The following is a 72,089-nucleotide window of genomic DNA, read 5'->3' on the forward strand; positions in this document are numbered from 1 at the left end:
CATGAATCAAAAGAAAAGCCAAGAACTTATGATGGACACAAAAAGTTCAAACAAGACTAGTTCTATTCAGCTAATCAGCCATCCGTGTCACACTCCCAATTTCACACTTACATTTTTGGTTCGTATTTCAACTTTTCCGAACATTAAAACAAAAAAACATGTTTGCTTATGCTCACAACTGGTCCATATCCATCAATTGGGAAGGTTATGCATAATTATTGAACATAAATTAGAAGGAAAGATGTTCCTTTGGATCTTAAAAAAAAAAGCAAGCTTTCACTATTTTCAATAATAATCATCTTGATTTGGAAATTAGCCATCAGCTACTAAATCAAACTCATACATCAAACAGTAGCAGAACCACCCAATTCATGATCCAAGAAGCAATCTTCCCATTTTGAAACGAATAATCAAATGCAAAATGCACACCCGGCAATAGTTAGAAAACAAATACTACTAAAACTCATAGAAAATGAAAACTTACATTCAATTGAAGCTCCCAAAGAAAAAGTAAAAAAAAAAAAGCACTAACATTTTCATGATCCATGTGACGCAAAAGCTTGATTTCTCGAAGTGTCCTCTTCGCATCGATTCTATTATCAAAAGCATTAGCTATCTTCTTAATAGCCACGTGCTCACTCGTCTCCGAATTCACAGCCGAGCTAACAAAAAAAAAAAAAAAGAAAAATCATAAAAATCAATCTCAGCTACGACGTAAACACAAAAGAAAGATAGGATTTTTTTGGTTACCAAACGATGCCGTATGCGCCCTTTCCTATGGGCATGATTGGGGGTTTGTATCTGGAGGTGACCTCGAATACGTTGCCGAAGATGTTGTACTGGATGAAGCGACCGCCGTGGCTGAGAGCCGCAGGTATTTGATCTGCCGGCTGCTGCCGCGGCTCCGCCTCCAACATCTCGTCGTCGGCCGGCCGATCCCCGCCCACCATTGTCTGTTATAGAAACAAAAAGATGGTATACTCGAAAATGGGAAACAACAAAATGTATGTATATTTATTTATTATTAATTTTGTTTAATTAAAGTGAACAAATTATTAGGGGTTTCTATTCGTATTTAAGATAAATAAAAGTTATGTTTAGGGTTGTACTTAAAGGAAGTCTATGATTGATTCATGAAGTGCTATAATAATCCAGTGTTTATTGATTTATGTTGTACTCGTATTAGAGCATCCACGATAAGAATAGGCCAGCCACTCTCTCTCCCTACCACGTCATCAACACTAAAAATCCACCAGCCACATCAGCATTTTACTCAAATAGGCCAGCCATAGGCCGACCGTAATAAAAATAATTCAAAAAGACAACTACATTTATGGAATAAAATTTATGATTAAATTGCGGAATTAAATTTACGACACATATACGGGAAAAATTCTTTAATTTTATTTAAATAAAAAAAGTACATTAACTAAAAATCAAAAAAATTACATAATAAAAAAAAAAATCGGGCTTCCACTCACGAGCCACCGCCCCACTCTACTCCTCATTAATTTATTAAAAAAATACATTAAAAAATGTTAGTATACGTTGAATCCGTTATAGTTTGCCACCGCCTCCGGCCCGACGCTATGACATGTTTCTGTTTTAGGTCTTAATTTTGTATTAGGCATAACCCATCGTCTGTGTGCCTATTTAAAAAAAATATAACCGGATAAAATGAAACTAAAATCGCGTTTATATAGTTTTTCAAAAAATAAAATAAAAATTAAAAAATAGCGCTGGCCGATCGGCACGATGGCGGCCAGCGCCCTCAAATCGGCTAGCCCAAGCCGATTTCTTCGCCGATTTTGCGCTGGCCGATTCCAATAGTTCGGCTAGCAGACCGGCTAGCGACAAGAATCGGCTAGCCGGTGGGCTAGCCGCTATTGTGGATGCTCTTATTAAAGGAGATTCAATACCTAACACTTTATTATTAAACTACTACTCCCTCCGTCCCACTTAAGATGACACGTTTTCCTTTTTAGTTTGTCCCAACTAAGATGACACATTTCCTTTTTTGGTAACTTTCTCTCTCCAATTAATACACTCAACCACTTTTTCTCACTCTTATTAAAATATCCATCTTTCTTTATCTCTCTACTTTATTACTTACACTCATTTTCTCTCTCTCCAATTAAACACTTTAACCAATAACTCCTAAAATCTCGTGCCGGCTAAGCAATGTGTCATCTTAGCCGGGACGGAGGGAGTAATTAATTGTTGTTTCGAACCGGCTAATAAACTAAACTCCAATTAAAGTTTGTTTTAATTAATACTCATGTGAAAGCTCAACCACGAACTTTGTGAATGAATAGGCTCAGTTATCTTTTAGGGACAGTTTGGTAATTGATGAGCCGATGTTCCCACCCCAATGGTATTCGACTCACTGATCGATTGCTCCGTTAGTTGAACATGGCGGCCAATGCTTTTGCAGGTCTCAACAAAAAATCTTCAGTATTAATTATTCTCACTATTTATGAAACTTGACATGAATTTTAAGAAATGTGAATAAAAATGAGTTGAAAAAGTTAATAAAATAAGAGTCTCACATTTATATATTAGTTTTATAAAGGAATGTAAGTGTAGAGACCAAAATGACAAAACTGGTAATATTTCATGGACAGAGAGAGTATTTGGCTAGCTAAGCTTTGGGAAAGTGTTGCAATATAATATTGCCAATATTAGACTCTCTTATTTGAAGAGTTAACCCTGATAATAGTGCGATTTCCTCCGGCTATGAAGATGGGATATGGCCTTATTCTTGTTTTGATTTCTTGATTATTTGATTTTTATTTTTTGCTTCATTGGTTTAATTTTGGTGTAAGAATATTTATATTCTTTTGTGATTTATGTGTCCATAATGTAGAATTCACGTGTGAACTACTCACTCTTACCTCACTTTTTGGTTTATGTAAGGTCACACATGCATAAGACAAATACTAGCATCCTAGTGCATAAGAGCATCTCTAATGTCAATAGGCTAGTAATAGCCTAACTAAAAACTCCTCCTGTCACGTCATCCAGGACTAGAAACTCATTTTGCCACATCATCAGGATAGGATAGGAATTAATTAAAATACAAAAAAAATTACATAATTAATTAAAATATCTAAAAAATATATAAAAAAACCGCTAGCCGGTCGCTAGCGATTTTGGAGGCTGCAATGGAGGCTAGCCGATCGCGTGAATCGGCGTGAGCTAGCCGATGGGCTAGCCGAAATCGCGCTGGCCGGTCGCAATGGAGGCTAGCGGATAGGCTAGCCGATCGCTAGCCTCCATTGGAGATGCTCTAACAAAGATGATCCCTAGCCATCAGATTTGGGATTGAATGGTCCAGATTTGGCTATGTTCAGGGCATCCAACCCCGACCTGAATTCAGGTTCCAAGTCCCCTCCACGTCATCATTTCCCTAAATTTCAATCTCAGGCCAAAACTCCTCTAACCCTGCAGGCCTCATCCAAGCAACAACTATTAAATTGCACTATCCACAACTACAACATATTTTACTCGTAAAATAGAATACGTTGAACAATTAAAACACGAAAAATTCATTGTTCAGTTGAAAAAAAAAATTACAAATCCTAGAAAATGAAAATTACAAGTCCTAGAAAAAAAAAATACAAGTCTAAGAAATTAAAAAAAAATGAAAAAAACTATACTTATTCTTCATTTGTACGCGAATGTAGGCGATCATCTCATGGTGCAACTCGAGCTCGAACTCCGACATTGTCGAGGTATCCCTCGATGTCAATTCCGTCAGATGGCCCATCCGCAAGGTAATACTCATATCCGACATAGAGTCGGATATCTTATCCAGAGAAGGATTGGGTGGCAGTGGCGGCATAGTGGGGTAACTCGTAGTTGTCTTCCCCTTCGCTTTCCTCTTTGCCGATTTAGTTCCCATCGGTCGGCTTTGAGTACTAGGGGATAAAATGAAGACGTCGTCGTCTGTCACGTTGAGGTTGATTGCCGGACCTCCTTCGCACGAAGAGTAGTTTCCGGAGGCGGAAACTTTGGTTCTCTTCGACGCCCCACTTCACACCGGTTCTGCCCCACCGGCGTACTTCGGGCTTTTCTCAACAATCTTCCAATTGTTGTAGTACTTGAAGTGCTTCTTCCCGTCAGAGTAAAACTCCTCCCAGGCTTTCGCCACGAGGTCCATCTCGCTATGCCCGCTCGGCCACATCCGGACTATGTTATAGTCCACTTGCCATTCCACTTCGTCATCTCCTTCTGGACCCGACCCCAATGCTTGCGTAGCTTCACGTAGCTACGCTCGAACGTCCCTCTTGGTCGACCAGCATTATATTTCTGAGCAATCCGCTCCTAGAACATTGCAGCTCTGCTGGTTTCCGATGATAGGATCCTCGGAGACGTCGACGAAGTTCTTGGCCAGCCACAAGTCTCCTACGTGCAATACTTCTTCGGCCCCTCATCATCCGCAGCCGCAACCTTGCCCTTCCCTTGAGCTGACTCCATATCACTAATGTCGTACTCATCAGTGCTAACTGGCGATGGCAAGTCCATGTTGGACGCCACCCCCGGACTAGGCGTTGAATTTGGGTTGGGCGATGTCGGTAGGTACCAATTGTTGGTGTTGACGAACTCGTTCATCCGTCGAACGTCGTTGTTAAACCACTCCATCGCAGCCACAAACATTGAAAGTATTCAAAGGATAGAAATGAAGAAATTGATGGAAGAATGTTGAAGAGATGGGATATAAATAGACAAAAAAATTCGTAAAAAAAAGGTTGGGGCTTGCGGTCCGGCCCGAAGGCCATTCAACGCCGGGTCGAGACTCGTTGGGGCATGGCCCATGCTCCTCCAACGCTACGCCAGGCTGAACCTGGGCGCGGCCCAGGCCGCGATTTTGCTCCCTCCAACACGACGGGCTGCGGGCCGGGACCCAGGTGCGGTCCCGCAACGTTAGGCATGCTCTCATAACCTATGAATATCAGTTCAATTATCAACAAGTATCAACAAAAGATTATGTAAAAAACAACATTAACGGTTTATGTACTCCATATATGTGATAGTTTTCAGTTTTGTTTTGGGATTTGTTTCCACTACACGCGATTCTAATAAAATTCACGCTCACTCTCTTTTGTTCGTCTCTTTTTTCTCCTCTCTCTCTCTCTTGTCCATCTCTCTCACATAATTCTGAAATGAAAAACCTTAGTTCTTCAACAATATGTGCAAACCTAGGTCGATATGTGGATTTTGCACGAGAATTTCTCCATCTGTCGGCTTAAAAATGTCGCCTAAAAAGAAGAGGAAACAATTTATTTTGGGTGAATATCTGAAAGATGAGCCAATTTTAGATTTTATTGTTAATAACAACGGAAAAATAGTTTGGGTGAAATTTTGTGTCATAATTATTTTCAGTTTATATCATATGTTTGATAATAAATCTTTTCATATTCTAATTCCATCGGTAATTACCAAGAGTTGCCTACCACTGGTAATTGAAATTTTTTTTGTAGTATAATGATCCAACTTGAGCCTCCTGGACTTAAATATTAATACTTTATCACTAGCACAACACATGCCCATATAATTTCGAGTAGGAAAATAATTTTTTTACACGATAAATCCACTTTATATCCATAATTATAATTTATGTTTTGACTAAAAAATCGTAATACTATTATTTTGAATAGATATAAAAGCGTTTCTCCCTTTCTATCTTTCTTTTCTCTAAAAAACTTTTAACATTAGTATTTTTTATGTTCCCATCGTTGCATTCTCATATTGCAACTTACAAAATTTGCCCTTTTATTTATCTACTCAATCTTGTCCTACTTTAAATCCTCCCTCCCAACGACGGACCCAGGTGGGGTCAGGCGGGGTCCGCCGATCCCACCGTCGGTCCGTGAATGCTTCTGTGAAGCTCCGTACGTATTCATCTGCCTGACCCACGGTCGCCTCCCGACCCCATGTATAACAACATCGCTTCTATGAAAAATTAGAGAATAATTGAGAGGAGAAGAGAGATATAGAAAAAAAAAACATGGTTGTTAATTAAAAAATTTAAGTATGTTGAACATTTGAAGTTGAGGAGGAGAGCTCTAATGTAGAAGATGAGAGCTCTGAATTGGGGAAAAGAAGAAAAGAAGAGAGGAGCCGATTTAGTAAACCAAGGAATATTTTTCTTATTGATGATACATGGTACTCCATTTTATTATATTTTATTTTTAGTTTTTATGCTGTAACTAGATTACTACTCTAATTAATAACACTATTATATTTAATATGTTAATTAATTTCATTTAGTTTGTTTTCGACTATAGTTTAAAATTAATAAAAGCATAACTAGAAAAATTATATTTTTAAATATGATTATTTTAATAATATACTCCCTCCATCCCATTAAATATGCAACATTTGCTTTTTGGAATAAGATTTTATATAGTGTTGTTTTGTGAGTTAATGAATAGAGAGTAAAGTAAGAGAGAAGAAAAAGTAGAGAGAGTATTATTTTCATTTTTAGAAACGTTTCATTTTAAATGGGACAGAGCAAAAAGGAAAACGTTTCATTTCTAATGGGACAGAGGGAGTATTATAAATTAAATAATTAATATACATAAATTTTACTATTAAATTTTTTTCGACCCAACGAATTTTATTTTCTGGGTCCGTCATTGCTCCCTCCATCCTATTTTGTGTGTGCATGAGTTTTAAGAAATATAAAGAATAGTGGATTGGAAAAGTTGATGGAATATGAGATCCACTTTTTTATATTGGTTTTATAATAGAATGTGAATGAAGTGAGTTAGTGTAATGTGAGACATATCTACCATTTATGGTAAAAATGAAATGTGACTCTTATTGTGGGATGGACTAAAATGACAAAATGTGACTCTTATCAGAATCATCTGTCATTTTCATTTTTGAATGAAATTCCACAGTATATCACCATTCTTTAGAAAAAGAAAATTTTTGTGTGGTTTATATATATACTTTGTAAATAGAATGACGAATCGTGATCTCTGAATTATTTTCGGCTTTAGCTTGGTAAAAGAATGGAGAGATTTTTGATGGGATGAGGGAGATGAATGAGAGATGGAAGTGAGGAGGGAGAGAAAAAAAAAATAGATTACAAATGAAATACTACTATCTAAACATAAAATACTACTACTATAGTACAATTTTTAAGTAATTAAAGTAAAAAATGAATTACATATTAATTCTTATTATGACAAACACATACTGTCTCCAAATCACATATATACTCTTGATGAAGAAAGGACATATTGAGTAAGTTCAGTTAAACAATTAAAGAAATTTAACATGAACACCACTTTGAGAATTGGAATTTGGACATATTCCTAAACTAACATATATATAGGCGATATTATAGCATCTGAAGTAACTGTATCTTGTGAGTGATAAAAAACAGAAAAGAAAATGAATAATGTGGATTGATGTAGAGAAAATATGGTGGAAAAGAGAAAGGGAGTGATGATCAGTGTTTACGTGGAATCAAAAACTCTCCGATCTCATCACAAAATCCATCGGAACAACAGATTCCGAGGTGATCGTCGTGCCCAACTCCTCTCATATACTCACAGTGCCCATGCAAAACCCTTTCACAATCTCACCCCTAAATCAAAGGTATTCATAATATTTATAATTCTTTTCAAAATGGAATTATTCCTAACATCTTCACTATCTCTTTTAGTTAAATTAAGTTTGCAATTCTATTTATTGCACAGAAGCGGAGATTCGGAGACAGGATAAGAAGATTGTTTTGTGGATTCTCTAGGGTGAAGAAGAGGCTATGGAAGTATGAATCAATTGAGGGTGAAGCCAAATGGAGCTATGGAAGAATAGATAAATTTCATCTTTGTGTAAGTAATTTTTTAATCATTGTTTACAAAAGAAACCTAAATTTCATCTTGACTGATCTAGTTTTGCGCAGAAGAAATTGAAGTGCTTGTTAAAGAAAATATGTGGCGCTTGGAAATGCAACAATGGGACGAGTGATTGTATTTAAATTGAAGGATTTTTGAACAATGAGTGTATCTGATTATGTGAACATGTTCATTTCATTTTATCAGCGGCAAATAGTAGCTAATATCATGAACTTATAGTATGTTATCAAGCTACTTCTGGCCATCGTCGGGGCCGGTTCGCGTGGCTTTGCTTGCCTATGCCTCCCGGAGGCCGGAGGTGGCAAGGTGAGCTTTGCTTCTTCCAACTGATTGATCTCGTTGATGGCCTTTACATTTTCTTAAATTTAACTTATGATGATTTGGTGTATTATTATGATTAATACATTTAATTATATTCAAATACATAAATGTTAATTATGTCACAATAATATCCAGTTAGACACACTAAGTTCACATAAGATTAAAATATACTCCTTATATCATCTGATTATGTGAACACGACCTTACCTTATTATGAGTTCACATAGTATAGTAATAGTAGTACATGTCAATATATCACCTTATATCATGTAAAATCAAGCCGCATTCATCGAGTCCTCAATCCGTACATCAAGAGACTACGATTTTGATGAACACGACCTTACCTTATTATGAGTTTTCTTTCGATCCATAATAGATGGACAAATATATCTGTTAAGTTAATCAATAGATGGTCTGTTAAAGTTGTCCTGTCATTTCATGGCTAAAACAGAGTAATGGTGTACCAAAATTGTAAAAGAGCTATGTTTAGAATAAAAATAGATTTTAATTTTAATCTTAACGATTCTTGAGCTAATTTAAAAATATAAAACTAACAAAATTTGTACTCAACACAGCCTCAAAATGTGTGAGTTTGACGTTACCTTAGTGTTGAAGACAGTTTGAGTATGGGTTGCTCGTAGCACACATGTAGGGACGGCAAACGAGGAACAAAGCAGGAGGACCGCATTGTGAGGAGACTCTAAGCAGATGGAGCATACAGCATTGTCCCGTTCTTTCTTTCCTGCAAGCCTTCTTACACCGAGATGATAATAACTTAGCCAACTTCTGTTTGCCACCCTTGCCTGACCACCAAGAAATATATTTTTTGTTTAAGAAAAAGAAAACGCTTTTATGAGCTGCACTTCCATCAGCGTCACCCTAATTTTTGTATACAAATAAAACTACACCTGTTGAGCCATGATTTTCCTTAAAAAGTTGTTTTGTTTTTACCTAATTGCATTGTAACTATTGATGAGTGAGTTGTATTACGTAACTCGCAATAGTTGAAGTATTCATAAATTTGAAGGAGGGAAAAAATCCATAAAATAAAACAAGCCGCTTCAGTTGTAGTATGAGTAGAACAAATAATCTATGCGATAAACGAAATACGAAATTGCAAAGTAAGGTTTACCTAAATCTTGTCGGGATGGAGGCGTTACCGTGTAGCACCTTTTAAATAGTGAGGGGGATAGAGTTTCTTCCATCAAACCAGATTTAATGGCTCTCTCTGTTTCAGATATGGCATTCATTGTGACCACAGTTTGCTGTCATAGTGTCACCCAATTTACAGAGCATTCGGACCCCTTGATCACCACATTAACATTTATTAATCAGACCCTTCCTTCTGCAGTGATTCTCCTATTAATTAAATCTAATTTTTTTTATTTTCAATTACTAAAATATCAAAATATTATATTAAATAAAAAGTTTCAACAAACACCTACATTACTTAATTATAAAAAAATATACATTATTTAATTTTTAAAAATAAGTTACAAATTTTATATTTTATTTTATTTTTTTGTTTTCAAATAATAAATAGAAAAATATAATATATTACTCCCTCCGTCCCATAAGAATATGCATTCTTTCATTTTTACTCTCTAAATGTCTCTTACTTTACTAATTTTATATTAAAACTCGTGCCGAATTCAAAGTGTATAATCTTTGAGGATGGATGGAGTATAAAACACAACAAATTTAAATAAAATACTTACATTACTTAAATTAAATTTATATTACCATAAAAATATAAACATGCTTATAAGAAAAAGTATAAAAAAAAATCGAATAAAATGAAAAAAATATAATTAAAGTCAAAATTAACTCACAACCTCTATAATTTTTCAAAACACATTTACCACTAGGCTAAACATAAATTTTGTATTGAAATCAAACAAAGTTTTATATAAAGCAACAAAAACTCTTTTAAGTGTAAAACTAATGCCCCACATCAAAACCATAAAGAAACTTGGAGTTGAAAACCTATCTAGAAAACTACCAATTATCCGGCATCGAAGTCACAATGAAAGTTTGACTTGAAAACTTATCTATAAAAGGTTTACTCAAGCAATGTAAAACTTGCTCATCTAGTGTGAATGATTATATTCTATACAAAATATTATAATCTTTCACTAATACACGGATCCGTCTTTCAGTATGGGTGTCATGGGTCATTTGTGAAATTATAGTTTTTATTATTTTAATTTAAAAAAGGATTTTTTAATTTAAAATCAAAATTTTATATTAAAAATTACTTTTCTTATAATTATAGACGATGGTCGTGCTGAGGTTTTGGTGCCCCTTGCACAGCGGAAGACTTGTACAAAACAAATAAATCAGATACAGATCTATTTGACCGATTATGCGATTAATCAATTCACATGTTAAACAGTTAATTACATGCTAGAACACAAATAATTCATGCTTAGAAAATATAAATCCTAAACATGATTTCTACGGTTTAGGGTTACCGATTTTGATTCTCCAAAGAATCGTCGATTGCTCGCGCCTTCTCCACGTGATGATCTTCAATACTAGACCACGGATCTTCTCTCTGGTTCCCGAACTGTATCTCGATATCAGGGTGGGCTGATCTTATCAAAATATTAGGACTCGAATAAAGAAGACAGAAAATTCCTCACGGAGGAGGAGCTAAAATTTTTACGGAGGAGAAAATTAAAGAAAAATTCGTCCCACTCAAAAAGGGAGTTGGCGTAATTTTCAATAATGAACTAATGAATAATTCTGTCTCCTTTATTCTCTTATTTATATTAAGTTCCTTTTGGGCCCAGACATGGATCTATGGAAGGTTTTGGATATGGGCTCCCCCAATTAGCTTTTTACTAATTAAATTGAACTCACAATTTAATACAAGCTTATATTGGAATATTACGAGCAGCCACTACATAAATAATATTGAACTCTCCCCATCCAAATCCGAAATTACAAGTAATCCGGATTTCCACTTTGTTTATTATTTATTTTCCGCGCTTAAGATATAAATATCCATTAATTAATTAATATATGCTATGGACTTAATTAATTAACATCTTATTAATTCCAAGAGTGGACTTAGCAAGAAACACTTAATTATTATTCATAGAGCGATAAAACTCCAACTGGCCAGTTTTCTCGAATAATAAAACCTTGTTCGAGCTCCTTTTGAGGACATTATCAAACGAGACTCACCTTGCGCACGTTTCAACATAATAGCAATCCTAGCACCACTAGATATTAATCACCACTACCCAATATATTAGGATTATTGGGTTGCGAAAAACCCGCACCATTTGATAAGTCAAAGTAGTGCATAATCAATACCGTATGCTCAATACTAATATATGTAGATTAAGAAATAGTATTTTATCAAGACCTAGTCTTTCAAGATAGCATAAAGACACGTCTTGCTGTTAGATTCGTTCAGTGCTATACCACACCAATGTCATCTTATTTCAGTAAGGCTTAGAAATAACTGACATTGCAACCTTTCACGATAGGTAGTCTAAGCCTATCTGGGTTGTGAAATTCTTCTTTTTCTTTTGCAAAGCATTGCATAGATCTGACCGTGTTACCTTCAAGTCGACGTCGCCCACAACCAGTCTACTAATCAAAAGACTTAGACTCTGTTTACTTCTTATGCATTTAAATGTTTGTAAAACATCTTATAAATGCACAAGCAAACACAATGTAATAATAATAGTGATTCTATTCGTGCGAGACTGCTCGAATAATACTGAATCGGGTTAAAAGTGGATTTTTTGTAGAGTTTTATGTATACAAGCAAGATTCTATTCGCGCGAAACTTGCTCGAAACATGCTTTTCATAATACCAACCCTAACAGGTCGGGCAAGCCTTCACTCGCGACTGAACTTTCGGGCGTGCCGCTCGTCCGCCGACCTGCAATAGCCGGACGACCGTGGATAAGGGATAGCCCCGACGAAAAATGCACCACTGTGGATGCTCATTGGGGGTGTTTCAAATTGTATACGAGGGCATGTAGATTTTTTCCATAAGGGCACGTTTGAGGGCCTGGAAAAATAGAATAAGCCCATTTATTGGCTAGAAAAAGAGTGGCCATTTTTGTTTTTGATCGAACGTATTTAAATAAATCTGGAATTATATAATGTTAAGATCTAGGATCAAAACTTTATCATAGTCACAAAATCTTATGATGTCAGTTCTTGCATGATTCCGTGATTAGAAGTAAAAATAAGCCTAGGCGTTGCGGATAGTGCTAATGAGGATCATGTTTTGTGTACTCGAATGTTCTTCGCTACTTACTTTGTTCCTCTATTGACTAGGAGTAGATGGTAGTGACAATTCCTGAAAATGTTAGTTTTTCATTAGTTGATAAGATATCTTTGAATTAGAAAAAATAAAGAGATAATGTTCTTTGCAACCAAACAAGTTACTTTTCCAACATGGATACAAAAGACATTGGATAAATAAATATTCCATATGTCAATGTCTGTAACAATTAGAAAAGCAGTTTGCATTTGGTAATTAAATATTTGTTGTTCCATACTCACTGCTAAATTAGATCTTACAATAAAAATATACTACTAGTCCACTACAAAATGCAATCAATCCAACTTATTAATTTTTTGATCAAATCATCCATCCAAATATTTCTAAGGCCGAAGACATTATTACAAAAAGTCAAATGACCCCCTTAATTATGATTTGACTCTCAAACGTTTAGTTCAAATGTCAATACCTTACCACCAAATATGTTCAAATAGATGATTAGTTTTTTGGTACGAAAATTCACATCAAGAGTGCATATATATTATGTACTCCACTGCTAATATTTATATAAACATTACCCATTACTCATATAGAAAAAGTATTAAAAGATGTTCGGATTCTCGATTGCAACAGACGCTTGATATCCGCTTTGGGTCAAGTCCGTACAGATTTATTTTTGAGTCACTCCCTAAAAGGCCTCAAATTGATTAGGAGTTGGACAGGATTATATACACCTTCTAACTTCCCTCAGACTCCCGGTGTGGGATGAGTTTGTACTCAACAAACCTCCCCTCAATCCAGATCACATCGGGAACACAGACACAGTCGACCTGGCTCTATTACCACTTGTTCGGATTGTCGACTGCAACAGACGTTTGATATTGTCCGTTTTGGGTCAAGTCCGCACGGATTTTTTTTTCGTCACCCTCCCAAAAGGCCTCAAACTAATTGGGTTTGGACAAAATTATATACACCTTCCAACTTCCCTCAGACTCCCGATGTGGAATGAGTTTGTACTCAACAAACCTCCCCCTCAAACCAGATCATATCGGGAACAGACAGACGTAGTCGACCTGGCTCTGATACCACTTGTTCGGATTGACGACTGCAACAGACGTTTGATATTGTCCGCTTTGGGTCAAGCCCGCACGGATTTATTTTTGAGTCACACCCAAGAGTCTGTTGCAGTCGACAATCCGAACAAGTGGTATCAGAGCGAGGTCGAGTGGGCTCAGGATGACTCAAGTTCGAGTCGGGCCCGTAAACTCTCGATATGTCGACTGCATCTGTCCGAACAAGTGGTATCAGAGGATTCTGGTAGTGTTGATAAACAGGTGGAGCTACAAGTCACTCACCATGAGGGTGAATCACAACTCCAAGAAGGGAGTATTTGTTGGTTATGGAGAAGGAGTTAAGGGGAATTGAATCTGGTCACCTTCGGAGAATAAAGTTATTCACAGTCGGAATGTGGTGTTTGATTAGAATTCTATGCTAAACTCAGTTGTGAAGTCTGTCGGTGTAGAGGATTCTGGTAGAGTTGATAAACAGGTGGAGCTACAAGTCACTCACCATGAGGGTGAATCACAACTCCAAGAAGGGAGTATTTGTTGGTTATGGAGAAGGAGTTAAGGGGAATTGAGTCTGGTCACCTTCGGAGAATAAAGTTATTCATAGTCGGAATGTGGTGTTTGATGAGAATTCTATGCTAAACTCAGTTGTGAAGTCTGTCGGTGTAGAGGATTCTTGTAGTGTTGATAAACAGGTGGAGCTACAAGTCACTCACCATGAGGGTGAATCACAACTCCAAGAAGGGAGTATTTGTTGGTTATGGAGAAGGAGTTAAGGGGTATTTTATCTAGTCACCTTCGGAGAATAAAGTTATTCACGGTCGGAATGTGGTGTTTGATGAGAATTCTATACTTAACTCAGTTGTGAAGTCTGTCGGTGTAGAGGATTTTGGTAGTGTTGATAAATAGGTGGAGGTACAAGTCACTCACCATGAGGGTGAATCACAACTCCAAGGTGGAGAAGATCAACACACCACTGTTGAACCTACTAGTTCTGATATTCATCCAGATACTCGTCAAAGAAGCATTGCTATTGATAGAACTAGGAGGACAAGTGTGAAGCCTCCGCCGAAGTATGGTTTTGAGGACATGATGACATATACATTACAGGTTTCCAGTGAGGTGGAGGATGAACCATCCACCTACAAGGAAGCTGTTTCGGGTAGTGAGCGTGCTAGATGGCTCGCTGCAATGGGAGAGGAGATGGAATCATTGTGGAAGAATCTGACTAGGGAACTGGTCAAACGGCCTAAGGGGTGGAAGATTGTTACATGCAAATGGATATACAAGAAGAAGGAAGGTACCACAACAAATGAGGGTGTTAGATACAAAGCTCGGTTAGTTGCAAGAGGGTTCACGCAGAAGGAGGGGGTTGACTATAATGAGATATTCTCACCAGTGGTCAGACACACTTCCATCACAGTGTTACTTGCGGTAGTTGCATATTATGATCAGGAGCTTGAGAAACTAGATGTGAAGATGGTTTTCCTACACGGACTGCTCTAGAAAGATATCTACATGACTCAGTCCGAGGGATTTGCAGTTCCGGGTAAGGAGGATTACATTTGCAAGCTAAAGAAGTCCTTATATGAACTAAAGAAATCTCTGAGGCAATGATATAAGAGATTTGACAGCTACATGATCTAGTTGGGATGCACCAGGAGTTCGTATGATTGTTATGTATATCACAACAAAGCTGATGATGGTTCCATGATCTATTTTGTTCTGTATGTGGATGATATGCTTATAGCTGCAGAGAGGAAGTTTGAAAATTCAGAAGTTGAAAGCTCACCTCAGTGCTGAGTTTGATATGCAGGATTTGGGTGCTGCAATGAAAATTTTGGGTATGGAGATATCTAGGGAAAGAACAAAGAATAAGCTTTTCCTGTCAGAGAAGAGCTACATTGAGAAGATTTTGTAAAGATTTGCCATATCTACATCAAAGCCTATTGATACTCCAAGTGCCATAAACATTTATATGTCATCTGATCATGCACCGAAATATGAAGCTAAGGAGGAGTACATGTCTCGAGTTTCGTACTCGAATGCTGCACTAAACCAAACATAGCACATGTTGTTAGTGTTGTCAACAGGCTCATGGGGCAGTCTGGAAATGAGCACTGGCAGGCTATAAAGAGGATCTTTCGTTACTTGAGAGGTACGTCTGATGTTGGTCTCGTTTATGGAGGTGATACTCACTGTTCTGTGATTGGTTATTCTGATTCTGATTATGCTGAAGATGTTGACGGTAGAAGATCTATGACTGGCTATGTTTTCACTCTTGGTGGTTCTGTTGTTAGTTGGAAGGCAACTTTACAGGCTGCAGTTACTTTCTATACGACTGAAGCAGAGTATATGGCATTGACAAAAGCCGCTAAAGAGGGAATATGGATGAAAGGGATAGTTGGTGATCTTGGTTTACATCAAGAGCAAGCTGTTGTGTTCTGTAATAGTCAGAGCGCTATCTGTTTAGCCAAGGATCAGGTCCATCTGAGAGGACCAAACATATTGATGCGAGGTATCATTTTCTGAAGAATGAGAAGAGAATTGAGGTGAAGAAAGTTGGTACTACTGATAATCCTGCTGATATGTTCACCAAGCCGGTCCCGCATAACAAGTTTTAACATTGTTTGGACTTGCTTAACGTCATGAGCTGTTAATTGTCCGAGGAGGGAAAATCTGAGGCAAGCTATTCGCCTGGCATTGTAATGATGCATCTGTCAGGAGAATTCAAGTCAAGGTGGAGATTTGTTAGTATGCCTTGAATCAGTATAGTTTGCCGCTAGCCGAACCGGGGTCTCGCTGGGGTGGGGGGCGACGCCCTATTGAATCAGTATAGTTTTTTCGGTCTGTGAGTCACCCTTGCCTGGGGGTCCGGGGGGGCGTAGTGTATCACACCTCAACCCTTCTAACATATACTATTATAGTAAAATAAATCTAAAAATTTAATACTATTAACGCACATGTCAAATAAAACACTCATATCAGATGCATTATAAAAATCAATATATATATATATATATAGGGATATCAATTATATATATATATATATATATATATATATAATTGATATCTTGCTCCTTAAAAAAACTAGTGGTTTATATAAGTCACAACTCATTGTATATAAATTTCGTCTTTAATTTCACATTACAATTATAAAAAAATATTCTCTTACCAACACATATAACCATAAGCATTAAATATCATTAATAATTTCTCATCCATATGCATATGTCTCTCTGTCCAGTTTATTATTCTGTGACAAATCAACCCTGGTCTCTGCCCGGGATTTCCAATATATCAATATGATTTGACCTGAATGTCTCACTGTGATTTGACCTATAGGTCCAAATACGTTGTGACTCAAAGGTCCTACTGTGATTTGACCCGTAGGTCCCAATATGATTTGACCCGAAGGTCCCACTGTGATTTGACTCATAGGTCCCAATATGATTTGACTCGAAGTTCCCACTGTGATTTGACCCAAAGGTCCCAATATGTCTATTGTGATTTCAGATCCAGGCAAGATCGTCACAAATCCTCTTTTGTCATATGATTCATATGAGTCTAATACCATATAATAAAACATATCTACTGAATATCCATATCATATTCCATCAATATCACATCACACATAAAATTAAAAGTGTTATTTATACACACCTGATTATGATAAGTAGTTTGATCAAACCCCTGATTCCACTTGCTTTCTTCCGCTCAATTCCTCTACTATAATATCTCCCTATATTTTTCTTCTGACTTTCTCTTCTTTTCTTTTTATTTTTTTCTTTCCCTAATTATCATTCCCATGTGTGTATCGAACGTCTGCTTAGCCCATTAGTCATCCCTTTTTAGAGTAATCCACCTAAGCACAAAGATCATGCAATCATTTTTCCTACTTACACGTGTAGTATCCAAATTGCCACGTGTGTATCGAACGTCTGCTTAGCCCATAAGTCATCCCTTTTTAGGGTAATGCACCTAAGCACAAAGATCATGCAATCATTTTTCCTACTTATACGTGTAGTATCCAATTTGTCATGTACAAAAGATTTAAATATTATTTTAAGCATAATCAAAATACTCCTAAAAGGATAAAGTTTAATCACTTTTAAAAGCCAAATAAAAATTACGTCTCATATGTGCATATTGCTACACTTTACTCTATACACATGTACACTTACATATGTACACTACTATATTACTTTCACATAATTTATTTTCGCATCATTTTGATACTTATTTATTATTTTTATACTATAAATAATAATACTTCATTAATAAATACCAATAATATATGCTATTATGTAAAATAATATGTGATGTGGGTCAGGGATGTTACAATCTTCCCCCTTTAAGAATTTTGTCCGCAAAATTTAGTATTCAACAAAGTTATCGTGTTTAAACACAAACAAATAAGTTTTCTCATATTAGTGTAATATCTCAAACTCTAATATCTATGTGGTAATACAAACTTTGTCAATTCTCATTTCATCTCATTCTCTTTGCAGTAATAATGTATTACTAATATCTTCCTTAGTACCGTTGAAACATTTCACATTTCTCTAAATGTGAGTTCTTCTTATCATTAGGGTTTATGATATATTTTCAAACTATTCTAACTATTTAAAGGTTTATACTGATATCTTTTGCTTAAATGATGGTACATCTTTTTATTTCAAGATCTTATAAAATCGATAAACTACTATTATTCAATTACTTTATCTTCTAGAGATCATAAGCTCTTCTAAAAACTATAAAAACTGATGTTAAAATCTTAATTGGTAATTATAGACTAGTCTTTTGCAAATGCTTTTGAAAAATAAATAAAAAAAATTCATAAACTGATATTAAAATCTTAATTGGTAATCGTAGACTAGACTTTTGCAAATACTTTTGAAAAAAAAAAAAAATAAAAATCCATACATCATTATTTATGATCTATAAAAGATTGAAAACACTTTCCACCACTATATTTATGCGAAATTCTCTATAAGTGTCTCCCTCTTAAATGAACAAAGTTTCAAGATAAATTGAGTTTCAAGATAAATTGAGCTTTAATTCATAACATCAACAATATTATGTTTAGACACTTTTAAAAAATTCTTATTCAGAGTTACACAAAAACTTTGCTTACCGATATTCACAAGACATCATAAACTTTAATCTCAACGTACATCTTTTTATCAATTGTACACTATTATTGGTGCATATACTCCTATTACCAAGCAAGATGAATTTCCATGTGATACCACATATGTATAAAATACTCATATAATTAAATAATGATGCAAGATGGCTGACTCTTCTTTTCTCAGTGGCACATTCTTAAGATTTTCCATATTCTTGACATGTTAAATACAAATTCTAACTTATGACCAACATATTTCATATGACACATACAATTGTATACTATCCCAGCGAGATCATATTCCTGCCCTGATACCACTTAAACTATCACACCTCAACCCCTCAAACTATCACACCTCAACCCCTCTAACATATACTATTATAGTAAAATAAATCTAAAAATTTAAAACTATTAACGCACATGTCAAATAAAACGCTCATATCAGATACATTAAAAAAAACCCAACATTTATCTATATATATTGTCAAATAAAACACTCATGTCAGATACATTAATCTCAGAATTTGACTCAGCAGTGGTGCATCATGTGCATCGTGAGGGGAACTTTGCGGCGGACTTCTTATCGCACCATGCCTATAGCTTTGCTCGTGGGGTGCATGTTTTGGATCAAACACCATCAGGTCTTAATATTTGGCTCCTTCATGATAGGTTAGACATTTCTTATTGTCGTTAGTTTACTTTCTTCTCAGTCTTAGCCTGCTTTCTTTACCAAAACAAACAAACAAACAAACAACATTTATCTATATATTGATATCTTGCTCCTTAAAAATACTAGTGGTTTATATGAGTCACAACTCATTGTATATAAATTTTGTCTTTAATTTCACATTACAATTATCAAAAATATTATTTAACCAACACATATTATAAGCATTAAATATCATAAATAATTTCACATACATATGCATATGCCTCTCTGTCCAGTTTATTATTCTATGACAAATCAACCCTGGTATCTGCTCGGAATTTCTAATATGCCAATATGCTTTGACCCGAAGGTCCAAACATGCTTTGACCCGTAGGTCCCAATATTATTTGACCCGAAGGTCCCACTGTGATTTGACCCATAGGTCCCAATATGATTTGACCCGAAGGTCCCACTGTGATTTGACCCGTAGGTCCCAATATGATTTGACCTGAAGGTCCCACTGTGATTTGACCCGTAGGTCCCAATATAATTTGACCTGAAGGTCCCATTGTGATTGACCCGAAGGTCCCAATACGTCCATTGTGATTTCAGATCCAGACAAGACCGTCACAAATCCTCTTTAGCTATATGATTCATATGAGTCTAATGCCATATAATAAAACATATCTACTGAATATCCATATCATATTCCATCAATACCACATCACACATAAAATTAAAAGTGTTATTTATACACACCAGATTATGATAAGTAGTTTGATCAAACCCCTGATTCCACTTGTTTTCTTCCGCTCAATTCCTCTACTATAATATCTCCCTATATTTTTCTTCTGACTTTCTCTTCTTTTCTTTTTTTTCTTTTCCCAATTATAATTCCTCATGTGTGTATTGAACGCCTGCTTAGCTCATTAGTCTTCACTTTTTAGAGTAATCCTCCTAAGCACAAAGATCATGCAATCCTTCTTCCCACTTACACGTGTAGTATCCAATTTGCCATGCACAAAAGATTTAAATATTATTTAAAGCATAATTAAAGGATAAAGTTTAATCACTTTTAAAAGCCAAATAAAAATGGCGTCCCATATGTGCATTGATAAGTCGTATTCTAAACCTTGGTTACTGGTCAGTATGTCGTGAAATGCATGTATTATCTGCAAAACAGTTGCTTAAGTGTGCAGGATTAAGGGATCCAAGTCAGTAGGAGACGATTCGGACGACGCAGGTGGAAAGAGCGCTAGAAGGGTGCAATACTGACCAGGATGCATGCCAAAGAAAAGGATCGAGATGGAGAAAAAGGATAGTTGGGATGATCATAAACAAGGCCAGAAAAGTCAAATCGTGAAGGAAGTCTACCCTAAAAGCAAGGGCAAGCCTCCCTATAAAAGAAGCCACTTGGAGAGAGAGAGAAGGAATTCCCGTTTTTTGGAGTTCGAAAGAAAGTCCAACCACTACACTTAGTAGAATTCTCTCTAGAAGATCAGTCTTTCAGCATTATTCAGTCTCTTGTTCCTCGCCACAGCTATGGTCACTTGACGTCCAAAAGTCTGCCGGAGAAGTTATCATTCCATTGTTCCAATCAGTTCGTCGTAGTAGTCTAGCAGTTTCACCGCCCGGAGTGGCAAAACAATCGTTATTTGCTTTCTAGTTTAATTTTTACCTGCTTTCTTCGTTGGATTTGTTGCAAACATTCATATTTGTTGCCTTTTAAAGTACTTGGTGAAGATCCAAATGTTTAAGTTATGAAGTTTCTATTTCGTATGTCTCTTTGGTTTGAGTTTGCTTCATTCTGCCTAGGAGAGTTAGATTTAGTTATCGCTTTTAATTTCTAAGTGTGTGTATGTGTTTTCCTTCGAGTAGGCTAGATCTGAAGTTGTTGATCGAAATTTGTAGTTATGTTTCAGTTTAAGTTTTCGTGCATGAGTTTCTTGTTCTGCGCTATTATTACCACCTTGCATGTTAGTCCGTAGAAGTAATCTGCAGTTTCAGCTGTTCATCTTAAGTTGAGCATTTTAATTAATGGATCTTGAGTTTGAATTTATGAATCTGAGTTTAGTCATGGAGTTTGTGTTCATATGATTTCTATTAATACTTGGTGAAGAAGAAAACGTCAAAATCAACTTTTGCCTTGGACCACTTTTGCTTTTTAGTTACTTTTGCTTTTGTCTCTTACTTTTCAGTTGTACCTTCCAGACCTGTCAGAAAGCCACTCAGCCACCAGATATACCATGTTGTCTAAGTATCCTCATTTAGTAACTGTTTACTTTTCACATGTCTCTGAGTTACCTTATCCCCTATTTTCACGAACACAACCACATGTCTGTCATTTTCACGCCTACTAGTCAATAGAGTACCATATTTATTTATCGCCTAGGTAGAATCCCAACCCCAAAAGCGTGGTAGCTAACCAAAAACACCAAGGAATATCACCACAGTTATCCGAATGTGTCCATCCTTGTGGGATTCGACCCTTACCTCCACTATACTAACCAGTAGAAGTGGGTTGAGGAAATTTATTTGATACCAGGTTCCGGTTGTCGTGTCAACGACTCAGCTAGGTTGGGAATCTTATCCTGATCAGTTGGATATACTCTTGCATTTACACACCCGACCGAAACCCAAGTCCATCATGCATACTGCTACACTTGACTCTATACACATGTACACTACTATATTACTTTCACATAATTTACCAGCATATCATTTTGATACTTATTTATTATTTTTATAATGTAAATTATAATACTGCAGAATAATAAATACCAATAATATATGCTATTATGTAAGATAATATGTGGTGTGGGTTAGGGATGTCACATAGTGCCACTGGTCCAACGCTATGATATGTTTCTGTGTTAGATCCGAATTAATATATTGGGCCTAGCCTATCGTCCGTGTTCCTATTTATATAGAAATATGGTACATAACTTTGTAATCTGAAAACAATCGGAATATGATCTGTTCTTCGTTTCTGCCCATGGACGTAGTCAACTTCAAATATCTTTAACTATATTTTTAATACTACCTTAGAGTTATGTCAACCAAATGTCATGTCTTTGGGATAATCTTCGATAATTAGGATTTTCCATAAAAAACAAAAAAAGTAACCAGCTTGCTAAAGGCAAAGTAATTATGTTAACTACAATATTACGGCTATAAAAAATAATGCTGGGTTAATGGGCTTCACTCCTTCTGGAAAATATTAATAATTTCATGCATTCAAATTTCTTATGCCTAAAAATGTCATTTACATGAGGAAAAACCAAGAAAATCTATAAAATAAATGATGCATCATTGATAGTTGTGATATCACTGCAACAACAACTTTGCCTTTGGAAATTTTAATCAGTAAATCTTATTTTTTTTCTTGGTAAGTAGTTTTACCGATGGAAAATGTTCATCAATCACTTTTTTGAGCAATGAAGTACAATAATTTCGTCGATAACACTGTTTACCGTCGGTAATTATTAAGGGATTTTGTAACATCGGTGATTCATCGGTAAAGTGTCCTTTTTCAGTGTATATAGTTGATTACAAGCTCACATAGCAATCAACAAAAAGAGAGAGAATGAGAACCAATCAGTAGAATTTTCTGTGAGTTGATATAAATGTCATATTAGATAAAGATGGAGAAAATATTATGCTGTAAAACTGACAACTTTCGACATGATACAAAAAGCCTGATGCGAACAAGCACAAAATTAATGGTCAAGCCTTATTGAGTTTATGTCCTTATTGTATGGCCCATTAGGAACTTGATAATTTTAGGTTGAGTTTGGATTGAGTGAGCTATTAAAAATTATATTTTATATTCTTTTGATAAATATAGTGGAGTAGTATGTTTTAATTTCATTCTCTAGGTCGGTGTAAATCAAGTTTAAATTATGTAAATCGGGTTTAAAAATCAAGTTTAATGGTATAATATCACGTTTTAATCGTGTAAATAAAAATTTGAGTGTAAATTAATATGTTTTGTCAAATTAGTTTAACTTATTGATATTGATGTCAAAGAAAATTAATATACTTCATTTTGTATTGTAAATTGATATGCTTTAATATGTTGGATAATGTTGATTTCATTTTTCGGGTGTAAAAAGACAATAATAATTTGACAATAATACTCTTTTTGTACAAGATTAAAGGAAAATAAAAAAATGTTCCAGTAACATAAAATATAATCTAGATACCTTAGGATATTGATATCCAAACAATAAAATTGGTTTTTAGTTATTATTTTAAATTCAATTCTCATCTGTTCACAATTCATACCTTTTAATCTCATCTTTTTCTGGATATTTGTTACTTATAATCGAAATTTCGATTTTAATCATATTATGCATTCCGAACTGATAGGAATAGGATAAGAATTAAGATGAAATCAAATAATTAGATTCAATAAATTAAAATATTTGACAAATCTTGCCACTACACAACCACATGGAAACTTTCCACCCAATTAATTTCGGCCAAACCTCCGATGTTTCATTCACCAAGTCCAAAGTCTAAACCGGCGTCAAAATTTCTTCATTTATTAAAATCAACAATTCAAATATATTTATTGCACATTACTATTGTCTTGTGATATTATTCCCGAATTTCCATCAACATTCTTCTCCATTTTCTCCCACCTCCATCGGCGCACGTCTCTCCGACAATCTCTCAGTTTATCTATCTCAGAATTCAGTTCCAATCCTGTGTTTTGTCTCTTCTCCTTATTCTTCGTGATGAAGAGTAAAACTGCCAAGGTTTCACTGAAATGGATTCCTATTTTCTCCATTTCTTTCTTCTTCATTGGCATGCTTTTCACCAACAAGTACGTCTTTGCTAATTTTCCTTTCCAAGGTTTTTTGCGATTTAGCTCTAACGGATTCTGTGTGTGCAGATTTTGGGGTTCTTTGGAATCGAATAATCAGCTCATAACTCAGCAAAGAAGGGATCAAGAGCTGCAGATCGTCTCAGAGGATTGTAATACTAAGAAAAAGGTTGAATTTTTATATTGATTTTTTGATATTTTTGGTGTGGAGATTCATTTTTTTGTATTAGATCAGCTGAAGTTATACTATCTTACTTTTCTCAATCTGATTGGTAAAGCTCCTTTTGATTCAAATCTCCCCTTCTCTAGTTTTTTGTGAAATTATGTAGTATTCAATTAATTGTATGAATTTATGTGCATCTGTAGAAGGAAGAAGATAAGGACAATGATGTAATGAAGGAGGTTTATAAAACACATGAAGCAATCCAGTGAGCCCCCTTCCCTAATATTACAAGTAATAGACTTAATGTGTGGTCAAATCTCAATGTGAGGTCGTTTCAGGGGATTAGACAAGTCGATTTCAATGCTCCAGATGGAGCTATCTGCATCTAGAAGTGCGAGCAGAGGTGATGGCCCGATCCCAACTGCAAATCAACTGCCTGTCAGGAAGAAGGCCTTCATGGTCATTGGTATAAACACAGCTTTCAGTAGTCGAAAAAGGCGTGATTCTGTCCGTGAGACTTGGATGCCTCGAGGTAATAACTATATTCTTTTATTCTTTGAGAAAACTGGTCTGAGATTACTTGTGTTTTCAGGTGATAAACTTCGCAGATTGGAAGAAGAGAAGGGGATTGTTGTGAGGTTTATGATTGGGCATAGGTATGCTGCTGCGATTTGTAAACTTGGGAAACTTTTCCATTGGATTTTCTTTCTGTATATGCTTCCTTAAAATCATTGCAATATTTATAGAATTACCTATTGATTTCATTGGCTCAAGCTATTTCCTCTTCATTTAATTCTAACCTTAACGTGTCGATGTGAAGTGAGGTTAAGAAATGAAGTCCATTGATTACTATTCTTACCTAGGTTGTAATCCTAGATCACGAGTATCAAACAACTTAGTTATCTTTAAAGTTTTACTATGTTCGTGTGAATTGGTGACTTCACAAAAAAATACACACAGATTAGTCATTGTGAAGAGAGGGTATTGTTTCTAGTTGCTGAAGGAGATGAATGAAGTGCAATATTTAATTTTCGATCGTCTTTGTTTTTTTTCAACTGTGGGAAATTATAAAAGTTGAAATGAACTTACGGGGAATCTCTGTGTTTTTGATTGATCCAGTGCAACTTCTAACAGTATATTAGATAGAGCTCTCGACTCTGAAGAAGCTCAACATAAGGACTTCCTGAGGCTGGTAAAAACATTTTTTCCACACACCGTCTTATTTTCTCTTCTTGCTCCGTGGAAACCTTCTTCACATCATAAAATATTGCAGGAGCATGTTGAAGGATATCATGAGTTGTCAGCAAAAACGAAAATTTTCTTTGCCACTGCGGTTGCAAAGTGGGATGCTGATTTTTATGTCAAGGTGGACGATGATGTTCATCTTAATTTGGGTAATTGCTACCTGCCGTTCCTCATTTCAGATAGTTCCTTCAAAATCCTTATCTCGCATTTGTGTGCTCATTAAGCTTTTGATCCCACAGGTACATTTGCTGCAACTCTTGCTCGTCATCGATCAAAACCCAGAGTCTACATCGGTTGCATGAAATCCGGACCTGTTCTAGCTCAGAAGTAATCTTCAAGACTCAATGAATTACTATTACCCTTTTTGTCTCTTAATTTTGGACGCTGAATAACTGGATATGTTCATTATTCAGGTCGGTTAAGTACCACGAGCCTGAGTACTGGAAATTTGGAGAAGAGGGAAATAAATACTTCCGGCATGCAACAGGACAGATTTATGCCATTTCAAAGGATTTGGCAACTTACATCTCGATTAACCAGTAAGAGCCTCCTGCTACTGGTTTAACCTACTCACCTCTATTTCGTTTCACTTTAGTTAGCAACGAGTGTATGTTACAAAGTTGGGGTAACAAAACCTGCATATTTTGACACGAAACTGTTCGTGTATACTCTTGATGAAGTTAAAAGGCCTAAAGTATTTTGCTGTCTTCTGAAGTTGGAAGTTTTCATTTTTTCCTATATTTAGTTTATAGATGCCGTGGTAAGCATATGAAGATGTGTGGTTGTAGTCGAACTTTAATTTTGCTTTTGAACTCTACAATATAACACACACTGAAAAAAATTGCAATTTGTAGGCACATACTGCACAAGTATGCCAATGAAGATGTGTCGCTTGGTTCTTGGTTTATCGGCCTTGATGTCGAGCACATTGATGAGCGTAATATGTGCTGTGGTACTCCGCCAGGTATTATTTTGTTTAACCTCTCCTTTACATCCGGTATGTGAGAGCTTAATTTAGTTCGGATCTTCAAAAATACCCCATATTTTGTGATTTTAACTGCATATAGTCAACCCTCATAATTGATAAGTTAACAAAACTATAGGAAATTGGAATTGAAGAAAATAAAATAAAAATGTAAGAAACTAATAGTGGGATGCAAAAAAATGTGATAGAGAATTCTGTGTAATTTCAGACGAAAAAAAGCTTCTCGACTAATAATGCCTCAAGACTTTTATTGTACAAGTTCGAACATCAGTCTTATTCTTTCGCATTGACAATGTGCAGATTGTGAATGGAAAGCACAAGCAGGAAATGTGTGCATTGCCTCGTTTGACTGGAGCTGCAGTGGAATCTGCAAATCTGTAGAAAAGATCAAATTTGTCCACGAACGATGTGGTGAAGGAGAAGAGGCCCTTTGGCATGCTTTACTGTAGGATCTCTCAAAAGGAAAAAAGAGAGAAGGAAATACACGTAGACTGTACAAGGCCCGTAGCAATGCTGACTTGCTGAGGCAGACAAAGAAATATCAATACCATCACCGCACAGGCAAAATCGTGTAACAGGTTCAATTTCTCACTGAAGATAGTTCTTTGAATATGTATAGACGAGGAGCAAATTTGAGTAAACGACGTTTCTCGTAGCCGGATTCTTTTTTCTTTTCTTTTTTTTCTGAAATGGGAGGTGAAATACATGTATACATTGTTTAGAGACTCGAGACTCGAGAGACACACGGTCTTGTTGTTGATTATTAATTTAGTAGGGTTGCCGCCGGTTGTTTTCGCCATTTCAGTTGGTTAAGTGGTGGTGGTGTTTTTACTCTATTTGTGGAAGCACCTGGTTGGGAATTTTCTTGCTTGTATGGCTATAGTTTTGTTTAATGTAATTGTGAGTTTCCTATTCATCTAGGTCTCTTTCACTACTTTTTCCCTGTCCCTTTCCCAGTAATGGGGCCATGGATGAGCTTTGGATCCACGGTCCTATCTCTGGACGAGTAAAAAATTGCCTTGAGCTATTAGACTGTTTCTGCCTCTAGATTCGAATATTGACTCGATCTGCACATTCGAACAATTGTCTTGACCTGTTAGGCTGCGTCACGGTGGATTCGAACCCGAAACTTTTGGCATAAGACATTATCACTCTACCACTAGGTCAATTCACACACACACACACGTGTAATCAACAATTTTGATTATCCAAAAGGAGGTTTAGAATACATAGTGAGTGTCAAAGTAATTCCTAAAGTTGCCATAAGATATCATAGCCATGATAAATTTATTCATAGTTTGTTGAAATCAATATCCTAGCCCTAGGAGATCTCTTTTGCCTGATTTAATTTCAACTCTTGTCTACTTTAGTTTAACTTAATTGTTATTTCAGTTTCTTAGTTTAGTAAACTCAGCTTAAACCCCTTTTCCATATAGTATTTCGTGTCTACTTTGAATTAATAATTCGACACTCATTCTTACTTTTAGCTATACTAAATTAACATGTCTACTTAAATTTATTTTAGTGCTAATAAACAATCCATCAGGAAGATAGTCCCTTTTTATGTTTCATGTTAACTTATTTTGCTTTCTAAAAGGACATCTCAAACAATATTTCCAAACACTTGATTTTTGTGATACATGTCTTATTTGGCCATGAGCTGGTACCAAACATGCTTATGAGTGTGGATATTTGGTCTCTATGTTCTTGCACAAACTTGGTGATTTTCATTTGAGATTATTGATATTGCTTGGTTCATATGCTCCTATGGTTCAGGTATTCTATAACCTACTCATGTGAACATGCTTGATTCTTTCTTTCTTTATGTGTTGCAAGAGAGAGATTGTGGGAAGGATAAGATACACTACTTAATTACTTTATCACTCTTTTATGGATAACATATAAATTCATCCATGGGTTAAGAACATATAAGCATATAAATGCTGAAATGAAGCAATATCACATTACTAATAAGTAATAACAAAGGCAACATAGCACATGTGTAAGTAGTGATAAAGTCAAAAATTGCAACTGTGATCATGTTAATTCATCCATCATATATGTGGGAAGCGAATAAATTTGAGTTGGAATTCCATCATGATGTCCAAGTGATAAGGGAAAAAGTGCTTACCCACTACTTATGCAACTCAGTGCCCAAAAATTTTTCTCCTTTCGAAATCTACTAATTATATTACTACCATAAACTTAATGAGTATAATTAATTCATTATTAGTAACACAACTACGTAATTTTATTGGTTCGTACTATATCTACATTTGAGTTGAATTCCAAACATACCTGCACCCAAAATACACGTTGGGTCATAATTTTTCATAAAAAAGTTTTCAAGATTATAAACTGTTTCTTTTAAATGTTTGACAATTAAGCTTTATATATTGCTCCTATTTACTCGAGTTTAGACAAATCATCGAAGGAGATACGGGTCGATGAAATTACAACGTACTTTTGAGAGAGAAATAAAATAACACATGGTTATAATTTTCCATTAAAAGAATAAAAATGTAATACCTTTTGTTGTGGTTATATTAGTAATTTTTATCATTGATGATACCTATCAGTGTCCTCTAAAAATATAAATTATTTTTTTTTTGTCCGTCTCTGAAAATAAGAACTTTTAATTTTAGAAATTTTTTCTCTAATGAAGTGAGACTCATTTTCCATTTACACATTTTTCTTTCTATCTTTCTTATTTTATCAATTTTGCATTAAAATTCGTATCATTTCAAAAGTTTTTATTTTTAGAGGATTGAGGGAGTATTTAAAAGCTTAATTATTCAAATAAGTTTTTTGAATAGTACTAAGTTAAACTTTTCACCTCATAAATTTAATCAGTGGTTATTTGGCTAAGCTTGATTAAAAAGTACTAAGAAAATAGGATGGAGAAAATAAAAGACACTAAAATATTTGAAGGAATTATTTTATTGGATTAATTAGATAATTAGTTCTATTTACATCCAACTCTTTATATAGGGTTATACCTTAATAAGAAAAGTAAATAATCTTTTTTATATTATGAACTTTGATTGATCTAGATTGATTAATTTCTTCCTTTCTTAAATATATATATATTTCTTACTGTAGTCTTGATTATTTCTTTCAATCAGACGTATCTCTTCATTCCAACAAAAGCTTGTATATAGACATATTGCAAACTACAAAATCATATAAATTTTCATGAGCTAATAAGCCACTGAGAGCTTATAAGTTGCCTCATACTCCTAGTATCTGGATTTAGAAAAAAATCCTAATTATAGAGAGAACAATATAATGAATATAAATACAATTAGAAGAGTAAATGTTATATAGAAAAAAATAAATCATATTATTATTCTTATAAACTAATTACAATATCTTATAAGAATTTATTTTTTGGAAAAATTATATAAGTTGTTGGAACTTATTTTTACGACTTCTAACATGTTTAAGATTATATTTTCAAAAGCTTATGAATTCTTTAAGTAAACACTCCATTACACTGGAAAGCACAACTTACTCTTTTAGTCTTTTTAGTGCTTAAATTAGGTCAAGTAGCCTTAAAAATATATGATTATCCATACAAACATTGTTGTGCTTAACAATAATATGTAATCTAATCACTTGGTGCATAAATTAGATCATGTTAAGATCTGATTAACAAAAAGCCATTTTTTCTATATACTCCTCATATAGGTGTCTTGTCTTCTAGAAACACATCACTGTTACACTGTTCCTATTTGTATAAACTCATAATTCATCTAAAAAACGCGTCTCTGATCATTTTAATGGATGACTCATAATTTCAAGGCTCAAACTTTTTCTTAGGTCATTTTGCAGATAAAAAACAGTACTACTAGTACTACTAATAATGCGCTATATTAGGGGTTAAGAGCATCCACAATAGCGGATGTCACCGATGGATGAGCCGCTCGGGACGTCCGACCAGTGAGTGGCTCGTCCGTCGGTGACGTCCACTATTGCGACGGACAAGCGGCCGATGGACGAGAGGTCGTCCGTCGTCTCGTCCGCTATTGTGGTAACTCGACGGACATCCCGATTTTCGATTTTTTTTTTCAAAACTCTATATATACAGCTTGTTGCACTTCGTTTCATTTGCACCACGGATGAGCAACTGGCTAACGCATGTATTATCATGCACAACATGATCGTCGCAAATGAAGGCCTAAAACAAATACATTCGGCTAGCGATAAACTATACAGATTCAAGGCATACTAACATGTACTTTGTTTGAATCGTTTTTTTTTTTGAATTGTACTATGTTAATTTTTTTTTTATAATGAAATTTTTATTGCACTTTCTCCATCCGTATTCGTGTCGAAATTTTAATTCCGTAATTGTGTATTTGTGAATTTTTATTATTGCGTTTGTCCGCCGGAAAGTCCTAGTGCTTGTCCGCTATTGTGCAGTAGGATGTCCTTATGACGTGGCAGAGCAGTGAGATGTCCTTATGACGTGGCAGGAGGTGTTTTTGGGATGTCCTTCGGCTTGTCCGTTTGGATGTCCGCCCCTATCGTGGATGCTCTAAGTCTGTAGACTTACAGGTGAAAAGAGTGAAGTAATATATTCATATTTAACGAGAGAATTAAGAAACGAAATAATCCATATTAAACTAGGGAGACATATTACTAGAAATTAGCTAATTATATAAAAAATAAAATAAAAAATAGAGTTTGATAATCGGATGTGGGAGACAGCAAAAGTTCACTAGTAAGGGGTGATTGGTTAATGGATGGATGGACCACTTTCATTTTTAAGCAACCTTTCTCTCATTCTCTTATCTCTCTCACACACATATTGCCTATAAATAGGTGCTCATGCATGCAACCAAATATCAACAATCATGGCTGCAAACAAATTTATTTCTCTCCTCTTCTTTATAGTTTTGTTTGCGGCAATATGTTCCGCCGCCCGACTTGGTTTGGGAGTCGAAGTTGGTGTCTACGGCGGCGGTGGAGGCGGAGGTGAAGGCGGCGGCGGCGGTGGAGCTGCCGCTGGTCATGGCTACGCCGGTGGTGCCGGAAGTGGTGGCGGAAGCGGTGCCGGCGGTGGTGCTGGGGAGCATGGTGCTGGAGGTGGCGGCGGCGGCGGCACTGGCGGCGGCGGAGGTTCTGCTTCTGCTGGTGGGGGTTATGCTGGTGGGAGTGGGGAAGGGCATGGTGCGGGTGGAGGATACGGCGGCGGAGCTGGTGGAGCTCATGGCGGCGGCGGGGGTGGAGGCTCAGGCGGTGGCGGTGGTGGTGGTGGTGCGGCGGCCGGTGGTGGACATGCCGGTGGGTACGGGGGAGGGGAAGGAGGTGGGGAAGGGAGCGGCAGTGGAGGAGGCGGTGCTGGTGGTGGCGGGGGTCATGGTGGCGGTGGGGGAGGTGCGAGCGCCGGAGGGGAAGGAAGCGCCTCGGGTTCGGGATATGGAAGTGGTGGAGGTGCTGGAGCTGGTGGTGGTGCAGGAGGTGCCCATGGTGGAGGATATGGTGGGGGTGAAGGGGGCGGTGGTGGTGGCGGTAGTGCTTCCGCGGGTGGGGGGCATGCCGGCGGATATGGTGGCGGCGCTGGGGGAGGTGAAGGTGGCGGTCAGGGTGGCTATTCCCCTTGATCAAGAATGTATAACAATATCCAAACATGGATACTAAGAATATATAATTTCGAAATTCAATGCGCTTAAGTAGGTGCATGTAAATCGTTATGTCGTTAACTACCAAGATTAAAACTCTTATGGTGGAGATGTAATTTGTGATTCACTAAGTTTTATTTCACCAATGTTTATGAAAAATTTTAACTGCCGTGCACTACTATATTGTGATTATTGATCATGAGTACTCTTTTTCTTATTTAGGCTCTAAATTAGGGATGCAAATTGGCTAACTTGCTCGGGTTCGAGACAATTCACTTGGGTGGTCAGACTATTTGGGTGCGAGTTATTCAGGTTGTGAATTTTTCGAGTTATAAATTTTCAGCCCTGATCCTAAATCTTCGGGTTTCGAACTAATCTACGGGCTATTCAAGTCAAAAGTGATCTTATGTGATATACTTTCTATGCAATCCAATATTCTAACTTATTAAAAAAACGGATTGTTGCAAATAAGTAGTACTCCATTATCAGAATAAAAAAACATATCGCTTAATTAATAGCACATGTGAATATGACTATAGTTAAATGGAAATCATGCATTCCATATAACTAACCATCAATTTGAGAGAGAATACATTATTACTCCCTCCGTCCCAAGGAAGATGACCCCTTTCTTGGGCGGCACGGGATTTTATGCAACTTTATTTTGTGTGTTAAATGGAGAGAGTAAAGTAAGAGAGAGGGGATAAAGTAGAGATAAAGGGGTTTCCATTTTAAGTAATGGGTCATCTTGATTGGGACAAACCAAAAAGGAAAGTGGGTCATCTTTAATGGGACGGAGGGAGTACAATATATACAGTACTTCGTATCAATGTTGTGTTTAATATTGATATTACCATATATTCTTCATATAAGTATAACCCAAAATTTTAATTATATTATTGTTTTAACCCATGTGCTAACCTGTCGACCCAAATGGGTCAGCCCGTGTAGCCCGCTTCTAAATTTGGGTTGCAATTTTTTTGGCCCTAGCCTAACCTTATGATTTAATCGGGTTATTCAGGTCGACCCACGGATTTCGAACTAGATTGACATCCCTAGTCTAAATCATAACCTAAGTTGGAAGGTTTATACTCCTACTAATCATAGTTTGCGATCTGAATTTCTACGTAATGTAGGCAATCACAAGCGGCATCATTGTAGAATTATTAAAAAATTGAGAAGAAAAAGACGCATATAGATTGATAGCTAACTATCACTATGTGACAATTATCATTGAAGTGAACATGTAATTCCATGTGTGAAATAAGAGACATATCATGTATAAAGTCGGCAGTGGGAGTGGGGCATATCAGCATATGCATTTATGAACTTGACATATAATTCATGCCATCAGTAGTGGACGATAAAATTTAAAGCCGTACAACATATAATGTTGGCAACCTGAACAAACATTTCACTGCTTTCTAATCGACACTTTGGAATCAAAATCAGGGCAATACTTTTCACGACATGGCTCTTCATATTTTGCATGTAAATTTCAAAAATAGCCAAATATATTTTGTTACTTTATTATTTATTATGTATTTTAACTAATACTCCACTCTTTTTCCATATTTTGAAAAATTGAACATGATCGGCTTATTCGACTGGGAAAAGGTAAGCAGTCTGGTCCGATTTTATCTTCTTTTATGGAGATCCTATTTAATTTTGTATGATTTAATCTCTGAAAGATGCAATTGTAATTATAGTAATACACTTAGTCATCTTGCAAATAAAATAATTTATGCATAATTATTAGGTAATCTATTTAGCTATGTTTTAAAGTGAAAAATGGACGGATGATATATATTACACTAATGACAATTGATTATTGCCTTTTTAAAAGAAAAATCACTGGCATTTTTGCCTACAATTGCACAAGTAGGGAAAATGTAATTGCCCATCTTGGCTTCATTAATATTTCTACGTATTGGTCGAAAGGTGCATGGCATTAATAAGTAGGCAGCAGAAGATGCATTTACTTCATAAACTTATCTTAGATCAGAATAATTGCTGACGCTGGCTGACAATTTCATGACACACACATATGTTGTCAGCATTATACGACACATTCGTCCATATAGTAATCTTTTAATAGAATATAAAAGGTCATAAAAAGCGTTTGTAGAAACACAGGTTAGTAGTAGTATTAGTTATTTTTAATCATCAAATTAGTCGAGGAACAATTTCAATAATTAATCATCACATTCGAAATTTGTCAGTACTGTTATGAAAGTCCTAACATAAATTAAGATATGTAACACTGGTAGTAAACAAATGTTTGGTGCGAGTTTTGATATTGGTTTATATTTCTACTTTTGACTACGATTTTGCTTCCCCTTGAAAAAGAGAGACTATGTTGCTCTTTTTCTTAGTCAAAGTTGGTATAAATAAACTTAATTGATTCAATAATTACATTGGAGCAATCTAAGGAGGTGTTTGGCTTATCTCGTAGCTCCCAAAAAACTCTACTAAAATGGCCCTTCATGCTAATAATGTTCAAATGTGACGTGAAGAATTGGAAAAATTAATGGAATATGAATTTTATTTTTATATATTAATTTTATAATAAAATGTAAGTGGAATGAGTTAATGGAAGTGGACAATTAATAGCGGACGAACGAAAATGGTAAAAATGGACAATTAATAGGGGACGGAGTGAGTATTTGAATTTTTTGTATACTATTTTATATTGAAAACCATTGTATGTAATGCATGTACTAATATGTACTACATACTACTATAAAAAAAATCTAGTGCCTGAAAAACTACTATATAAAACAGATTAATAATTTTCCAAGACCGCCACTAAATTTTCACTCTTCAAGACTATAGTTATAATTTGAAATAAACTTGTTGTAGTTTGGAAATTTTATTTACTCCCATAATCAAGTTTTAATTGGCTCATCTCGATGTTTTTAAATTATCTTCACAATGTGTTAGTACATTTTTTGGTGGGTATCTTTCACTAAATTTATTAGAAAATGATGCACAACGACCCCCTAATCGACCACTAACTAAAAAGATCAACTTTAAGAACAAGAGAGATCAATTCTAACTTTTTGATGAATATTAAAACTACTATCTCCGTCCCTGAAAGTTTGATACAGTTTATCATTTTGATCCGTTCCTAAAAGTTTGACACACTTCATTGTTTTTACCATTTTTGGTAGTGGATTCCATATTTCATTAACTCATTACTACTCACATTTTATTATAAAACTAATACTTTAAAAGTAGAATCCACATCCCACCAACTTTTTCAACTCACTTTCCATTATATTTCTTAAAACCCGTGCCAGGTTAAAGTGTGTCAATATTTGAGGGATGGATGTAGTAGTACTTAATAAAATCACAAAATTATGATCAAGTTTATATGAGTCGTCATTTTATTAAAATGACTTAATTTGATCATCATATGAAAAAAATTAAAATGATAACTACATATTTGACTAAATTTTATTATTTAAATAACTTACTTCATTATTATGATAATATATGGCGGTATGGCAAAATATGATAGACAAATTCATTTTAGATGTCTACGAGTTAAGGTACATGGAGTCATGCCATTAATTGAGACATTCAATTTATTTCAAGTATTTCAATCCATCGTCACCCTAAATACATACTGCATACGCAATAAAGTCTCGAATTTATTGTAAAATAATGTAATTTTGCGATTATTAATTATATTTCCCGCGAAAATATGATTAATGTTTAGCTGGAAAAATTCAGTTCAATGCACCGCATTTGCACCACATGTTTTTAATTCTCTCTCTCTCTCTCTCTCTCTCTCTCACACACACACACACTTCACACAAACACTGTTTCCGGCTTTCTGCTCGAAGCCGAAAAATCAGCTTGATTTGACGAAATTCGGGTAATTATTGAAGATCAGAGACGAGGAATTAAGTTTGGAATCGAATCCAATCAGTGGAAAGGAGCTGAGATTTCTTATTAGCCGTTTAATGGATTTTGCTTGGGCTGATGAAAATGCATCGATTTCCGAAGCTCTTCTCCCATAGGTCGGAGCCGCGCAACTCCAGCCGCCGCCCGGCGAAGCCGAAAAGGCTTGAGCGGTGCAACGCACTCAGGAATGCCAGCTACGACTTCTCTCTCTCTGGTTCATCTTCGTCATCGTCGCACTCGCCGGAGGAGTCTCAGCGCGCGAGCTCCTTGGATTTGTACGGCGGGAAGACGACGAGCTTCCGCGTGGATGGGACCGAGGGAGAATTTCAAGTTATCTGTGAAGCGTTTGGTTTTTCCGGGATAGACGATTTCGCTATATCGCAGGAGGAATATGAGGCGATGAAGGCGGGGGGTACGATTAATAAGAAATTGGAGCCTTTGTATCAGGAAACAGAGGTTGATTGTGTTAAATATTCTTATGCTAACGGTAATATTAGGGCAATTGATGGGATTAATCGGAAAATGGGGGGTTTTCCTGTTGAGAATTTAGAGAATAGTTTTGGCGCAGCTAGTAAGCAATTTGGGGTTACTTGTGATTTTGATTATGCGAACAAGTGCAGGGGTGTTTCTGAGCCATCAAAACGATTAGAGGATGGTGTAAATTTTGTTCATAGATTAAGTGTGAGATCAAAAGCTTCTCGTATAAATGGTATTCAGGGCGCACGACCAACTATAGTGGTGCCCGATTGGGATACATCGACAGGATTTCTGCAGGAGCGTGATCCATGTATTCCTAAGTTCCAAAGCAGGTTCTTTTTGAATAATGAAGAGACTGCGGTAGTTGGTCCGGATAGGAATGAGCAAGAGAAGGTTACAATGACAATGGAAGAAAACCGTGCATTATCAGAGTCATGCTCTTTCTCTTCAAATGAGGATGATTCCTCAAGTTCCATGACTGAACCTATGTCTAGCATTTCATCTAATGAGAGACATGGACGTGTTATTCATGACTGGCAGAAGGGTGAGCTTTTGGGACGTGGAACATTTGGATCTGTGTATGAAGGAATTGCAGAGTAAGTACTTTACTTGAGTGTTGTTATTTAATTTCTAGTATTTGGAGTACATTGTCATGTGTATGCAATTTGAGCAGCTAAGTGCGCTGTTGTTGCTAGACTTTGGGTATCCATTGAGTTTGGAATCAGCAATGGGTGTAGTTTTATGAGGATCTTGAAGTTAACCTGAATTTACTTAAATCTGCCAGTTCTATGAACATGATAACGGACTGCTGATAAATCGGAGCTCTGTAATATGCACTCCCTCCGTCCCATTCAAGATGTCCACCTTTCCTTTCTATTTTGTTCACTCAAGATGTCCACTTTCTATATTTGTAAATAAATCTCTCTCCTCGCTCCTCATTAAAATATCCAACTACCTTTTCTCTCTACTTATTCTACCTAACTCCTAAAATCTCGTGCCACTCAAGAATGTGTACATCTTGAGTGGGATGGAGGTAGTACGATGATACTGAATTTGGGCAAGAAGTAATTTAGTTAGTTTCTATGATGCAGTGGTGGATTCTTTTTTGCTGTAAAGGAAGTGTCTTTGCTTGATCAAGGAGAGGATGGGAAGCAATGTGTGTTCCAACTTGAACAGGTCTAGCAGTTTTGTAAATTGTAATGATGCTTGTTTATTAACCACCTTTGTAAAATTGACCAATGCGGAAGTTACTTCTTTGTATGTTCCAACACTTCTGATCTTCTAGTTCCTCTTAATCTGTTCAGGAAATCGCTCTTCTTAGTCAGTTTAAACATGAAAACATCGTACGGTATTATGGGACAGAGAAGGTAACATTTGCTGAAATATTTCCACCCAGCTGTATTTGTGCTAGTTTTGTCCTTTTTCTCTAATTCATTATGGATTCTCCATAGTACCGTCTGCTTTCTTCTTTGTCTATCATTATACATTATCCCAAGTTTTATTATTTTCCTATTTTCTATAAAGTAGAAGGGGTCACATCTCTGTATTTTTCTTGAGCTGGTCACACAAGGCTCCCTTTTGAGGCTTTACCAGAAATATGATCTTCGAGTGCCTCAAGTATCCGGTTATACACGGCAGATTCTACATGGTTTGAAGTATCTGCATGACAGAGATGTCATCCACAGGTGATGAAATCAGACTTTTTGGGTGTTTACTCTTCAACTCTGCTTTCTTTTAGTTACAGCATACACCTGTTTTGACATGAATTGTATGACTTGCAGCATTAACTATTCTTTGTGTAAATATCCTTAAATAACCTTTTCTTTTAAAAAGATGGAAGCCAACCTAGTTCCATGACTTTTATCCAAGGAAGTATGAATCTAGGGCTTCACAATAATTATAGTAAGACTATCCTATGTTATGGGAGCTTTATTCGTGGGCAATCTCATCCACTAGGTGGTGAGGCTCATGCCCACTTCAATCACTTATGTGTGGCTGTCTGTTTACTTTAGTGTTGGATGAAATACCCCACACATCTGTTATGCTTATATAAAGAGTATGCCATGCTTGAGGATTGTGAAAAAGTGTTTTTTTTTTTTTGTTATGATGTTGTTTTCCCACACTGTCACCCCCTTTTGAAACTTCCAGTTCGCAATCCACATTCATATGCATCTTTTGGATCATGATCATGTCAAATGATGCTTGCTTTGAATTTCCTGATCCCCATGATGAATCATGATGCATACCTTTTTGGGGACAGGAGAGGTAGTAATTTTCTTTGACCTTATTTATTATCTTCTACCTTTGCTGAATATTGGGTTAGTAGGTATCCCTTACTTTAGCTCCAAATTCTTATGGCTTTCTTCACTTGGAGTCTTGGATAGAATCATTTCAGCTAAGCTTCTGTCTTATCTTTCAGTGTAGTAAGTGTGTCAATTTGTTTAATAGAACACACTCCTTTGTTACTGGGCGTTCTTGTTGGCATAGTTAAATTTGGTAAAAGCTGAATAATATTTTAATACATGTTCTGCACCAGTCGGCCATATTTAAGGGTCATTACCGCTACTATAAGATTTGTCTAACTTCTCGAAGCTGACCCGGAAAGCCATCCATACAATTGAAAGCCCAAGACGGGGGGGGGGGTCCATTTAAAAACAAGATGGTAAAACAATTAAGGTGCTCTAGTAATGTGCATTTTGATGGGATATATGTCCCATGTACAGTGCCCAGATTTGAAATTCTCTTCTCTCAACTGACTTGCACTCACCATAGCAAAGTTAAGGGATTTGTTATCTTTTTTTAACTGACTTCGAAATGCTAATTTTTCTTATCTTTCTGTCTTGCATATTGCAGAGATATAAAATGTGCAAATATATTGGTGCACACAAATGGTTTAGTGAAGCTTGCTGATTTTGGTCTTGCTAAGGTCATCTCTTATTTTCCATTTATAAAATATATATGCAATATAAAATTATGTGCATATTTCGCACAATGCTTTATTAATTTCATATCATGCAAATGGTTTGGTAGATAATATTGTTGTGTGTCTTGTGATTATTTCATTATGCAGGCTGCCAAGTTGAATGATGTGAAGTCTTGCAAGGGGACTGCATTTTGGATGGCTCCCGAGGTCACTATTATACTCGTTTAGATGTTGACTTGTTTGATATTCTTAGGGGGTGTTTACGTTGGGTGTTAGCTTAAGCAGATAAAATAAACTATAAGGCCTATGCAATCCACCATATACTTTGATGTATTGAACAATTTTGAGTGTGTTATATCATGTAATCCCTCAAATCCGCAATCTTATGTGCTATCAATTAGGTGGTGTATACTTTGGATGATTGGATATATAGATCAAAATAATATAGGCTAATTTACCATTCGCCATTAATCTATCACACATAGTAAATGCACCCTTTATATATCATCCAAATAAACACCCCCGTATGAAATGTAGTTCAAATATATGTGAAGCAAATGTAAGTCTGTTCAAGGGGTAAGAGTTTGCGTGTCTTTCAAAACAAAAACTTATTTGAAGGAGTTGCATATGAAAACCTATATAATGTAGTTTGATGTTTTTGGTTGAAATTGTTTCTTTCTGTTATTTATGTTGGGGAATGGAATGTTTTGATGAAACTCTAACGGTGCTACATATACTTAATTGCATCTTGTGCTGCTGCAGGTTGTTCGTAGCAAGGGCTATGGGCTTGCAGCAGATATATGGAGTCTCGGATGCACGGTGTTGGAGATGTTGACCAGACGTTTTCCATATTTTGGTTTAGAATATGTAAGTGAAAGAACTTTGCTGTTTTGGACTTTCTAAATGACTTTAAAGTTTCTTCTGCGAAGATAATTTGTCAGTTTTGTGTTATTTACAATAATCCTGACTGTGCATCTTTGGGGAGTTTCTCATATTTATTTCCACTTGGGCCCAATCGATAATGTGCACAGTGTGCTAGACACGATTTGCCTGACATTATTGACCAGTTGATTTATTTGAGAAATTGACGTTTTCATTGTTTCTCATGATTGCTTATCTAAGTGGGATGAAATATTTTGATAGCTATTAACTATGGCACTTGGCTTATTACTTGAAGCTCATTTTTTCAGCCATCTTGCTATCAGAGGACACTATTACGTTTTGCAGAAATAGATGTAGGAAGTTTGTGCATGTGATCAGATCACATTGATGATATCCCACTCATGACCTTGATAATCCTTCTCTCTGATGACAGATGACAGCATTATACAAGATAGGACAGGGAGTGAGACCAGATGTCCCCGATACTCTTTCAAGTGATGCGCAAGATTTCATACTTCAATGCCTACAGATTGACCCAAGCTTGCGACCAACAGCTGCTGAGCTCCTGGACCACCCCTTTGTGAAGCGGCCGCTTTCATCATCTGCACACAGCTTTGGCTGGCATTTTTGACAGTCGAGGTAAGCAGCACAAACATTACTCCCAATTTTGAGTTCCAGTGTTGGCTGATGCAATATATGAATGATGAATCCCCATCTCCATCAAAACCACAACGCTTAATATATAAATTATCAATAATGATGAACTACTAGATGCTCCTCACTTCACTTGTTAACGCACTAAATGATTCGAATTTGTTTTTTTTTTTTTGTCCTTCTCTTGTTGTGATGGTTCGTTCTTTCTCCTTGTAGGACCATGGTGTTTATGTACTGCAAACCTGAGGATTTCACATTATACTAAGAATATAAGGCTCAAGAGTTTCCATTCTTCGATTATTTCAATACATTTCGATTTTGCAAGATAGGAGATCCTTTTTTTGTAATGTGTATTCATGCTCTCTCTTTTTTCTGTTGATTCTGATTGTTGTGTAGTGTTGTAGTGTGTGATCTTGTAATTAGTAGGATGTATATAAATGTTAATGAGGCTTCTTTTCTTTCATGTTTTTCCCGAAGTTTCTGTTGAGGTAAAATGACATCTGTTGTTGCAGACAACCATCATTTCTCTTGTTGAAATTTCCGAAAACTTTCCTGGAAATAGCCCAACCCAAATTAGTCTGTTCTTTCATCTATATATTTGTAGTTAAACGAGTAATTTACTTGACTTTTTGAAACACACCAATGCTATTGGTGTTTTGCACATTTACATTATGCAAAGAACAGGTCCCCTTTCAGGAGACTTTTTTATCCAAATGCCACCCAAAATTGACTTTTGGCAACTAATAATTAGGATAAGGTTGGCTAGTGCATTCATAATCTGAAAATTATGTAATTACTGATTAAAAATGCGGGGGCATGGTTAAAATCTTGTGTCTAAATAAGCTAGAATGGTTTGGGAGGCTGTCCTCATTTATAATACTCCCTCCGTCCCGCTTAAGATGACACATTTTCCTTTTTAGTTTGTCCTAACTAACACATTTCCTTTTATGGTAACTTTCTCTCTCTAATTAATACACTCAACCACTTTTTCTCACTCCTATTAAAATATTCATCTTTTTTTATCTCTCTACTTTAATGCATACATTCATCTTCTCTCTCTCCAATTAAACACTTTAACTAATAATTCCTAAAATCCCATACCGGCTAAGCAATGTGTCATCTTAGCCGGGACGGAGGGAGTAATAAATTGAATTGATATTTCTTGAATGCCTTAAAAGAATAACAATAACATAAAATGCATATAACTGCGGATTCTTACGGAATTGGGAGTTGAGGAGAAGAATGCGGTCAGGTGTCCTACATCTGCACAGGCGAAATACGAATGCCTAGCTAGCAGAGTCGAAGCTGCAGCGCCACAGATTTCTTAGTCCAAGTGCCCATATTTCTTTCTAGGAGCTACCGGCTAGCTTCCTTCGAACCTGCAATGATCATAGCGAGTTCGATAGAGTGAGGCCAAATGCAGAGTAATTAACATATTTGCAGCAAATAAGTATTTACAAATGAATAAACATAGAGAAAGCTACAAATGAATGATCGAACAAGAAAATTCCAAAACTGCTGCTTCAACAAGACTGCAAACACTATGAAACAAGATGATGCTTATGGCAGAAGTAGAAACTAAAGAAACACAACAAAACTATGTGGATTAATGAATCTTTTCCAATTTTAAGAAATTGATGTGCTAAAGGTTAAAGTGGAAAGAGAGACGGGGAATAAGGAAATGACTCAACTACCTTGGGACCGAGGGAGTACTATTTAAGCCGTTAAAACGAGTTTGTAGTTGATTTTACTACTCCCTTCATCCCAAGATATTAGACCCCTATTCCACTTTGGGGTGTCCAAATACACTTGAACCATTTCTATTTATGATAAAAATTTACTCTACTACCAACTCCACTTACACCACTAAACAACAACTTCCTCCGTCCCCCAAATTTTGACACAGTTTACTATTTCGGTCCGTCCCTCAAATTTTGACACACTTTACTTTTCACCATTTTTGGTAGTGGACCCCATATTCCACTAACTCATTCATACTCACATTTTATTAATACTTTAAAAGTAGGACTCACATCCCACCAACTTTTTCAACTCACTTTCCATTACATTTCTTAAAATCCGTACCGGTTCAAACCGTGTCAAAATTTGGGGGACGGAGGGAGTATCTCCTAAATTCCTGTGCCCAAAAGAAAGGGGTCTAATATCTTGGGACGGATGGAGTACCATTTAACAAGAGAAGCAGGCAGGATCTGAGATATTCATATTCTTCAAAAGCAAATCATCATATGCATTGCAGCAATCAGTTCCATCGTAGGGGCAGAACTGCAGAGTGGAATTTGGACTAAATCAACTCTTTCACACACACAAATATTACACAGGATTTACTCGAATCGGTGAAGAGTGGCAGAGAGAGACAAGAAAGAAAAAATGCAGCAAGATGAAGAGCCGAATAATCCTAACAAGTTGTAGTTATGAATGCTATATGGCCACTGCAGAAGCCAAGGAAAAACTATTGAAGAACATGACTGTGAATTGATCGGATGAACAACAATAACCAAGATGCAAGAAAAGTAAAGCACATAAGCAATTACGTGGTTCGGATGAATCCTACGTCCACGGGAAACTCACGCTCCGATTTATTCAATGTCGATACAGATACAAGATGGAAACATTCAAACAAGAATCACTACAATTACAACACTCCACAATCCAGCTCAAAAACGCTATTGAACTATCACAAACTAACCGAACATCTGTGGCTATTCCACCTCTGATCTCGATTGCACAGATTCAAGAACCCCAGATTACTTCTGCATTCTTCTTGTTTCTACTGAGAGTGAGAGAGAGCTTTTAGGGAGATTGTAATTTCTGTTACTTACCCAAAGCTATTTATACTTGGGCTCAGTCAACCACAAATATAACCATCTGGCCCAGATCATTTACCCAAAGCCCAATCAGAATCATTTGAATATATGTGGACCATAACCCAACAAATCTCCACCTTGGTCCCAACATCTTCAAAAACAGCCTTAATTGTCTCCACCTCCAACTTTTTTACCTCCTCTGCACCTTCACCAACTCAAGCAATAAGCAAACTTGCTAGCTGGTAAGGCCTTTGTCAAAGCATCAGCAGGATTGTGCTCTGACCCAATCTTCTTCACCTCTACTTCTCCTTTGCTCACCTCATCGCTGCTGTGTAAGAAATTCATCCGAAAATGTAATTTCTGAAAGTCAAAGGACTAGTTTGCAATTTCGGAAACCTTTTAAAAATTAGTTATTTTCGGTTTTTCCCCTCAACAGATGCACTGGTTCATCTTGTTAAATCTGATCGATTCTTTTTGGTTCACATATTCTTTCTCTAACATCAACATATAAAAGTTCTGATATCTCTAAATTGTATCCGATCAAATATTTTGGTAGAACCACCGAAATTGATTTGATCTGAAAGTGATATCATCACGACTTTCTGATTATTCGCTTTGTTCAATATTCTAAATCTCCCTAACAAACTTTCAACGTTCTATTCTTTTGATTTGATCTGAAAGTGATATCATCACGACTTTCAGATTATCCGTTTTGTTTCAACATTCTAAATCTCCCTAACAATCTCTGACAAAATGAAGTTTCACATCCATATGTTTGCTCCTGTTGTGGAAGGTCTGGTGCTTTGTTAAGCATATAGCACTGCTGTTATCACAGTGAATGACAACTTTCTTCTGAGTTACACCAAAATCACTCAGCAATCCCTTGAGCCAATAGCTCTCTTTCACTGCATCTGCTAAGGCATTATATTCTGCCTCTATTGTAGACCCAAACAATGTGAACACATACCCTGTTTGTGACTTCCTATTGTCAACATTAGCTGCAAAATCCGAGTCACAAAATCCCTCCAACACATCTTTAGTCTGATCCTGATCTGCAGAGAACAAAATCTCATAGTCACTGGAATCCCTTAGGTACCTTAGTATCCACTTTAAAGCTATGTCTGGCCTAGTACAAACCATGACATACATCACACTTCCAATTATGTTTGCATGGGTATTTTTTCCATTTCTTTCCTTTCTTCATCATCTTTGGGCATAACCTTTGTTGAGAACTTAAATTGTTGTCTCAATGGTGTAGCAACTGTTCTTGATTCATGCATTTGGAACTTCTTTAAGACCTTGCTGATATAGTTTTGTTGACTCAGCCATAAGAGTCTCTTTCTTCTGTCTCTGAATATATCAATCCCCAGGATCATCTTGGCCTCACTAAGATCCTTCATCTCAAATCTGCTACTCAAGTCATGCTTCACCTTTTGAATTTCATTCATATCTGAACCAACAACTAACATACCATCAACGTATAAGAGTAGATATGCAACTGCCTTCCCATCCCTCTTCTTGAAATAAACACAACTATCATATTTGGAGCTCTCAAAACCAATCTGCATCATGTGTAGATCGAATTGCTTGTTCCAATGTCTACTAGTTTGCTTAAGACCATATAAACTTCTTTTCAACAAGCATACTTTCCCTTCATCACCTGGTTTCACAAAACCTTCGGGTTGCTCCATGTAGATGCTCTCTTCAAGCTCACCATTGAGGAATGCCGTTTTCACATCTAACTGATGTAATTCCCAGTAATACCTTGCAGTCAAAGCCAACAGCATTCTTATTGAATTGTGCTTGACCACAGGAGAAAAGATCTCATTATAGTCAATTCCCTCTCTCTGATTGTAGCCTTTAGCTACTAATCTAGCCTTGTATCTGACTCTATCATTATTTGATGCCTCAATCTTTCTCTTGTAGATCCATTTACACCCAATAATTTTCTGCATTACTGACTTTGTGACCAAAATCCAGGTCTTGTTCTTGATGAGTGAATCAATCTCTTCTTGCATTGCTTTGATCCATCTTTTCTTCTCTTTGCTTTTCATAGCCTTCTTTTAAGTGCTTGGCTCTGAGGACTCCACCTCTTCAGCAACACAGAAAGCATAATGAACCAAGCTAGCATTACTATATCTAGCTGGCCTCTTGACATTTTCTCTTCTTTGTCTGTCTCTAGCCAACAAGTAATCAGATAAATCTTCACCATTATCAATGTCATCAACTGCTGCTTCATTCTGACTTTCCTCAACCTCTTCAGGGATCTGAGTATCAACAATCTCCTCTGTTTTCTTCAAACCATCCAGTAACTCCACCTCAATTGAAGATTTCTCCTTGCTTGCTATCATCTGATCATTCTTAGCTTTATAAGGCATCTCCAATTCTCTAAAAGTTACATCTCTGCTGATAATCACCTTATTATTGTTAGGCTCCATAGACCACAATCTATACCCTTTGACTCCCTTCTGATACCCAAGCATAACACACTTGATGACTCTTGGTTCCAACTTACTTTGCTTGATGTGAGAGTAGGCCATGCAACCAAATGGTTTCAACAATAAGTAACTTCCATAAGACCCATACCATTTGAAGTCAGGAGTTTCCATTTCTATGGCAGATGATGGACATTTATTGATCAACACAGCTGCAGTACATGCAGCCTCACCCCAGAATCTTTGAGGCATACCAGAAGAAATCAGCATACATCTCACCCTCTCAAGGATGGTTCTGTTGGCTCTCTCAGCCACACCATTCTGCTGGGGATTATTAGGAACCGTTCTATGCCTTTTTATTCCTTTCAATTTGCAGAAATCATCAAACTGATGTGACAAGAACTCAAGTCCATTGTCAGTTATAAGACACTTTAGTGATAGGTTCTTCTCTACCTCAGCCTCTTTACACCATATTCTGAATTTATCAAAGGTCTCTGACTTCTCCTTCATAACATAAATCCACAATTTCCTAGAGAAGTCATTTGTGATAGAGATAAAGTACCTTCCTCCACCAATGGTTGTGACCGAAGCTGGTCCCCATACATCACTGTGTGCATACTCCATAGGCTGAGTAGAGGTGTGCCTTCCAGTTGGATAGGAGCCTTTCTTGCTCTTTCCCAATACACATATATCACATTCCCTTGAACTCAAATCAACAGCTTCTTGAATGACTCCCTGCTTCACCAGCTGCTTGATTCCACCTTGAGACACATGCCCAAGTCTCAGATGCCAAAGACTGATATCTGAGCTCTTGACTGAATTGGCTTCATTAATAATCACATCAGCCTGGAGATAATACAAACTGTGTCTTCTTGTAGCTTCCATAACAACCCTTGAGCCCTTAAGAACTTTCATCTTTCCATCATTAGATAGGAATGAATATCCCTTATTTTCTAGAGCACCCAATGAAATGAGGTTCCTCTTGATTTCTGGAATGTACCTCACTTCAGTGATTATCTTCACTCAACCATCTTGAAGTCTAAATCTCACATCCCCAATGCCTTGCACTTTACAAGCCTGATTATTGCCAAGTAAAACAGTACCAGTGGCTGGTTTCATGTTGTGAAACCACTCACTCTTAGGGCATAGATGAAAGCTGCACCCACTATCCATTATCCAAGAATCAACAATGTCAGGCTCCATCACATTCATAACCTCTGCAATCTGTACTTCCTCAATCAAATCTGCTGTATTCTGTGGTTTCTCAGCCTCCTCTTGCTTCTTCTTCCATGCATAGCAGTTCTTTTTCAAATGCCCTGGTTTCTTGCAACAGTGGCAAGATCTTGTTTCCTTTTCACCTTTCTCATTTCCAGATTTCCACTTCTTCTGTCCTTTTTTCTTAGAGCTTTTCTTGTCAACAGCCTTGAAATGCATTGCCTCAGTGTAACACCCCGACTTTTTCTACCTTTTTATTTGTTCTCGTAGAGACATCGTTTTGTGTGCCTGAAAAATTTTCGGCTTTGTTTCGTTTGTCGAGAGAATAATATATCATTTTGGACCTATAACAATTATTCTTTTCCTATCCCAATTTATTTGTTTTTTCCAAGCCCAATTCTTTTTTGAAACTATTTTTTTTGAAGTCCAATATTTGGAGAAGACCAAGTCAGCTTTTTATTTAATTAATTTAGAGCACTTCGCACTTACTTTTCGCTTATCACATTTGAGAAGGAGAAAGAGATCAGTTTTCAGCAGGAGCAAATATCGGCCATATCTCAACGAACATGGGCGTTCAGTTTATATATATATAAATACTAACGCAAACAAATTCAGAGAATAAGAGGATACAAGCGGCAGTTTATATCCTTGACTTCGCCGCGGCGACTGCTGCGCTAGATGATGAGGCTGGACGGAGTGATGATGGCTGGACTGATGGTGTGAAACCGAGAGAGATAGAGAGACGTCGGAGACGGCAGCAGCGGCGAATCGTGACGGAGAGAAAATGAGCAGCGGGCAACGCGATATTCTGCGTGTAGGCGACGAACACGGAGAGGATGGAGATGGCAACAGCCCTGTGTGGAGGAGCTTCTCAACGGAGAGCTGTAGAAGAACGAGCAGAGAGGGAAAGACGTTCAGCGATGGGAGGCGCTCACCGGAGAGGGCAGCAGAGGCGCTGCGTTCTGACTGGGGGAAAAGAGTAAAGAGCGCGGGCTGCCGGCGATGGAAACTGAGCAGCGGCGAAGCTGTCGGCATACAATATCAGCAGCGGCTGCTTAAAGCGGCGGTAGGACCGCAGGAGAGCGACGCCGGCGACAATGGAGGGCAGCGTAACGGCGGAGACAGAGGCTCCACCTCGGAGTGGGCTAGGTTTGGGGAACTGCAGCACCTGGGCGTGTTGACAGCAGGCCGGAAACTATGGCAGCTGGACTCGGCGGATGGCGACGGCGGCGTGGTTTCGAGCGGATCAGAGCAGCGACGGAGAGGCAGAAGCTCCTTGCTGATTTGAGGGATTGGGAGAAGAAGGAATTTAGAGTTTTCATCTTGGATATTTTCTTGATTCTGAGATGAGAGAGAGACATGGCTGAGAAGAAAGATTGGAGATAGGGACGTTGCTGTACAAATTTTGGAGGAGGAGGAGAGATGTGATTTTGGGCTACTCACTTTTAGATTGGGTTTGGGCATGATGGAATTAAACGTTGGGCTTGGAATTATTTCTTTACACTCTGGACCATATTACAAATTATTAGCAATTGTCGATTGCTAAGTTTTATTCAATGGAGCCGACGGAACAGGATTTTGGGGGACGCCAAAGGATGACATCAATGTTATAAGGTCGTGGGAAATTTCAGAGTTTTCTAACTAAGATCGAAGGGTAAGATTTATCATCACATAGGATTCATGATTGTGAAATTAGATTACTTCTCTTAAAGTTTAATTTTAGCATATTATGTCTTTCAAAAAGGTTGATTTTTGCATGCTATTTGAGAATGGAGCGCTGATTGACAAGTGGAGGATTTAAGAAAACGAGGTGGGCTTTCTTTTTAAATAAGGGCAATGCCCTAAGTATATTTTTATGTGAAAATGATATGAATATTTGTCATGCCGTGTTTTGTTTTATCTATGGAACCTATCTGCTGTGGCTTTTGCCATCTATGGATAATCGAATTCGGGTCTGACTAGGGAGTGAGTCCCTACTCAGGCTAGTGTACACCAATGGGGATCGTGAGCCGTCTTTTGGGTCGGCCGGTCTAGTGACTTGGAATGTGGCCACATTCCTTGTCATGAATGGATCAGATATGGTAGACATCTACGGGAAAATGGTTGATCAACCGACTTTTACGATGGAAATGGTTTTTAGTGTCTTGGGCATTTTTCAAAGTTAAACCCCGAGTTCACCCAATGGTGGCATGATAAATACTTTTTATAAAATGTTTTCGGCATGAGTCCACTGAGTGCATCAAGTACTCAGCCCTGCATTTCTTTTTTAAAAATGTGCAGGTTGAGCTGTGACGAGCGCGGTGGGTGTTGAGCATAAAAGTGAAGAAGATGTTTATCAAATGTTCGGAATATGTTGTGTCTTCATACATAGCAGTATTCTACTCTCGAAATGCTTCCGCTGAGTTGTTGTCTTTCTTTTGAGTTCTTGTATTGTTGAGATAATATTCTTTTGAGTTGTTGATTGTTGAGATACTCTGATTTTATTCGAGCTATAACTATTATTTCGAGCTTTGGTCGAGTTGTGTCTTTTTCCCCTTTCTTCCCCGCTTCTTTAACCCTCCCCTAGTCGCGATTCACCGTGTTTTCTATCCTTAGAAAATGCGGGCGTGACACTCAGCTACTGGATCCACAAGTTTCACAACTCTTTTCTGGAATTCTTTCAACTTCAAGGCAGAGTGGACTTCTTCATAGGTGATTTTAGAATCCCTCCCAAGAAGTATAGCATCTTTAAACTGATCATAGCTTTTAGGCAGCGAGTTGAGAAGCATCAATGCCTTGTCCTCATCTTTGATAACCTCATCTATATTTTCAAGGTCATCAATACACTTAGCAAACTCCTCAAGTTGCTCTCCTATACTTCTTGAATCAAAAAATCTGAAGGTGAACAGCTTCTGTTTGAGATGCAGCCTGTTGGTGAGAGATTTGGTCATGTATATTGACTCTAGCTTGGAAACCTCCCTCAACACCCGATCACTTAAACTAAGAACCAGTGTGCTGTAAGCTTTATCATGGAGATCTGATTTCTTGACATCAGCTTTCTCCTCTGCTCCTTCTTTTCCCCCTTTCAAAACATCCCATAAACCTTGCTGCATCATTACATCCTTCATCTTGAGCCTCCACAACCCAAAGTCGTTGCTGCCATTAAACTTCTCCATGTCGAACTTAGCCGTAGTCATCGCAATCGATTCCCTCAAATTACTTCCCACAGAACGGAGCTAATTTGTGAATTGATCGGATGAACAACAATAACCAAGATGCAAGAAAAGTAAAGCACACAAGCCATTACGTGGTTTGGATGAATCCTACGTCCACGGGAAACTCAAGCTCCAATTTATTCAATGTCGATACAGATACAAGATGGAAACATTCAAGCAAGAATCACTACAATTACAACACTCCATAATCCAGCTCAAAAACGCGATTGAACTATCACAAACTAACCGAACATCCGCGGCTATTTAACCTCTGATCTCGATTGCACAGATTCAAGAACCCCAGATTACTTCTACCTTCTTCTTGTTTCTACCGAGAGTGAGAGGGAGTTTTTAGGGAGATTGTAATTTCTGTTACTTACTTTCATCAGCTCACATAAGAGCTATTTATACTTGGGCTCAGTCAACCACAAATAAAACCATCCGGCCCAGATCATTTACCCAAAGCCCAATCAGAATTATTTGAATATTTGTGGACCATAACCCAACAGTGACTTACGAAGTCCATTTATGTATTGAGATGTGGATGTATTGCTTCTGATGAGGTTTTGTTTTCCTTTAATAGGATATAGATGATGTTGGGAGGTATGGCCTAATTTTGAGGCGCAACGGATAAACAAACCTCCCCAATTGCAAGAATATGATAGGTAGAGGTGTCAAGTGGGCCGGGCTGGCCCAGCCCGGGTCCGGGCCCGATGAGGCCCGGTGACATTTAGGCCCAGCCCGGCCCAAGCCCAGATTTGAAATGGGTCGGGTCGGGCCTGTGTTTTGGTTTACATAAATGGGCCCAGCTCAGGCCAGACCCAATTATTAAACGGGCTGGGCTGGGCCCGATTCATGAATGTATTATTTATTGCAAAACTATACTCAAAATATATTTATGCATAAATATAGTCCCACAAAATGAATCAAATTAATGCACTCTTATATATTTCTATATATACCCCCTAGGGGAGTGATCAATGGCTAACTCATCATTAAATTGCTAACTACAACTAGTTTAAGGCCATAGGATTTTAGAATACGTGTGGTCTACAATTTGTCACGTGTAATTTTTATTTTTATTAATAAAATAAAAAAAGATAAAAAAAAAACTCCAAATTAGGGTTTTGGATGAAAATGTCAATAATAGTGTTTCGAAAATATCAACACAATGCTTTGAGAATGTCAACACAATGCTTTAAGAATGTTAACTCATTGCTTATATTGACATTCTACATGTATTATATTGACATTTTTATGCAGTATGTTGACATTTTTGCTGTACGAAAAATGAAAAAATTTCTAAATTTTTTTCAAATTTTGACGTTGGAACATATGCATGTAGGATATCGTTGGAATCCTTATGAAATTATCTTTAATTTGATATATGTTATATGAATTTAAAGTTTTGAGATTTCTTTTAAAAGTTAGTTATAACTAAACATGTAGTTAATTGACATTAATACCCGTATTGATATTTTTTTGAATTAAATCTTATGGCCTTATTGACGTATTTCGTTGATCGTATTGACATTTATGGATTGATGATCTAAGCCTTTAATTTGAATATCTAATGGCTATTATTTTGTTATAGTTTGCAATTAAGTTATGAGTTAGCAATATAACACTCCCCTACACGCCTAAATCATATTATAGTTTTATAAAATCCACAAATTTGGGAATCAAGAAACTAAACACAGTTTATTATATGCTTATTACTATAACATATACGTACAAACGCATAAAAAAGCTTACATATATATACATAAATGCAAAAATGTAATATCATATAATTTTATATAATCCCACAAATTTAGGAATCATGATCAACTAAAATACACGTAATATTACTATAGCATATATATACATGCATAAAAAACTTAACATATATTGATACAGGGGAGTGTTATATTGCTAACTCAATACTTAATTGCTAACTACAACTAAATAATAGTCATTAGATATTCAAATTAAAGGCCTAGATCATCAACCCCGAAATGTCAATACGATCAACAAAAAACGTCAATAAGGCCATAAGATTAATTCCAAAAAATATCAATAGGGTATTAATGTCAATTAACTATAAAATTAGTTATAACTAACTTTTAAAAGAAATCCCAAAACTTTAAATTCATATAACATATATCAAATTAAAGATAATTTTATAAGGATTCCAACAATATACTACATGCATATGTTCCGACAACAAAATTTGAAAAATATTTCAAAATTTTTTAATTTTTTCGTACAACAGAAATGTCAATATACTATATAAAATATGTCAATATAATATATGTAGAATGTCAATATAAGCAATTGGTTAACATTCTTAAAGCATTGTGTTGACATTCTCAAAGCATTGTGTTTATATTTCGAAACACTATATTGACATTTTTCATACAAAACCCTAATTTGGAGTTTTTTTTTTATATTTTTCGATTTAATTAATAAAAATGAAAATTACATGTGGCAAATTGTAGACCACACGTTTTCTAAAATCTTATGGCCTTAAATTAATTGTAGTGAACAATTAAATGATAAATTAGCAATTGATCATTCCCCTATTGATATATATATATATATATATATATATAGGGGTGTGTTAGGGTCCTTACAACATCTTAGTGTAAAACACAGCACTAATCACAGCCCTTGGATCATTAGATTGGATGGTTGTGATTAGTTACATTATCATACTAAAAATCTACATTATTAGCCGAGGTACATTATTAGACTAGAAATGTACATTGTAAGACTAAAACTGTACATTATTAAACTAAAATGCTACATTATTATCCGAGCTACATTATTAGTCTAAAATTCTACATCATTAGATGACACGTGGCATTAATCTAACCGTTAGATCATAAGATCCAATGGACTGCAAGTGTTTTGAATTTTACTTATACTTAGCGTTCTGACCTGAATACATCCCTATATATATATATATATATATATATATATATATATATATATATGCGCAAAAATGTAATACCAATATACCATGTAGTTTGATATAATCCCACAATTTTAGTAATTTTGATCAACTAAAATACACTATATACGTATATAACATATACATACACATAAATAACTTAACTAATTCATCATACTTATGGAATAATTAATCTCTATAATAATGCAAATAGGTTTTAGTTAGTCCACTATTTTGTAAAGAATAAATTTGTTTAAAAATGAATCTCCTAAAATTATGGAAATCACGATTAATTGACTAGAAAATCACGATTAATTGACTAGGATCCACTATTATGGAAATCACGATTAATTCATCATACTAATGCTTTTAATTTCAAAATATTATATTTAAATCACCATATAATGATAATAATGCGTGCAGCATCATATTCAAATACCTAGAAAGTGTATACAAATTACTTAGACCTCAGCATTCTTCTTATTATTATTATGGACAATGCTATGATATAGTTAAACAAAAATAGCAATAAAGGAAAGTAGGCAAAAGAACTTCATTGTGCAAGTTTTGAATTGCATTTCTGATTTGATTTCTCGAATGATAAACAAGTTACAAAATAAGCTATATATATATAGTCATCTACTGCAACTGACAAAACATGCAATCTGAAACTAACTAGATCATGGTCCATCATCCTTTCTTCTAACCACCATTTCACACACGTTGTTAGTGGCCCAACAGAGCAGCTTTCCAATTCATGAGCTAAGGTGGAACTGCTTTGGATTACTTATCTTCACGATCAATATCCACACGTGTTGCATTACATCCATATTTTCCGCTCGAGCTCGTTTCTTCATTCATCAAGTCTGTGAGTAGTTTCAACAATAGTTTGAAAGGTACTATATAAACATAAGGTATAACATGGAAAAGACATAAGCTAGCCGGGCCTGGGCCGGGCTTCAGACGTTCCTGGGCTCGGGCCGGTCCTGGGTTTAAAAAACAGCCCAATTGGAGCCCGATTGAACTACTAAGCCCTGTCCAGGCCCGCTCTATTTCACTATGGGCCGGCCCTGGGCCAGCCCATACCGGGCCTGGGCCGAGCTGGGCTGGGCTGGCCCGGCCCAGGTGACATCTCTAATGATAGGAGCACAATATAATAACAACTAATGTGGACGAATTCATAATATGATAATGAGAAACGATAAAAACGACGAGACCCACCGGTCTACCAAATCCATTATCACCAAGGAGAGAATACAACCAAGAAGTTTACAATGATATCTAATCCTTAACAACACAACGAAGGCACTAGATAATCAATACAACTTCAAAATAGATGAAATAAACATCTCAGAAAAATGCAGTCATGTTCAGAAATTTATAACTGAAGATCTAACCGTTCAAATTCAATTTTCGTCGGTCAGAATTAAGAACAACGAGTCTTCCACCACCAGTTAAAGTTTCAAGTCGACCGGACAATGTTTAGACCTTCGACCAAGACAAAACCCGAGACTGCGCAGTGCAGAAACTTGGAGAACACTCTTTTCCCCCTTCTTTACTTCTACACGTTTTTTTCTCTCTCTTCTCTCAATTATTTGCGGCTCCTACACACTTGGTAGGTACTTATAAGTTCTCCATTTACTTATTTAAGTAAATAAATGAGCCAATAATATTGCGTCTTTTTTTCACAAGTTGGGAGCCCTAATCCAACAAATCTTCTCCCTCACAACTGTGTGGAGGATCTTGCCATTCCGGTAAGAGAACAACAAGCTTCAAACTTACATCTTGGCAAAATCTTGGTCATCATTTGACCAAACCCACCACAATGGTAACAACTAGTCTTCGTGTAGCCTTGTTGCCACATCACAGACTCACATTTCTTGAACCATTGTTTCGAAGCTTGCTTCAAACCGTACAAGCTCTTTTTCAACTTGTACACATAATCTTCTTTAACTTTCACCCTAAACCCTTCCGGTTTCTCCATGTCAATTTCATTAGTCAAATCACCTTGAAGAAATGTAGTCTTCACATCCATTTGCTCAATCTCCAAATCAAGGCTTGTAGCTAGCCCAACTGATACGCTCGGATTTTGCACTGTTTTAACGCCATTATTTGGTCCGTTTTTGATGTCAAAGTCACTCTACACGTCCATTATTCGCATATTTTTTCTATTTTGGTATTTTGACGTATTTTGTGAGAAATGTGCATAATTGAGCTGAAAAAGGGAGCCAAAACGCCAAGTTTGGGAATCTGGAGTCAGACGGCGACCGGCGACCGCTGCGGATGTGTGCGGCGACCGCCGGCGCTCGGCGGACAGATCAATGCAGCGGTCTGCCTCGGAAAAATGTGCTTGGAAGAGAAGTCTCGTCCGGCGATCGCCGGAAGATGTGCGGCAGTCCGCCGCCGAGGGAACAGACTCTCAGGACTCCAACGCGACGACCGCCAAGTGGCCAAGGTGCGGCGGCCCGCCGGAGAAAGGCGGCGAATCCGAGATGCCCTAGATTTGCGCCCAGTTTTACCATATTTTGGAGATTTTTTCCTTCTACAACAAGGCATGGCTTTCCCCTATAAATAAGGTCTCAAGCTTCATCAAAAAGAGAACTTCTAATTGAAAAATACTTCATAGAGATCAAGGCTTAGAGTACTTCACTGGTGCAAGGAGTTGGAGAAGGATTTCAAGAACGACAAGGATTCAACCTACGGGTTTTATTTGCTTTAGTTTTATGTTCAAATTGTCTTCCCTTCAATCTATGTTTTTAGCGTATTCAATTATGTGTAACTAAACTCATAGGATTCTAGGGATGTGTTAGTAACGACTTTGGTTATACAAGTTCCGTTTTCTATTTAATATCCGTTTTGTTTTTACTTTGTTTCTTCCCTAAGTTAATCTTGATGCTTCATGATTGAGTGACACAATCGTGTATGATTTAATATAACTTGCTTCATAACTGTGATAGAGTTCTAGCGAGTTTGGTCCACTTAGTAGACACTACAGTTAGCTTCCTTTAAAACGACACTGTTAATTGAGAGTGGGGACTTTTCAAGGGTCTTAGGAGCTTTTTGGAGTTATGTGTTAGGATTGACAACCCTAATCTTGTAATCAACGTTTGTTTCGCATGAGCATAATCTAGGTGACTCGTTCTATCAAAGTAATAACTGTGCTAGGGTATTGTAGTTGGAATTTTGTATAACCATAACTGTGAACACACATCCCTGGGATTCCCTTATCTCTATTGTCTTTCTCTTGATTTATTTGCTTTTAGTTGATCTATGCTCTTATTTGCTTTTAGTTTTTCAAAAGTTTTCAAAACCCAAATGTTTTTCCAAATAGTAATTGAGTCTCAGTAGAGGATAGACACTTTGTGTTCGTCTTCCCCGTGTTCGATATCCGGTACTGACCTTTAGCTATATTATATATACTCTGTATACTTGCAGGTTTATTTAGTGCTAATAAAAAGTGCATCAAGTTTTTGGCGCCATTGCCGGGGAAGACAATTCACTTTGAGTGATATCTTCAAACGGATAATTTTGCTACTTTGGGCTTTAATCTCTTTCAGTTTTTAATTTTAGTTTTATTTAGTTTATGTTTTTGGTTCTTGCAGGTTTTGTATGCAAACGCGCTCTGGGAAGGACAACCTAGAACCTATCGATTTAGAACTTGAGAGAACTCGTAGGAAAATAAGAAGTGAAAAAGGATCAAGAATAATGGGTGACCGTACAGACATCGAGAAACTGCAGGAAATGGTGAAGCTACTGATGGATGAGAGAGATGCGGAAAGGGCGGCCCGAGAGGCCTTGGAAAAGAAGAATCAGGAGATACAACCCGTGATGAACATGTTCAATCATGGGAATATGATAACCTTTCCCAAAGGACCTCATATTGACGCTAATAATTTCGAGTTACGCATGCCCCTTATTCAAAGGGTTGAGCAAACTCCTTTTGCAGGAAGGGCCACAGAGGACGCGAACCGCCATCTCTCCAAATTTGTGGAGATCGCAAACACTCTCAAATTGAACGGTGTCGACGACGACGCCATAAGGGTAAGACTCTTTCCCTTTTCATTAACTGATTCTGCTAAATAGTGATTTGAATGTATGCCCATAGAAAAGGTCTCCACATGGAAGGACATTGTAGCTGCCTTCCTCGACAAGTATTATCCGCCAGGTACAATTTTAAAGCTCAAAAGCGAGATCTTCCAATTCATCCAAGGCCATGACGAACCCCTCTATGAGGCGTTTGCTCGTTTCAAAGCCCTTCTCCGAAAGTGCCCTAACCATGGTTTCACCGTGGACCACCAGGTAGGAATTCTCTATAATGGGTTTAACGAGAAAATTTGTGCTATGCTTGATTCAGGTGCAAATGGAAGGTTCTTAAGAAAGTCAGGTGAGGAAGCCATGGCAGTGATAGAGGAATTCGCCACCAACAGCAGGTGGTGGTTGAAAGAAAGGCATAGCCTAAAAAGGATAGTTGCAATCGAAGAAACCGAGGAAAGCTCCTTTGCAAAGGAATTGGCCGAGTTTCGAGTTAGGGTGGACCAAATGGATTCATCAAGGTAGGAGGACCCGATTCCACCAACCTCCATTATAGCAGTCTCGAAGCCTGAAACTCCTAGCCCGATAGTGGAAGAAATCAACTACATACAAGGAGGCGGCCCCAATAGAAATTACAACAATAATTATTGCCCTACCCAGGGGGGGTGGTAATTTAAATAATTATAATGGGAACTGACCTCATCCTAAACTTTCTTATTCTAACAATAATTACTTGCAACCCCCTGCAGGATTTAACGTTAGCAAGGGAGGAGTAGTTGATACAATCAAAAAGGAGGAAAAGTATGAACAAGGGATCACAAGGATCTTGGAAGTAATCGCGCAAGACAGGAAGGTTAATGACACCAAGATCGGAGTGGTCGAAGCTAGGATAAACAACCTCGAGCAGGGAATGAACACGATCTCAACAGCCATAGCCAACATCAACACACAAATGGAGCAAATCCAAAACAAATTGGATGAGGATAGGGCAAAGGCAGCCGCACTAGTGGACGACGTCAACAAAAAGTGGGTGGCAAAGCAGAAAACTGGGGACTGCCAAGACGTCGGCGGACCGCCGGACAGCACGTGGCGGGCCGCCACTGAAGCCCAGAATGCAGTCTGCCCAGCCGTCGTCGGACCGCTGGACTCTACGCGGGGGGCCGCCACCGAGAAGGCAGAAGCGCCCGCCCAGCAGGGGCTCGTGCGGCACAATGGGATTGTGCTACCTTTCCAGCCAAAGAGGAAGTTTAAGCTCGAAGAGCACTTCAAACACTTTTTGAACATGTTTTGTAAAGTTCATACTAACATTCTTCTAGTTGAATCGTTGCAGGAAATACCTAAGTACGCAAAGCTACTAAGGGAGACGGTGATGAGGAAGAGAAAGCCGACAAAAGCCGACCTTAAGCTACCACATCATTGCTGCGAGATCATCCAAAAGGAGAAGACAGTAAAGCAGAGAGATCCAGGCCAATTCATTATCCGATGCCGGATTGGAGAGGGAAAGGTTAACAAGGCACTATGCGATCTAGGATCCTCCATCAATCTCATGCCACTGAAGTACTATGAAAAGCTCAACATTGGGCCACTCAAAACTTCAGACGTAACACTCAGGTTGGCCGATAACTCGACCATCAAAACTTTTGGTATGATTGAGGATGTCTTAGTGAAAATAGATGACTTTATTTTCCCCGCCGATTTTATTGTGCTTGACATGAAAGTAGACAAGAACGTCCCTCTAATTTTAGGGCGAGATTTTCTTGCCACTTGCAAAGCTTTGATTGATGTAGGTCGTGACGAGATTACAATCAGTGACAACCATAGCCAGTCCACCTATAAGATCGAAAGCGAGATGCTCAAGTTTGAGGAAGCAAAGCGTGTTAAGATGGAACAGCAGTGTAGGGCAGTCATGGTCACGGATTTAACCAAACCGCAAGACCCCTTTGAAACGGAGGAACATGCTACCTCCACCATCTATGTTGTAAAAGAGGTAAGACATTCTCCCAAAAAGGTCAATACTAATCCCTCTACCTCTATTCCGCAGAAAAAGAAGCAAAAGAAGAAGAAGGCAACCGGAGAGGACCCCGAAGTTTATGTTCTCAAAACAAAGACGGGGAAATATCAGTGGTGGAAGAAGCTAGGGACCAAGTTGCTCCCTTTGCCTATCTTCAACACTCGGGTCGCTGATCCGCCAAATTAGTGGGCCACTTCAAGTCGAGCTAACGACTAAAAACAAAAGCGCTTGTTGGGAGGCAACCCAATGCTTTTCTTTTTTGTAATTTTCATTTAAAAAATAAAATTAATTAACGCGTGGCGGTCGCTGCACACAGCACGACGGTCGCCACACGTGTTTTCACATGTGCAGGATAGGACGGGCCTAGGGCAGGCTTAGGGCGGGCCGAATGAACCGCTGATCGGGCCGCGGCGGCCCGCCACGAACCACTATTTTAAACGCCCGTGCGGCAGACCGCCGCGCGCAGTCCAGAGACATGAATGCAGTTATAAAAGGTATGTTTTCCATTCTTTCTCTCATTCCTTCTCAAATTCCTTCCTTGCACACAACCCTCACCTTTATAAATCGCCAATTTCACACACGCACACCATCATTCTCTAAATTCTCGCCAAGTGTAGAGTTCTTCTTCTCCAATTCTCAATCAACACAAGGTACGAATCCTAACTCAATTCCTGAGCATTGTTCTACTTCTTTCATGGATTTAGGCGTATGTTGGAAGAATTGTTCGGTAGAAACTCTTATTTTATGATGGGGGATGACTGTGTATGTTTATTTGTGGATTTCCATGGTGATATTGTGTTTTGGTGATAATTGTGAAGCTTTGTGAATAGTGATTCCTTCTTGTTTCTACTTGTTTTTATTTTGCAATCATGTTCATAGCATTGTGAGGCTATTATTACTTCCATGAATTGCAATAATTTAGTATCCTATAGAGATTGTTGATATATATTGAATTATTGTTGATACGTCTCTGCATGGGGGATGAATTCACGTTGGGGGATGGATTTGTGTTTCCTAGTTTGGATAATTATGTTCTCTATGTTTTCACGCTACCATCTAGGAAGTTTTATACACCTAAGCTTGCACTTACATGTCTTACATGTTGATCCTTTGGTATTGATTATAAGAGTGCAAGGTTGGGGGAACCTTTGATTTTCCCATTATTGGTATACTTTCTAATTATTGTACTTCTCGTTTGTAGGAATATGGGATCAAAGGGAAAGCCCGAGAATGCGAAGAACTACGGCGTTAGCCTTGCCTCGGACGAGCAAAAGGCTATGTGGAAGAAGTTGTCGGCGCGAGAGACGGCGCCCTCGAGGTATCCCCACGATTTCCCTCTTCAAACTTTGGGGATCGCGGAGGACTTTTGGGCGTTATGTGATGTAGGTGACGGGAACGGCCTCCGGTACATGTTTGAGAGGAAGTGGCCGTCGTTCAAAAAGTATACTCTCGAGTTCCTGAGCTCGTTGAAGGTCACAAAGGATCGCCGGCATAACTTTCCGCTTAGCATCGACTTCCGCCTAGGGAACCAATGGCACTCGCTCACCATGGAGGACCTTTGTGGAATCTTCCATTGCTTCGACCCCAACCCCGACACCGACAATGAATATGATTTTGATGAGGTTTGGGGTGTGATGACGAATGAGCACGAGCATGCCGCGGGCTACGCAAAGTCTTCCTCAATCCGCAACCCGGTTTTGCGGTACCTCCACCGAGCCATGACCCAACTTATGTTTGCTAGGGTCGACGGGGGAAGTGTCTCCCAAACGGAGTTAAATGTGATTTGGTGCCTCCTCAACAAGAAGGGATTCGACTATGGAACCCTTTTTACTATCTATGTGGATCAGATCACGAAGAAGGATGGTGGCGTCATATGTTGTGGTGGTTTGATCACGGCAATCGCCGAAGCATTTGGAGGTGTCTTTCGCGGGTTTGACGGAAGATGGCGGGGAGCGCTTCATCACTTATGAGGTGCTATTTTCAGTGGGGCTCTTGAAGACCGATTATTGGGGGCAAGGATTTTTCCTACAAGTGGCGGGGGATCACTTCCCCGTTCCCATCCCGCAGTTGACTAAGGTCGACGTTTGGGCGAACCAAGCCAATTGGAAGCTCAACACCCCGGCGCACCGGAGAGCCATTGAGGCTAACCCCGTCAATGGGGAATTTAGGAAGAGGAACATCCCGGCTCGCATCCCCATCTTTGAGGCCGATGAGGACTCCGCCTTCGATGCTATCGATCACTACACCGAAGAAGGGGAGCACTCGCACGCCCAAGAGAGTGAAGTGCCGCCGCCAACCACCCCAACGCCGCCAAGAAGAAGAAGAGGAGGAAGAAGTAGAGGGACATCGCCGCCGGACCAGAGCAAACCGCCGACGTGGAAGGCCGAACCCCGATGAGGAGTTTCAAGCAAACACCTCCGCCCAACTAGGAGATATCCACTCCTATATGCAAAACATGTCCAACACTTGGGACACTCGTTGGGCGGAGCAACAAAGGGAGAACGCCTACAACCGCCAAGGATGGACGGCTCAGGGCGATTGGCGCACGGCGGAACAACAATTTTGGGAGCAACAACGGCTAGAAGACATGCATCGCCGTCAACAAATTGAAGAGCTTCAAAGGATGGCCGCCGAGGCTCGACAAGAGCGCCAAACAATGAGTGGCGATATCGCCTATCTTATTGGCGCATTCGACGACCTCAATGCCCGTTTCCCCCCTCCTCCTCAAGATTGAAGAAGTCAAGCTCAATGACTATAAATGAGCATTTGTATCATACTTTTGGATGTTTCAAGACAATTTCTTTTCTTGTTTTCGACAATTTTTGTTATAAGTTAAGTGTTTTTGGTGTTAGTTTTAATTTTTGTGTTTTGAAAATTTTCGCAGGTTCTGACCTCTCCGCGGCGACCGCCGCATGTGCTGCGGCGGTCCGCCACATACTCGCTGGAACATTTTGATGTCGCGTGGTGACCGCCGGACAGCCCGCGGCGGGCCGCCACCTGGGCGTATTTCTCCAGCGTAATTTTTTCAAAGATCTTCAACTTTCGCCCGGTCAGGCCTCAAAGCGAGAATTTTCTAGGTACGTTTTTTTTCAGTAGTCCACTCACGTCCCTACCAACTCTGCAAACTTATTTTACACTTTGTTGTACATAAGTTTGGGGGGATGAAGTGGTGGACCGTGAGTTTAGGATTTTTCTTTTTGCTTTAAGTTTTTGTTTTTGTTTTCAATAACCCCGTAGGTGAATTTTGTGTTCTAAAAAATGTTTTCTTGAATCCATGTCGTGAACTTAACATGAAGAACTTAGAAACACGCATGCTTAGGGACACACTTTAGATTGAGTTGCCGATGATATTACATTCCATCTATGTTTAAGTGTGGCTTAACGTTTTGATTTGATGGTTTGGTGAAAAGGTGCATAATTAGTGAATTGCTTGTTCGCCTTGAATCATGCTTATACCTTGTGAGGATTTGAGCCTATTATTTCATTCTTGTGTGATTTATCTGCATTCATGTATTTGTTTCTAGAACTTGCTCCTAGTCTTGCCTAAGTTTACATAGTGTTTAAGTTGATTTAGGAGGATGATTGGCCATCTTTTCTTAGCCTACTTTTATCCAAAATTTTGACCCTCTCAAAAATTCAAAATTTTTCCCTTTGGAGCCAAGTTTGAGCCTTTAAGCCTTTTCTTTGGAAGCCAAAATAATGGGGACAATTCCTTGGGTTAGTTAGTTTTTGCTATCTTATTTGTAAAGGAATTGGAGAGATAAGGGGAAAGTATAAAAGTAGTGTGCTTAATGTAAAGAAAGTACAAGTTGTGAAATTGAGAAAGAATGCAAACATGTGCTTGGTCTTAGAAAAAAAAAGAAAGGATGTGTAAGAAAAAAAAAAGAAAAAGAAAAAAAAATGTGAAAGATTGAAAAAAATATAGAAAGAAAATCAAAGGATTGGAAAGTGAGTTGAAGGAGATAAATGAAGTGTTAAAAGTGCCTTGGGTTTAGAAAAGTGGAGTTATCTTTACTCTACTTGGGATATTTTTATTTTTAGTCACTTTTTAGCCAAATATTCCTCACCTACCAAAGAGCCTACATTATAACCAAAGATAAAGACCTTTCGGACTTTTGAAGCTTAATCACATTTAGTAGAGGAGGGAGTAGACTTTGAGCAAGCCTATGGTAAACTTTGCATGATGTATGATTTGAGTGCTTATGTACACATTACCCTTATACACTTTGAGAGTGAGAGAACACTTCCCATCTTTGGAAGTTTGTCACATGCGAGGGCTTGAATTCAAGGTGTTCCACGAGTTAGTAATGAAAGTGCACTAATAAGCCTTGCTTGATTTGATTGCGTTAATACATGTTTAAACTGTTCTTCCATCTTTTGAGGCAATTATGACATCTAGTCCTTGTGCATTCCGTGCGTCTATTCTTGTGTCTTTATTGTTTTGTTCGAGGACAAACAAAAATGTAAGTTTGGGGGAGTTGATACGCTCGGATTTTGCACTGTTTTAAGGCCATTATTTGGTCCGTTTTTGATGTCAAAGTCACTCTACACGTCCATTATTCGCATATTTTGTCTATTTTGGTATTTTGACGTGTTTTGTGAGAAATGTGCATAATTGAGCCGAAAAAGGGAGCCAAAACGCCAAGTTTGGGAATCTAGAGTTAGACGGCGACCGGCGACCGCCGCGGATGTGTGCGACGACCGTTGGCGCCCGGCGAGCAGATCAATGCAACGGTCCGCCTCGGAAAAATATTCTTGGAAGAGAAGTCTCGTCCGGCGACCGCCGGAAGATGTGCGGCGGTTCGCCGCCAAGGGAACATACTCTCTAGACTCCAATGCGGCGACCGCCGGCCAAGGTGCGGCGACCCGCCGGAGAAAGGCGGCGAATCCGAGAAGCCCTAGATTTGCGCCCAGTTTTACCATATTTTGGATTTTTTCCTTCTACAACAAGGCATGGCTTTCCCCTATAAATAAGGCCTCAAGCTTCATCAAAAAGAGAACTTCTAATTGCAAAATATTTCATAGAGATCAAGGCTTAGAGTACTTCACTGGTGCAAGGAGTTGGAGCAGGATTTCAAGAACATCAAGAACGACAAGGATTCAACCTACGGGTTTTATTTGCTTTAGTTTTATGTTCAAATTGTCTTCCCTTCAATCTATGTTTTTAGCTTATTCAATTATGTGTAACTAAATTCATAGGATTCTAAGGATGTGTTAGTAACGACTTTGGTTATACAAGTTCCGTTTTCTATTTAATATCCATTTTGTTTTTACTTTGTTTCTTCCCTAAGTTAATCTTGATGCTTCATGATTGAGTGACACAATCGTGCATGATTTAATATAACTTACTTCATAACTGTGACAGAGTTCTAGCGAGTTAGGTCCACTTAGTAGACACTACAGTTAGCTTCCTTTAAAACGACACTGTTAATTGAGAGTGGGGACTTTTCAAGGGTCTTAGGAGCTTTTTGGAGTTATGTGTTAGGATTGACAACCCTAATCTTGTAATCAACGTTTGTTTCGCATGAGCATAATCTAGGTGACTCGTTCTATCAAAGTAATAACTGTGCTAGGGTATTGTAGTTGGAATTTTGTATAACCATAACTGTGAACACACATCCCTGGGATTCCCTTATCTCTATTGTCTTTCTCTTGATTTATTTGCTTTTAGTTGATCTATGCTCTTATTTGCTTTTAGTTTTTCAAAAGTTTTCAAAACCCAAATGTTTTTCCAAATAGTAATTGAGTCTCAGTAGAGGATAGACACTTTGTGTTCGTCTTCCCCGTATTCGATATCCGGTACTAATCTTTAGCTATACTATATATACTCTGTATACTTGCAGGTTTATTTAGTGATAATAAAAAGTGCATCACCAACACATATCGGATTGAAGACATCTTTACCTCGGGTGAAAAAATCTCATCAAAATCAACTCCCTTCATTTGACTGAAATCCTTAACAACCAATCTTGCCTTGTATCTTGGTTTCGAAGAGTTCTCTTATTGTTTCAGTCTGTAGATCCACCTTTTCTTCCAAACTCTCTTACCCTTCGGTAACAACATCAAATCAAAAGTATCATTATAATGAAAAGACTTCATCTCATCTTCCATTGGTGGAAGTCCCAACCTGGGTTCCATCAACTCCACCGTTTCCTTCCTTACTTACTTCTTCAGGTTCGGGGTCTAGGAAGAACGGGTCCCTTGGTCGAGGTAGGAATCCCCCTAAATCTCCCTTCTGGAGGTCTTCCTGAATAAGGATCTCTCTGGGTCTAGCGCTTTCCTCTTGATGCAGCTGACTCTGTTTTCCTTCACTAGCCTGCATGGGCACTTCCTCATCAATTTCCAACGTTGGCCCTTCATAACCCCGCCCAGATCTCAAGGTGATTTGACTAATGTTTGCTCGGTCTGGCGGTTTGACGGTGGCAGGAAGTTTCCCTTCATTTCCTCGCATCTCATTCAAGGAGTCTGCAATCTGGGACAGTTGCTTTGCCAACATATCCATGGCGGCTTTATGTTCAGACTGAGCATCTTGTAACTTGTGCACCACGTCATTGTTGGAGTGTAGGTTACTCTGCATGAACTGCTGTGAATTCACTAGATCGTGGACCATGTCATCCAAGCTCCTCTGTGATCTGGAGTTGAATTGACCAGAATTCGGTCCTTGACCTTGATTCTGACGATAGTTACCTTGATGATTGTTGTATTGGATGCCTGTAGTACGGTTGAAGTTGCCTTTCCTCCTGACCAGGGGGTTTCTCAATTTCCACTGGAGCATGCGGATTGCATTTCTCAATTGCATTTAGCAACGCTTTTTCCAGTTTATCGATCCTATCTTCCACCTTCTTGTCTTCTTATTCCATCACTGCATTGGCAGATCCTCTCCTCAATATGCTTCGCGGGTTACCATAGGCCTTCTTCGCCTCGATCAGCCTTCCCAAAGTTTCCCGAGCTTCACTTGCTTTATTCTTGGTAAAATTTCCCCCGCTCAAGGAGTTCATCAAGTCCTTTGATTCAGGGTTTGCACCTTCGTAAAACAGATAATAAGTCTCCGCTTCTATCATCCTGTGGTTCGGACAAGTATCCAGCAGCCCCTTGAAACGGGACCAATAAGAACTCAGAGACTCATCGTATTCCTGCTTGCACTCCTAAATCTCCTTCTTCAAGGCATTCGTCTTGTTGGACGGAAAAAAGTAATCCAAAAACTCTAGTTTAAAGTCCTTCCACGTGTTGATCGAGTCCGGTGAGAGCCTTAGCAGCCAAGTGTTCGCCTCCCCTTTGAGAGCAAACGGAATTGCTCGAAGACGGTAGTCCTCCTCTGTTGCCTCGTTGGGTCGCTTTTGAATGCTGCATAGTTTATTGAACTCGTTCAAAAATTCATAGGGGCATTCGTTCTTCCGTCCAGAGAAAGTGGGTAAAACTCCGAGTACATTCGTCTTGATATCGATCGCCCTCCGTCGTGGGTTCGAGACTATAGCATGAGCGGGTTCACCGTCGAGATGTGCGGTGAGTGACCCTATTTCCGGATCGGGATCTACTAGATGAGCCATATTCGGGTCCTCCTTCTTCTCTCGGTCTCGGAATGCTCTGGTTTTGTTGACGACTCCGGGTTCTCCTCTGTCGACGAATTCCACTCTTTTTCACTCTCTGACTCGAACGGGAATGGATCCTCCGTCCTCAATCCTGATCTGGTGGTGATGGTAGATGTAGATTCCTTGACTCGCCACTTGTATTGGCCACTCCCTGACCCAGATGAGCTTGCCCAACTTCCAGAATGGAAGCCTGCGTTCATAAACTGTCAAGGAGAAAGAAAATAACAGAAATTAAAATATTTACACCAAATCCTTAAACGCAAATACAATTAACGCCATCCATCTCCGGCAACGGCGCCATTTGAAACGTGTTGATCTGTGTTGTTTGTTACGGTGCGCACAGAAGGAAATAAACAGGTTCCCTTGGTCCAGCAAATCCACTAGATCACGCGGTCTAGGAACTCGTTGGTCGTAGGAAATCCTGGTCGTCGGACACACAGAGCACTCTTTCAAAAACCCTCAACCACTTTACTAAACCTAGTATAGGCAAGTAGGGATCGATCCCACAGAAAAAGATGCGTAATAATCATGTTCAAAGATTTGGACTTGTTTTTGGTGTTGGCTGCTGCCACGCATTTTTCTTGGGTTGAGGAAAACAAAATAAACTTGACTTGGGAATTTTAAAACGGCTACGCTAACAACTAGACCTAGGCGAAGCAACAAAGAAAACGATGCAAGGAAAATTTACCGCACAATCACTAGATCTAAAAGAAAAACTACTCTAATTACCTAGACCTGGGAAACAAACTGACTGTGGGGACCATGACTGAAAAAGCAGAGTACGGACGAAAAGTTGGCAGAATAACTAACTCGGGTACTAAATAACAGCGACATCATCTTCTTCAACCAAATTGCGTAAAAACTCATAAGAAAATCAACATGAACGAAATCAAAGCAGAGCAAACTAAATCTAAATCAAATTGATGCATAACAACGAAGAACTAAACGGATCTACAGATGCTAGACGAAGTAAAACAGGAAACAAGCAGAAAACTCAAATCCATCCAACAACTTCCCTTTCTCACTTCGGATCCAACCTCAGACGCTAAATCCACTCCGGATCCAAGCGTCCGACACAAACTCCAACCAACAGAAACACTTCATCACTTCAGATTCAAACAACAACCTCCAATAAATCAACAAACCACAGATCTATCACCAAATTCCCAGATCGAGTACCACAACATCAAAATAAAACAGAGATCGACATAAAACTTGTTAAAATAAACTCTCAGCAGCAAGATCTACGTAAATCAACTTGAAATATCACAACTAAACGCAAACCAACAGAAGCGAAAAGATAACAAGTAACATCAACAGCCAAGTCGACTCCCAAAGGTGAAGTTCGACCGCAAAAGTGCAAAAACAACTGAAATTTAAAGAGATTGTATCTTCGCCCACACGCGGACGGTGTTGCACTGAAACTTTCTAAAGAAATGAACCCCTTCGTGACCCAAACTACCCCAGATCTCCCATTCCCAAGTGTGTGTTATGTGTGTGAGCTAAAAGAGAGTGAAAAAGTGATCATTTGTGCGTTGCATGCTCTTCTATTTATAGGCATTGGAGTGGGGCCCAGCGAGGTATAGATAGACTTTGTTGCCCTCAGCTACTGACTCCCTCCGTCACGCCTTCTTTTCCTTTGAATTCTGCTCACTTCACTTCATTCCTTTGCTAGACCGTTTCCTTCAGCATTCCCTCGATCTAGCGATTTTATCACACACCTGGCTTAGGAAACATGTTAGACCCAACAAATTGTAACGCTTTTCACCATATAACCGATGCATGAAATTAGCCTTATCAAACTGCTCACACTTAAACCATACTTGTCCTCAAGTATAAAGACAAGAAAAGAAAAAGAATAAGGCGAATTTCAAGCAAGGTTATCTCTTGACCGACTCCTAGACCTAGACACAAAGAAACACTAAAAAAAGTTTAAGAAAAACATACAAACACATAAACACATATACATGAGCTAGCTTTAACTTTTAGGCATCCGTCCCCACAAGATTAAGGTCAATTCAATAGGTTGCACTCCTCCAAATAGGCCCTTTCCCTTCCTTTACCTAGCCAATCTGTCAGCTTGTCAAGATAGCCTTTTACTTACCCGATTGTTGGATTCACTCGATCACTCATTCCTCACCAGGGATGTTAGGATCGATTCTCTCTTAAGTTAATGCTACACCACTGAAGCGTCGGGTTATGAGAGTTCCTCCTTTTCCTGGGTCAGGCTATTATCATTCCTGCCTTCTAAACAACTTCCCTCTGGACTTCGTCCAGCTTATTCCTCCTTTTTTATATATTTTTTCTTTTTCTTCTCCTTTTATATATATTTTTTCCCTTTTTCTTTTTCTCTCTGGACTTCGTCCAGCTTATTCCTCCATTCCTCCTCTCTTCTGGACTTCGTCCAGCTTATAACTTCACTTACCCTGGACTTCGTCCAGCTTATACCTTCATAACCCAATTCCCATTTTTTCTCCTTCACAGCTCTTCTCCCTAAGCATTCAGTGGTGGCCCTTAAACATGTGTTAGCTCGAAGTTATTTAAGGCTTATAACTCACTATTATAGTAGGGCTTCACAACTAAGTAAGTAGAGGCATCCTCCATCGTTCTCGCTTCACTCAGATTAACTAGGTTTATCAAAAGAAAAAGCTTCTAAGTTGAAATGCCTCCTATTTTCAATTACTTTCACTAAGGGGATCATGCCGTATTATATTCACTGGCTCATGCGACAAAACTTAGACCTACAGACTCTTAACATGCAGACAAAATAATGCATTGACTCCTCTCCCCCTCCCACTTCACTCAAGCTTGTCCCCAAGCCATCGTCGTGAAGGGGGGAAACAGAGAGATCAATGCAAAACAACAAAACAGGTTACAAAAATAGAAACTTCTCACACTTAGACCAAGCATTGGGCTAAGTGGGAGAAATAAAACACAATAAAACAGAAAATACAAACTTCTCACACTTAGACCACGCAGTGGGCTAAGTGGGAGAAGACACAAACAATTATAAGACACACATAGGTAACAGAAATAATAAGAAAAAAAAACTAAAAGAATGAAAATTAAAAGTTACTTGGTCATGGGATAATGATTCACTTCTGGGGCTGGCTCCCTCGAGAGCCAGACTGGGGTGGGATTCCGGGTCGGGTCATTCTTACTTTCTTCTTTGCTGGCTGCTCCAGCTCTTCCTCCTCCTGTGCTGCTTGTTCGAGTACTGGCTTCCTCACTATAGACTTTGATTTAGATGGGGCTGGAACTTGTTTGGGAACGAGCGGGGAGATCAACTGCTTGAGCGATAGCTGCGGTTGCCTGACGGAGGGACTGCTCTGAATGGGCTGCTTGACTTCACTGCTGGACCCAGGAGTTGCCTTCGAATGGGTCAAGGGGAGCGTCTGCTGCATCCACTTCAACATTTTCATTGAAAGCTCCACCGCTTCCGTCATTCGCTCATTTTGTTTGGCGCACTTCACCGCCAAATCTGCAATGTTGTCCCTCAGGGTCTTCACTTCCTCCCGATTCCCATTCAATTCCTTTCTGATCCCACCAAGTTCTTTTATCATTTCCCTCCTCATTGACTGCATTTCCTTCTTAACATCCTGGACTTCCTTGCGTAGCTCTTCAATTTCTTCACTTGGCATGGCTTCCTCGGCTTCCTCAGGCTCTGCTTTCACCTTATCTCCCAACGAGTAGAAGAGAGTCTTGGTGCCGTGAGTCTGCAGCAACCCCTTGTTGAAAAAATAATCAACACTGAACACTTCCGGGGGTTCGCACATGACTACCAACGGAGCGGCCTTGGCAATCTTCATCTCTATGTTTCGTTGGAGGTAAGCGCCGAGGAGGTGGCAGGTATACATATGACGCGCAGGGTTGCTCATCATTTGGTGGCATGCCTGAGCCAGCCAATAGCCTAGGTGCACCTTCACGTCTTTTGCCATGCACCATGTAAAGTAGAGGTCGGTAGTTGTGAGAGCTGAATTAGCGGTACCCATCAAGTTGTAACTGACAAACGTCTGAGCAAAGCGGAGAATTCGGTCTACAATGTGGGAGGCTTTGGAGTAGCTGGACTTAAACGTCCCCACCTTGGGGTGCGTGATCAGTTCCCATGACGTTTGCACCTTGAAACCGAGCATGTTCTTCGGTACTCCAACCATCCTATCATTCCATGCCCCCTCTTCATCCTCGGCTTGGGTAAACAACCCCATCTGCAGAGACCATTCCCGAATACTCATCTCATACTCTTTATTAAAAAGCCTGAACATTATAGAATCCGCGTCGAGATCAGTGGTGTTCTTCAAACGAAAGGTGGAGAAAAACTCCCTTGCTAGATCCACGGGCACCCTCTCCTGGCTGTGCTGTAATAACCACTCAAATCCTATCGAATAGATACGAGTGCGGAATTCCTTGTCACATGCAATCATTTTAAGCTCCTTTGAGCTGTACTGCTTCCCAGATTTGGCCATCTTCCCAGCGCTACATCTTTCCTTGTACACTGCGATCCTCTTCTGGTCGTCGAACTGCCTCATCTCCTTTAACACCTCTTTAGTCAGCCAGACTTTCGGACGTCCTGGAATAGGCTCCTCTTCAGCTTCTTCGTAGTCATAGATGGGCTCGGGGATGGGCTCATCTTGTTCCTCGACAGAGGGTTCCTCGGTTATAGGGGAAAGGGTCTCCTCGACCTCCTTGACGGAGGGAGCTTTCCTAGACTGGGTAGATGAGGTCGCCGCCGCCTTTCCTTTCCTCGCCCCTTCCTTGGCCAGGCGGCGCTCCTCTGCCTCTGCAGCATCAGGAACTAAGTCATCGACTTCATCGAGGAGACTCCTCCTGGTGCGCCTCCTTTCTGCCCTCTCATCTATCTTA

General features: G+C 38.2%; 5 protein-coding genes and 1 non-coding gene across 8 annotated transcripts in view; 4 read left to right on the forward strand and 2 right to left on the reverse strand.

The window, feature by feature from the left end:
* LOC125223450 (mitogen-activated protein kinase homolog MMK1-like) overlaps positions 1-985 on the reverse strand; it is a 7,232-nt gene extending 6,247 nt beyond the window's left edge. The window contains exons 1-2 of the mRNA XM_048126606.1: positions 751-985; positions 533-662 (exon numbers count right to left, since the gene is read on the reverse strand). Of these exons, the coding sequence (XP_047982563.1) occupies positions 533-662; positions 751-950 (330 nt within the window). The 5' untranslated portion in view covers positions 951-985. The remainder of the gene's footprint in view (positions 1-532; positions 663-750) is intronic.
* Positions 986-7,436: 6,451 nt separating this feature from the next.
* LOC125218724 lies at positions 7,437-8,222 on the forward strand. Its single transcript, XM_048120463.1, has 3 exons — positions 7,437-7,614; positions 7,716-7,850; positions 7,922-8,222. The coding sequence occupies exons 1-3, from the start codon at positions 7,438-7,440 to the stop codon at positions 7,994-7,996; spliced, it is 387 nt and encodes a 128-aa protein (XP_047976420.1). The 5' UTR covers position 7,437; the 3' UTR covers positions 7,997-8,222.
* A 15,654-nt stretch (positions 8,223-23,876) lies between these two features.
* LOC125224158 (beta-1,3-galactosyltransferase 7-like) lies at positions 23,877-27,434 on the forward strand. 3 transcript variants are annotated; one of them, XM_048127516.1, is made up of 11 exons: positions 23,879-24,125; positions 24,195-24,294; positions 24,492-24,553; positions 24,627-24,820; positions 24,881-24,944; positions 25,408-25,480; positions 25,562-25,682; positions 25,773-25,860; positions 25,947-26,072; positions 26,388-26,497; positions 26,819-27,434. In XM_048127516.1, exons 1-11 carry the CDS (start codon positions 24,037-24,039, stop codon positions 26,965-26,967), a joined length of 1,176 nt encoding a protein of 391 aa, XP_047983473.1. In that variant the 5' UTR covers positions 23,879-24,036; the 3' UTR covers positions 26,968-27,434. The 3 variants fall into 3 exon arrangements, with proteins under 3 accessions (XP_047983472.1, XP_047983473.1, XP_047983474.1); XM_048127517.1 differs by having other exon boundaries at positions 23,887-24,057; XM_048127515.1 differs by having other exon boundaries at positions 23,877-24,294.
* Positions 27,435-31,341: 3,907 nt separating this feature from the next.
* LOC125219611 (glycine-rich cell wall structural protein 1.8-like) lies at positions 31,342-32,337 on the forward strand. The gene has a single exon (XM_048121633.1). It carries the CDS (start codon positions 31,378-31,380, stop codon positions 32,125-32,127), a length of 750 nt encoding a protein of 249 aa, XP_047977590.1. The 5' UTR covers positions 31,342-31,377; the 3' UTR covers positions 32,128-32,337.
* Positions 32,338-35,898: 3,561 nt separating this feature from the next.
* Positions 35,899-41,456, forward strand: LOC125222705 (mitogen-activated protein kinase kinase kinase 1-like). The gene is made up of 9 exons (XM_048125468.1): positions 35,899-37,130; positions 37,626-37,710; positions 37,839-37,901; positions 38,062-38,219; positions 39,388-39,460; positions 39,605-39,664; positions 40,220-40,324; positions 40,773-40,978; positions 41,210-41,456. Exons 1-8 carry the CDS (start codon positions 36,136-36,138, stop codon positions 40,968-40,970), a joined length of 1,737 nt encoding a protein of 578 aa, XP_047981425.1. The 5' UTR covers positions 35,899-36,135; the 3' UTR covers positions 40,971-40,978; positions 41,210-41,456.
* A 16,317-nt stretch (positions 41,457-57,773) lies between these two features.
* Positions 57,774-57,880, reverse strand: LOC125185760. The gene has a single exon (XR_007170260.1). It is a non-coding gene; the product is annotated as a small nucleolar RNA R71 (small nucleolar RNA).
* Positions 57,881-72,089: the final 14,209 nt, after the last annotated feature.

This window comes from Salvia hispanica, chromosome 4 (genome assembly GCF_023119035.1).
Source record: "Salvia hispanica cultivar TCC Black 2014 chromosome 4, UniMelb_Shisp_WGS_1.0, whole genome shotgun sequence".
Taxonomy (NCBI): Eukaryota; Viridiplantae; Streptophyta; class Magnoliopsida; order Lamiales; family Lamiaceae; genus Salvia; species Salvia hispanica.

Excerpts from the sequence above, each read along its gene's own strand:
- LOC125218724 (XM_048120463.1), top strand. The coding sequence starts at position 7,438 with ATGGTGGAAAAGAGAAAGGGAGTGATGATCAGTGTTTACGTGGAATCA. Across the intron at positions 7,615-7,715 it reads ATCTCACCCCTAAATCAAAG|AAGCGGAGATTCGGAGACAG; the intron begins GTATTCATAATA and ends TTTATTGCACAG. Across the intron at positions 7,851-7,921 it reads TAGATAAATTTCATCTTTGT|AAGAAATTGAAGTGCTTGTT; the intron begins GTAAGTAATTTT and ends AGTTTTGCGCAG.
- LOC125224158 (XM_048127515.1), top strand. The coding sequence starts at position 24,037 with ATGAAGAGTAAAACTGCCAAGGTTTCACTGAAATGGATTCCTATTTTC. Across the intron at positions 24,821-24,880 it reads TGAGACTTGGATGCCTCGAG|GTGATAAACTTCGCAGATTG; the intron begins GTAATAACTATA and ends TTGTGTTTTCAG. Across the intron at positions 25,683-25,772 it reads TGATGTTCATCTTAATTTGG|GTACATTTGCTGCAACTCTT; the intron begins GTAATTGCTACC and ends TTGATCCCACAG.
- LOC125219611 (XM_048121633.1), top strand. The coding sequence starts at position 31,378 with ATGGCTGCAAACAAATTTATTTCTCTCCTCTTCTTTATAGTTTTGTTT.
- LOC125222705 (XM_048125468.1), top strand. The coding sequence starts at position 36,136 with ATGAAAATGCATCGATTTCCGAAGCTCTTCTCCCATAGGTCGGAGCCG. Across the intron at positions 37,131-37,625 it reads GTGTATGAAGGAATTGCAGA|TGGTGGATTCTTTTTTGCTG; the intron begins GTAAGTACTTTA and ends TCTATGATGCAG. Across the intron at positions 39,461-39,604 it reads CTGATTTTGGTCTTGCTAAG|GCTGCCAAGTTGAATGATGT; the intron begins GTCATCTCTTAT and ends TTCATTATGCAG.